Source organism: Nesoenas mayeri (genome assembly GCF_963082525.1).
Source record: "Nesoenas mayeri genome assembly, chromosome: 1".
Classification (NCBI taxonomy): Eukaryota; Metazoa; Chordata; class Aves; order Columbiformes; family Columbidae; genus Nesoenas; species Nesoenas mayeri.
In genome coordinates this window covers 154,580,606-154,652,694 of record NC_137541.1, presented here as the reverse complement: position 1 = coordinate 154,652,694, position 72,089 = coordinate 154,580,606, and the positions used below count along the sequence as shown (strand labels likewise).

At 40.1% G+C, this 72,089-nt stretch overlaps 1 protein-coding gene across 1 annotated transcript; it reads right to left on the bottom strand.

The window, feature by feature from the left end:
• Nucleotides 1-27,328: 27,328 nt before the first annotated feature.
• EFNB2 (ephrin B2) lies at nt 27,329-68,358 on the bottom strand (the record flags this gene model as incomplete). The annotated part of the gene is made up of 5 exons (XM_080363399.1): nt 68,051-68,358; nt 46,682-46,965; nt 30,227-30,319; nt 29,343-29,456; nt 27,329-27,711 (listed from the first exon to the last, which is right to left on the bottom strand). The coding sequence occupies exons 1-5, from the start codon at nt 68,176-68,178 to the stop codon at nt 27,329-27,331; spliced, it is 1,002 nt and encodes a 333-aa protein (XP_080219525.1). The 5' UTR covers nt 68,179-68,358.
• Nucleotides 68,359-72,089: the final 3,731 nt, after the last annotated feature.

Sequence of the window (72,089 nt, the reverse complement as noted above, 5' to 3'; positions counted from 1 at the left end):
AAACATTTACATTTAAGTTATCTAATAATTCCAATCATTCAAAGACATTGTCAAATATATAAACCACTTGGAAATAAACTGGCAGTATAAATACACTTCATACTGCGTAGTTCTCTTGCACAGACAGATCCTAATCATTTTTTGCATGTTCTATATTTTCATAGAGTTATATATACCTTAGTTTTGTATGTAAGCATTGGTGCTTGGAAGAACAAATCATAAATCAGATTTTTATTAAACTGTAAGATTTTTAGAGCTAACATTCTTGTTTTAATCTGTGAGGGAGGATTTACAAGAACACTGGTGCTGATGCATCAGTAATAAATAATTATAGTCTACAGTTTCTTTACATTTTCCCTATTTTGTAACCTGTTGTTATCAAGTAGGCTTGCAGAATCAGAGTGAGTCTTTATCTTGCAGACTATGTAGGTAACTTTGATTTTTCACAAGCAATTTTTGTGGCAATTAAATTCTGATGGTTTGTCAGACATTCAGTCAGTAATGTAATTGGCTCTAATTTAAAAAATAATAATTTTTGCTGTACAAGTAGCCAAAGAAAACAAAGAATGGGGACAAAGGGTTAAAATCTGAACCAACTGCCTTTCCTCAGGAAAAGCCTGTAGTTGAGACAAGGGGAAATCATAAATGAGAATCATTTTCTCACTCTATATATAAATAAAGGGAAACTTTACTGTGAAAATATTAGCCATGAAGTTGTTTCTGACAGATGTCCTTACATCTTGATTCCATCACAGCCCAGTGTAATGTTTTTGAACTCTACCTCATTTCAGTATATATTTAGTCAGAGGGGAGGACAACAGCAAAATGTAATATTTGGAGGTTTTATTATCATTTGAGAGTACAGAATATGCATACAGTCATCATCCAAATCATTATCCAATAGTGCCGGGCAAGTAGCAATCACAAGATTTAATGTGTACGCAAAAGTTTCACATTAAAATCTGATAGACTGTATAGTACCTCCCACTAAAAGGAAAAGGGGGGGTAAAGAATAACAAAAAGATGTGGAGGGAGCTATAAATTTTTATGCCTTTGTTCCTGCTTTCCACTTTATACCCATAAAAATTCTGCCCCTCTTCAAGAGGCTGCTATTTTTTTGTGACAGTCAACTGCTTTCACTCAAGACAACTGGATTTTTGTTCTTTCAGGTTTGTTTGTTCTGCGTTTTTGTGGTTTCACTTTAGGTATAGCACCCTGAAATAAGAATAAGGAAGCATTTCTCTTCACAGTATATGCATATACAGTGCATACAAGCCCCTTCGCTCCTTAGCTTAGTGCAGCCCTTCTGTGCATGTTGCAGGTGGAAAAGCCCTGATAGGTTTTGGTTATTCTCCCTGGAGTTTGCACTCCAAGAGATGTGCTTCCGTTAACACAGATTCGCGTGACCTCTGCAACATTTTGTCACATTCCTCCCTTTAAAAAAATCAAGAGTTCTCCCTGGCTCCCTATCACACGTGGTTCTCAGGGCAAGAGATGGTTTGTGTCTGACACAACTGAAGCACCTCGGTCTTCAGCTGACCCTCGCGGGCTGTGGCCTGAGCTTCTACAGGAGCCAACACCGCTGAGCTGTCTCATCTTCTCCATCTCTGTGACACCTCAGAGCGGGGATGTGGCTATCAACAAGCACTGCGAGAAGAGGGTTTCTGATATATCCTACTGAAGTCTTCCCTTCACCAAAAAGAAACCTCCCCACCCCACTGCAGAGGCCCTCTAATTCACTTTTGCTTCCTCAGGTTCCACAGGGTAAATGATTGTGTTCCCCATCCTTTTATCTCTGCTGTTCCTTTAATGACAGGGTGCCTATAAAAACACTCAAATACATGCTTTCAATATAGTCTGGGTAGATCTTCCACACAGTTGTTGGTTGGTTTTGTTTCAGTCTGGGGTTTTTTTGTTATTTTTAATGAAGGCAAAAATACAACCATAAAGGTGATGTTTAAGGAGAAAAAATCCTGCTGTGAGGAAAAGGAAAAAAAAAAAAAAAAGAAAAAAACACAACAGTCAGAAGAGTATCCTGTTGTTTGTTTCAGAAAGATGCCACTGAGATGACTACCTTCACCTGATGATGGCAGAGTCAGGTTAATTATTATTTTAAAAAAGTAAACATGGTGCACAGTCAGCTCCATATGCTGTTTATGAAAATCTTGTTTTACTCACCAGAAACTCATTGTTTAGTAGCTGTGAAACAGAGCTTAAAGAAACATCATTAATTAATACGGTACAGACTGATACAACAATCTCCACTTACTTTAAGCATTCACTGATCATTATTTCAGATATTCAATAGGTGTCTGGAAGAGACAAAATGAAGGGGATTCTTTGGACACCCCATTAGGCTTTCTGAGATCCAAAGAAAGGAATTTTTTTTTCCCACCCTCCCAAACACAATAACCAGAAAAGGATCTCCCGCACAGAAGTTGAAAATGAAGTTATCATTGAGGTTTGGCTACCGAAAGGGATTTGCAAAATATCCAAGAAGATAAGAGTGTTTTTATCATCCTCACAATGAAGTCAGAAAAGCCACTGATAATCAGGAGGTAACATAATTCCAAACATGGCCTTTTAGAATACACTACCAGAGTGTTTAACAGTGCTGTATGATTTTGATTGCCCTCGCTCCATGTCAGCATCCTGAGTTCAAAGTTTGATTCTTAGAGGATGAAGCTGAATCACTAGAAACCACCACTTCAAAAATCTCCATTTTCTAGTATATACAGCAATACCTTAAAAAAAAAAAAAATGAAGTTCTGCCCTCAGTTATCTTAGATTGCTTAATTATCTTGCTATTCCTAGGACATGGCTGCTCAGAAGTGAGTTCCCTGAAGCATGGAGTTAACTGGACTAACTTAAACTAGTTAGCTAAGACATCATTACCACTCCAGTGGCAGCAGTACAAGCTAATTTCTCTGCCTCAACAGAGCATATTGCTTTAACTTCAGCAGAGATAGTCTTAGAATAAGAAATTGCCACTTTCCATAGACACAGTGTACAATCTTTTCTTAAAGTGAGCTTTTAATGTAAGCACAGTAAATCATCATTAACATTTGTGTAATATACTGGGGATTTTTCAAATGGTGAGAGATTTTCAGGTATGTAATGAAACTTTTCTTCGCCCATGAACAGATGAAATGATGAAGCAAAACTGAACATTTACAAATGTTATCATTCATGGTACTGAAAGATCAAGTAGCAGAACTAAAGAGACAAGCAGATGCACTTAGAAAAAAATCAATGCTTATGAGATATTTCTTTGATGACACATGCCTAGTTTCAGACTCCAAAGAGGTGACAGGAGAGGGAGGCCAGCTGCAGGGATGGAAAGATGAGTGAAACAGAGATAAGGCACAAGAGAAACAGGATAATATAAAAGATAATGATTGAGTAATTGTGAAGACAGATACTAAGAGAGGAAGGAAGCATGGCAAAAACAGTGAATGCAGTAACAGTGTCTAATATATCAAGTATTGGATATCATAGGTGGTGAATCAGAAGTTTGAATACAGCACTTCAAAATAAATAAGAAAAGAAATGACAAAACAGTGTCATCTAGCCTAGAATATTTTTCACTAGTGGCAAAATTAAAGCATAGAAGGGAACACTGAGAAAGAGAGAGGCATTTCAAAGAAGAAAAAATATAGAAGCAAAAACGTTGTGATTTTTTTTCCTTTAATTAAAGTTCATCTGCATTCTTTTGTCTCAGTCAGCAATAGTTGCTGCTTGTTACTGAATTTTACTTTCTTTACTGTGTTGGCTTTTTTATTATTACTGTTATTATTATGAAGTTGTGTTCATTTAATAGTTGCTTTTGTTTTGCAGGCACATTGTTGTTAGGAAACATTTAATAAAGACTACCTTTATTAGCAGGTATCCTCAGTACCAGCTTTACCCCTTAGGTACTGGCCTCCACTTGGCAAGTAGCACTGCACAGCCTCAGTGAAGGACAACTTCAACCAGGCAAACACTCCACCGCGTGCCACACAATTCCCATCAAGACATCAGCACATACAGCACACATTCATCGCAGAGCTGTGTCACTAAAAGTGCAAGGAGATGTGCTCAAGAGGAATAAGTAAAGGACACATCATGCAGGAGGGTCTATTCCACAAAGCCATAGCCAGGAATGCGTCTTCTAGTGAGAGTCTTTTCCACATGGAGCACAATGAGAAGATCCTCTCTGTCTGTATTTGCACCCAACACCACTAACAGTGCCTCCCGGCTAACAACATAACTGCTCTGGTATCATTGCACCAGCTACAAACTACACAGTGGGATTAAACAGTTTGCTCAAAACATGAAATGTGAAGGGTGCATGAAGACTTTTTTATTTTCCTATTATCCCTCTTAGTGAACTTCCAAGAATAAAAAACAGTATGATCTTTATGGTGGTGATGGACCTTCCACTGCAGGGGAAGGAGAGTGGCCCACAAGAAAAGTTCTACTTCCAGCTTAAGGTCTAATACAAAACCTTGTCTCCAGCACAGATCTTGACTTCATCATTTTGCGAAGAGCTATAATTAAATGTATCAGAAACCATGTGCCTCTATAAAGAATTCAATAAAAAATTATCAGATCATCCATTAATCAATCTTATTGAATTTTTGACTAAGATATAGAACAGAAAATGTCCACATGTGCTACGAGAGTGTTTGCTTTTCCAACAGAGAAGTTAATTGTTGATTGAAAGTAAAACTAATGTTAAATTTATGTAAGGTCTTTGTCTTATTCTTTCCCCTAAAGTAAAAAATTTTAAAAGTATTTTCTTGATATAATTTAAACCAGATCTAGTATGGAATTATTAATCCACAAAAATAGGACACAAGAGATGAAATTAGCTCATTCTTTTTCATATTGTTATCATAATCACTTTGTTAGTAGCTGCTTCTCACTGTTAATTCAGCTGTAGATAATACCAAGTATGCAGGTGTCAGTTGATTTTTATGAAATTTATAAATGTTTTCATTCTATTTCTCACACTGAAACTACTGGATAATTTGGCTCCCACAACATTCTCAAATTCTGTGACACCCATTGTTTGTCTCCTGTACGAATGAAGTTTAAGCATCACATTACCATGGGCTTCACCCTCTGCAAGTTGCATTTATAGTAAGAGAGACTGAAAGTTTAAATTATTTGAAAGTACAGCCAAAGCTGTAAGTTTTCCAACTGAAGAGAACTTTATCTTAATAGTTAAAACTCACACCTGTTCATAGGACCATGCCAAGTCCTTAAAATGAATTTAAGCCCTCTAATATTGCTATAAATTTAAGCAATAACTTATCACATGAGCCTTGATCTGGCTTTAGATACAGGAGTGAATTTCACCTGTGGTGAGTGTTGTATGAAGGGAAAAAAATGTATGAGAAAGATTCCACAGAACTAAGCAAGCTGATAAGTTAAACAAGAGGATTGGCAGAGAGCCTGCTATGATTGGTCATATTGGATAAACAATGTGAGAAAAGTAATCTGAGATATTTTAAAAGCCATTCTAAATCCTTACCTAGAAACAAAGGAGAGATATACTACACTTTCTTTGTGTTAGCCAAAAAGGAGTGGGGATATCGTTCTTCCATTCATGTCTTTGTTGAAGGTCTGAATTTTCAAACATACTGAATTAAAGCCAGAGGAAAATCTGAGCTCTAGAGATACAAAACAAACCAGTGATAAAGGAAAAGACTGTATAATAGGATAGCTATTAAACACTATTTTCCACCAATTAATATCATAACAGATACAGCTCTAACAGGATTAGAAAAATATAGTCTGACATGGTATCTCTGTCATTGTAGAGCATAAAAAACCCAAAGGCTATAGCTGAAGAAAACTAAAAATGTCAAGTTGTCTGAGCCAACCAAAGAGATTAATAACTATCAAAAAAACCCCAAATATTTAATGCAGGCAGTAAAAAATCTAGTGGCAGATATCTAAAACCAACTTTTAAATGTTTCATTGATCTAGTATTCAAGCTGCAAGGCTACTATTTCACACCTGTCTGTGCTGCCAACTTCAGCATGGATTTATCAGCTTACACGGCACAAGTACTTCATGTCTTTATGCGCCTGACCACACAAACTACACATCCAAATGCAGGTTGTACATTCATCTTCAAGCTTTTACACATGGTCAGTGCCTGTAACAAATAAGTGGATTTGAAGTAAAGGTTAAATGAATTATCATATTTATCTGGGCCTCTGAGCTGTTACCAGGCCTTCCACAGCCTAAAAGTGTGCTCAGAAATGCATATTTCAAAGTAAAAGGTTAAGGGTTTTTACAGAGAGAAATAATCAAGTAATCAACCAATTCATTTGCTAAGTTAGATGATAAAGACACTTTATGCTTAAAAGTCAGGATAGAGGTAACATGATTTGTAAAATACTTTTTGAAACTTGGTAATGTTGAGAGTTTTCTTTAAAACTTCATCCTTCAGAGGGAAATGTAATTTCACTTAGCAAGGAAAAAATATATGCTTTTGAATGACCTTCCTTTTGTTTTACAATGACATCAGATATTCTGACATAAGACTAGAACCAAGTAGAATAGAAAGCAGATGGGAACTCTTGGTAGAAAATCAGCAGATTTTTGGAACTCAGGTTCACACGGGGACTCAAATATGGATTTCACTTCAGGAAATACAGCATACAATTACAATAAAACTGTCCAAACATTACTCCTGTATGGCAACTGTATTTCATTCCCCTATTATGCATTATTTCTGAAACTAGTTTCAAAGCTGTACCCTGGAAATGGCTTCATTCCAAGTCATTGTGTATTGGATATTACTGAATATAATAAAGCCCAGTTACTGCTGAATATGAAATGGCTGTTATTCACCTATCTGCTGTGCTAGTGACAAGCTTACCGTAAATTTGTGGTTAACCAAAGTAAAACTTGGTGTGCAATGCAAGAAAAACCTGAGCTAATTAAGTATGTGAAACTTAGATCAGCAGTGATAATAAAATGTTTTTATTCACACTTACAGAGGCTCTATCTTATTTTTCTTAAATTTAAAGCAGTCTTTTGAGGGCATGATTACAGTAGTGTTCATTAGACAGAACCAGAGCTGTACCTGAGCAAATCTTGTAAAAATGAGCTCTAACTAGGAAAAAAGTGTTGCCACCTATCATAGACTAAGTGTACAGACCTTCTGCAGAGTGTGAATGTATAACATGAAAAAATTATAATAGGCTACCTGTTTTTACATGCTTTTAGTTATTCTGTGTGCTTTTCATAAATGGCTGTTGTTCTGGAAAGGGGCAGTTGTGACATATTGTGCTTCTTTTCCCCCCAAGTATTAATGTAATGAGTTTTAATTAAATAAAAGCATATGAAAATTACAGCAGTGTGGACATAGAAGGACATACTGTGGTACACACATGTGTACACATTATTTTTAGATGAGGCTTAGTACACCTGCAAGTGAATGATAAGGTCGAACTTGAGGGTTCTAATTTCCCTCTAATTTAAGGCTAAACCTATAAACAAATTAAACACAAGATGAGGTAAAACTAAGTATGTACTTGCTGGATCAAATTGTCTTTTCCTCTATAGCAAACCATAATGTTTCACAATAGAAAACAGTAGTTAACTATTTCAGCCATGTGCAATGGATAAAAATGGCTGAATCAGTATTTCTGAATGTTAGTGTTTAACTTGATTTCACTATATGCCACAGGAGCTTCTTGGATTTAATTATGACTCTGCATCAGAAAAAATAAAGATTTTAAATCTCCCCAGTAAAACTTTCCAGAGATCTCCTAAGGGAATCCCATTGTCATCATTATTGTTTTTGACAGACCCACTGTGTGAAACAGACTTATCATGTCATTACTCCAGGACATTAAATTGCTCAGTGAAGTGAGTGCATTCCCATCTCAGTGTGTTGAGTCACGCAGCTTCTATGCAAGGTTTGCAAAATTCCTTTATCTCCTGTAACCTCTGTGACCCACTCCAGTGACTGACTGGCACCTTCGCTGTGTGGGGTTAGGATACCTCCAGGCTTTCACTTTGAGGAGCTTTTGTAAACTGTTCTTTTAAAAGCTGAACAAGGCCTTCACAATTATGAAGCAATCAAGGCACCTTCTCTGCCTTTCTAAATTCTTGCACAAGAGCCTAGCGTCAATGAACCCATGTGCCTAAATGAGCTCTGTTACAAAAAGAGATAAAGATGACAATTGTAGTGTTTAAGCTGACCTGTGATTATCTGAATTGAATCTGACACAGGTATGCTCCACGCTGAAAGTTGCAGTGGCCACAGGCAGATTACTAAACACTATCAACTCAACAATCATTTTCATTTTAATTGTATCAGAATGATGACCCACTTCAAATCTTCCTATTTTTATCATCTGGATTGGAAACATCAGCTAACAATGTTGTCAGTAAAATCAGCTGTCCTAGACACAAAACTGACAGCCCTGGGCAACAGTGGCTTCTTTCAATTAGCACTGTGCCTTGCAAAGTTGGCCCATGCAGAAATTGGCAAGAACCCTTATTGAGCTAAAACAGATGAGACTGAACAGCCAAGCACGTGAGAAGTAGTATTTATCCTGACCAAACAGGGAAAAAAAACCCTGAAAAAAATAGCAATTTTTTATTTTAATAAAACAGTAGTACAACAATCTGCCTAATAATTCTGCCTCAAGGAATGGGTATATACACAAAGGTGCAGACTTGTTTAGTTTGGACTTGATTTTTTGAAATAGATGCTAAAATACAAACCTAAAGACGAAAAAATTATATATCGTCATCTATTTTTTGGCTGTGCATGAAAGATACAGGTTTAAAATATGAGACATACATGTAGGTACTTATTTTTCAATTCATTCTTTCATTTATATCTCTCTGAAGTTACACAATATTTTACAGTGTGAGCACACCTGAAAAAATGAAGAGACGAAGGGAAGATAATGGTTTTGTACCTATCCGCAATAGTTGCATATTGTCTTAAGAAAAATAAAGGTTATTGCACAAACAAATTAACAAAAAACAGCAGCCACAATCCTTCTGTAAGAGCAAGGTAATGTAAGCCTACAGCCACAAAGCACTAAAGGGCTTTTGAATCACATGATTCGTTTTGTGGTAACATCTATGTGTTTCCTTGAAACAATGTGGCACTGATATATATTTTTGTGACAGTTTTGATACCAAAAAATATGAAAAAAAAAATCTTTTTGGAAAATAAAATAACAAAAATGTAATAGAACAAAAAAAAATATTAAAAAAAAAAAAAAGAAACATTAATCTCTTCTATACCAAGTGTATATGCTATTATAAAATGAGTAAGGAATCAAATAAAACCAATAGAGTAGGACTGCTTTCTGCCTTCCCAGAGCCCCAGATCTTAGAGGTCAAAAGCTTCAGGATATTTCTGATTAGTCAAGACCAGGTTTTAGTATGTTTGTGCTGTACCCTGTGAACAGCCACACTGATTTCAAGCTGCCTGTACAAGGAATAAGGAACTAAGAGGACATGAGGTGGGTTTCTGCAGAGCATTGCTCCCTGCCTACCAGTGTTCCCCTCTGCATTTGTCCTCCTGATTCTGTACAGCATTGCTCTCACTTTTCAAATCCACCCCTTCCTGCATCCCAATCTCCCTGTCCATCCTTCTCCAGAGATACCTCCTCTCTGCACTCCTGGCTCTTCAAACCCCAACCTCTTGATGAAACTCCTCCTTGACACAACACTGCACCATGACAACTGATGATGAAATAGTTGTCAGGCATGACTGGTTTTTTGTGTTCTATTCCCTTTTCTGAAGCCAGCATTACTGGAAAAAAATCAAAGTGATTAGAATGACATTTTTTATTACCTATAAATAAAAATTTTCAGGTCTAAGATAAATTGGAAGCTATATTTCATATATGATTTCACTGCGAAAGAGGATTTTAGGTTTGAGTATTTTTTTTTTTTCAAATGGCCAGCAGAAGGGCACTTAGAACATGGACATCTTCCTCAGCTGTTGAGTAGCATTTTGCACTGATATTTCCAAAATACATTTACACTTAAAATGGCAATGTTTTTCCTTATTTTATTAGTCATTATAGTCCTGGCATTTTCCTTCTGAACTTTTTCTTCTAAAAGTTTCCTCAAAGGCAGCCAAGTATGCAAGTCCCTTTATTTCTTAATTCCAACAGGGAATATGGCAAGTGCCTGCTCTGCTTTTCATTAACGCATAGTTTACAGTGGAGATAATCCTCATGATCCAAGGAACAAAAACACCCACTTCATGCAGGTGTGTGGGCATGGCTGAGTTTCACTGCACTGCCAGAATTCTAACACAGGCCTTAAGATTTATGCTTGATGTATAAATATGAAATCCTTCAAATGGTTTTGTATCCAATGTATCACTAATTTATAAAAGTAAATAAATAAACAAAAAGCTAGAATGTGCCACTTAGTAGAGTCTTTGAAAAGCCTTGATAAAATAGTGATTCATCTTGCTTAACAAGTGGAAAATAATGCCTACTATGCAGTTGTTAACACTTCTTATAAACCTCTAAAACAATCTTTTTTTGCTCAGCAACAGAAGAAATCTTCACAGGTTTTCACACAAAATCTCTAAGCAGCTATCCAAGATCTGCAGGTTTTTTCCTCCAGCGTTCTTCCTCCTTCTGTTTGCTATTCTACTTGGCTCTTCTCTCATGTGTTAATATGAGGTGCCATTCTAAAACAAAAAGAAGTTTAATCAAAAGCATATAAATTTGCTGATGTGACAGTATATCAAACACAAAGGATGCTAGAGCAGGTTTTAAAGAAAACTCACAACATTCTGCAGTACCTCAAGCACTGGAGGATGTGCATGCTTCATTATTACATCTCAGAAAAAAAAATCCCCATATCCTGACATAGTGCTTGTTTCCTGATCTGACCTGGTTCCTACAAGATGCTGTCTCCCCATCTCCTCCTAGGCAGCTACTGCTCTGGGAGGGGTTATTTGCTCAGGTGCAATGGTGTGTCAGCACAGGGAGCCAGCTCAGGCCACACAGTGCTGCAGCTTTTTTTTTTCACAGGGACCTTTGCCCCACCTATCAAGCTCTCTTACAACTAGAAAGATTGGAATACTAGAATATTAACCTTGGGCAAAGGCTGTTCAAATGCAGCTTCATTCTTTTTGGACAACACCACCAAGTATAAATGCCACAAAATACCTGATCTAATAAGTGTGGCCAGATTTATGTTGCTGTGGAGCCATACCCGATTCTACATCGTGGCTCTACTCATGTTTGACTGTACCTACTGAGATCTCAAAGCAAGGTTTCCTTTCACCAGACCTGACCTTGTGTGTGCATGGCACATGGAAGGAGGAGAGACTGGTGATTGACAGCAGCTAGTATTGTTAATAGAAACCTTATCTCCTGATTCAAAAAGCAGTATAGTGGTGTTTTGACACTACTTTCCCTCATCTTCAGATGAAAGTGTTGGAAAGACAACTTCTACTCATTCATTAATACATTTTAATCTTATGCCTTACTTCATGACACTTATTTAAACTTACTCCACAAGTACTCCTATTGATGTTATTAAAATGTCAGCATACAGTGATACGTCTATTTTGAATATCCTTCCTGAAAAAAGATGAAGCAATTTTATCTCTGTAAATGTTATCAACTCACACAGATAAAAAGCCCCTTCAAACAAATGCCTGATAGAACAGGTATAATAAGAAATAATGTGGGCAGGTAATTTTCCTATTCCTTAACTATTGGCTATTAAGACAGACAAATAATTCCACCCTTAACAAACGTCAAATGATCTTCATGTTCATCGATTTTGAAAACAGAAGTTCTCACAATAGGAGAAGCCAACACATGACTCCACATTTGGGCTTAAAACAGAAACGAGTATCTGGCTGTCACCAGGAACGCCTGCAGAACAGCAGGCCTTGGTAAGGTGCTGGACAATGTATGTGAGCACACCAGACAACTGGGGAAAGGGTTTTTTACATAAGATATGCATGTAGCAGTAAATGTATGATGTTTTTGATTGCTTTCCTCCGTCTTCTACTGTTTACAATTCTCCATAGCTATATCACGTTTCTCGTCAGACTGCAATACTTCTGAGATACAGCTTATGTCTAGCTGAACTGTCTCCAAGACATATAAGATACTACGGGGCTGTCATAAGTACACATTTTTAATCCTTTCTTCTCTCTAGTTGTATTCTCGTCGCTGCTTATTAACTGCCACTCTTTAGAAATCCTGGTCTTGAAGATTTGCTGCTTCCCTGTTACTCTGTGGTTATACACTGCCTTTAATTTAACCAACTAAATTAAGTCAATAGCACCCAGCTTGTCTCTCTAGGCTTTCACCTGCTGCTTCAAGGCAGAAAAAAGAGCAGTTCTCCCCAGTCTGCAGCTGTAGGCTAATTATCTTTGGTCTATCAGCACAAAAATTTAAAGAAATACACACTCCTACCCTTTTTTTTTTTCTTTTCTTTCAAGTAAACCATAGGCCAAGTGTTCTTCATTTATTTTTTTTTTATTTAACCCTACTGACTTCAGAGCCTGTATATAATAGCTGAATTTAGTCAGGTAGATTATGATTCAACTAGTTCTTCTCCCCAAGCACTAGATGGGGAATTTTCACACCACATTTGAGGCTCTGGATTCCACTACAGAAATCAGACATCTAAAATTTGGGTTTGAGCATTGCCATGCCTATGATTCTTTCTGCATCTGAGGCACAGAGACCTACATCAGCTGTGCCTGAGGCTGCTTTTCCCTCCCACTCCTCTTCAGACTGAGGTTTCCTGCCCCACCTTAGAAAATAAATGGATGAAGGGCATTAAAGAGGCAGAGTATCTCTTTCCCTCTTTCAGATTATAAATGTTTAAGATTGTGCCTCTGGTTTTAGAGGAAATTCAGCCTGATTTCTAGGGATACAGAGTTTTTATAAAAGCAGGAGTTTGAGAAGAACTCTAGATGTGCTACCAAAAAATAAATGTATTATTCCTCTTTACACCAGCAGGAAGGAATTAAAAAAACCAAACAAACAAACAAAAAAAAACCTCACACAACACCAACAGTTAAATAGGTGACAGTTTCCTTTAGTGAGTCACTTAAATATGAAATGGTAAGGTGAACCAAAGTTTACACCTGTGCTATTTGAACACCACTAAAAGAAACATATGGAGCAATGCTGAATTGTCTGTTGACCTATCAGTGAATTTTATTCATGTTCCCATGGGGAATACACTGCTCATTAATTAGTTTACTTATCCTTAATATTTTTTTTTTTGCATTAGCTTGCAAATAGACATTTCTAGGTTAAATCAATCATTTGCCAAGGATCTGATGGGTTAGCCGTGTCCTTGTCATAGAAAATGGTTAACACTGCATTAAGCAGCTAAAAAATGTCATCTCTGCTAATGGAAGAGAGATAGGAATCTGTCCAAATCTCGTGGAACTAATTCTAAAATAACAAGAGAACCCAGGGAGGCTCTCTTTTCCACCTTGTAGTGGAGAACTGAAAGCAGTTGCAGACACCTAAGCAACTGAAGCCCATGGAAAAGACATATGGCACAGGATACATCATGTGATTGCTTGGATGCAAAATACAGAAGACATCTGAAAATGTCATCTGTGAATCTTGACTGTTGGTGGGAACATCTCTCACCCAGAGCTAAGCTTTTTGAAGTGCAAGGCCTCAGCTGTTTCCTCAGCTCTTCCTGCTGACATTCTTCTCTTTGATGCCAGCACCAGCTCTGCCTCTTTTAGGATAAAGTTCATGTCTTTAACATGAGGATAGATTTTATTTATTGAACCTTCAACAATGTTTTTCTCTTGCTCCATTTTCCCAACTGTTTGTAATGTTGTTTGGTTTAATAAATTTGGGCTGTGACTGCTAGAAATGTCCCACAAATGCTCCAGTGGGGTGCTATTTTCTTCGGTTATTGTACACTTTGCAAAATTGTCCATGCTGTCTGACCATTTGGAATAAGCCAGTTTGTTTTGGCTCTTAATAGCAGAAAATGCACAAGTAATTTGAACTCATAAGATATGTTTACAGCAGTCTTCCTTTCTGCCTTTCCTCTTGTTGGTAACAAGAAGGCTATTGATTTCCTATTATTTTTTTGAACTGTTCTAATTTTAAGAACATTGTAGCTATATGAACCTCAGGGGATCTAAAACCACAGTGCTGAAGGGGTTAAGCAGGTATTTAAGCAAAGAAAATGTGTCCAGACTCGTTGAAGCTTTTAAAATACCATCTAAAAATCAGTGTATAGGAGTCAGCACCAGCTCAGCCACTGAACACAGAAAGCAGTACTTTGAAAAGAGAACTTCATCATTCAGGTATTTTAAAAGTTCATTTTTAAACCTTGAGAGTGGCGAAAGCTGTGTGGCTGAGGCTGTTCAGTGCAGGAGGAGGCAGGGGATGGTGAGCAGCTGTGTGATCAACAACGTAACACCTGGTTTCTGACCTAAAGTGACTAAGAAACTGAAGATCTCATCACTGGCAGCCACAGCTCCCTGTAACATGATCTCTTCTCTGTTATATCTGGCTAATGCTCTTTGTAGGCCTCCGGTAGGCTCTTGCTCCGGTAAACAATCCCTCTGAGTTCTTTCTTTCCTTGTAGAAACTCATAGAGATGAGAAACAAACTATGAAAGATGGGAGATGGATCTCGAAACAGGGAGCCCCTTTCCTGTTATAATGGCCATCCAGCATGTCTGTTGCTCCAGATTTTAAGATCACCAGGTGTCTCCTAGGCCTCATGGATTCCCTAATTTTCCTTCAATTCCAAATTATAGCATTCATTCTTCCTGCTATAGGAGTCTAACCGCATCAAATATTTCTCAGTCTGCCAGAGGATTGCTTAGAAGCATCATATATTTGTTTCAGTCCTACACACTTCCACACATTTTTTTATGTAGTCGTGTACAAAGTCAGTGGGACTTTTATGCCTGTGTACACCGGAGCTGAATATGGACTTGGATTTACTGTGTCATCCAGTAATGGTAACACAATAGCGTTTGTCAAAGTGCCAGTGTAAAGTGCAAATGGATTTCAAACAGCTGTAGTGCTGCCATATGCTGCCCTTTGGTTAAGCCATGACTTAAAGTTCAGCTTCCCATTTAGAGCAAAAAATTGACAGATTCATCTTTTTTTGGATCTTCAGAAGCAGTCAGGCTCTTCGCTGTGCCTTATTCATCTACATCCTTCAGATGGGTGCTGCTGACACTGCTCCCTGACATCAGACCCAGTGGGTGCCTTGATTTCTGAAAAACAACCTCCTTATGGAGTTCACTGCCCACCATTAATGAAGTGTGTGAGATCTCAGCCCAAGCCAAAAGATCAGAGGAGAACTCACAAACAGGCACAGTGCCAGTAAGACCTAATCTCCCACTTAGGACACATGTTGAATTAGGGCCATGTAAGGGTCAGAGTCCTCAGACAAGATTTAGGCTGCTTAGGTGGACTTGCAACATGAGCCATGCCTTCCATGTTAAAAGGGAATTCCCTAAATGTCAGGTTTTGGGATATCCTTGGTCTGTGTCTCTAACTGAACAAAGACAGGATAATGCCACTGCGTGCAACTGGACAAGCAGGGTTAAAGTCTGACTCTCTAAATCGCTATTTTGTGAATTTTAGAAGCTTTTCTGAGCAATGGTTGTTTAACTATCATGGGTGATAAAACTTCAATACAAAAGAACAACAGAGTCAAAATACCTGGCAGAGCACTGACCTGAATTCATATATTTATATCCCTGCTTTGAGTCACCCTGGCCACATATTTCAACCCAGGACTCCTGCACCCCTGGTGAATAACCTAACCTGGGAGGCAAATGCATGTTTCTAGAGGCAATGGAGATGATGACAGTCTAACTGCTAGCAGGGACCCTTAGCACTTGGGAAAGAGCCCAGCCTTTGCTTAAAGTGTGGTCTGTCTACAAAAGATGGATTGAGAAATAAAGCAAATTGTTAGTACAGGCATGATTTATGTGGTTTGTGAGGAAAAAAATGGTTTAAAAGGCCTATTTGAAAAAGGAGTTTTAATGCAGCAGGTTGGAAGATACAATGACAGTGTATTCAGATAAATATTTGTTCTTAAGGGCCTGATTTTGCTGTAAAGAAACATAGGTAGAAACCTCTTAAGCTTTGTGACTGCAGCTGAAAATATAATCCTCTCCTTCTGGATAGAATATCTAAGAGGTGCTGAGCAGTTTCAAATCCTACTAATATTAATGCAAGTTTAAAGTGCTTATCACCATTCAAGGTGTTTCACAGGAACAGTTTGCGACAATGCTGTGGACACAATAACTGGCCATGATGGCATCCAAACTGTTTCATATGCAGTTCCTTCTCAGCTCTTCTGAGATTACACTATAGGAAAAAGCCATGCAATGTCGACCAGCAAACTATATATTTTTCCCTCTCTTTGTTTTTAAAGGATAAAGCAGAACTAAGGGAGAGTTCAAAGTACAGCGAAAAAATTGTTTGGGGCATGGAAAATTCACTAAATGGAAATAGGCTGAGGAGCATGGGTGCCATAAGAATGAGAATGAGATGAATGAAATTCTTTTTTAAAGGTGAAAATATGCTAAGGAGTGGTAGAATTTAGGAGTTGATTTCTCTGTCTCAGAAGAAATGAATAGAGAGAGTTTCAAAGGTGGAAAGCTAAAAATTGATCAAAGAAAACACTCTTTCATATGATGTGTGACTGAACTGTAAAACTCACCTCCACAGAAAGCCACTCAGGCCTAGAATTTAGGAAGATTAAAAAAATCAGAATTTGAACACTGATTAAGAGTGCTTGGAGTTTTGATTTTCAGTGTTTTTAAAGAAAAAGAACTTGGTACACTCATTGATTATGTTTATCTTAAAATAGCTGGCAACAGGTAGGAATTTTGCAAGAGTCATTATTTCTAAGAGACTTGGAAATGTTACTAAATGGGTCTTATATTTCACAGTGATTTAATTGCCACTTGATTCATGGTTGTCAATTTGTTAGTAATCAGGGGCCAAATTCTTCAGGGCACTGAAATCAGTCAACTGCATCAACAAAAAACTCCAGGTTTAAGAAATGACGTTTGGGTCACACACTGTTCTAGGAGCCAGCAGTAATGTAAAATAGAGCCAACAAATAACAAATAGGGAGTGTAAGACTGCCCAAAGCTCCTCCTGCAACCCAGAAACAGCCTCTTGTGGGAAGCTGGTGCCCACCTCTGGGTCTGCAGAAGATGCTACTGTGGTAGTTGCAGCTATTTCTCTCTGTCTTCATGCTTTTCACCACCCATGCAGTTTCCAAGGGTTTAATTATCATAGAATCATAGAATAGGTTGGGTTGGAAGAGACCTTTAAAGGTTATCTAGTCCAACACCCTTGCAATGAACAGAGATATCCTTTATCATAGAAACATAGAACATCCTGAGTTGGAAGGGACCCATAAAGATCATTGAGTCCAACTCCTGTCTCTGCACAGGACAACCCCACAGTTCACACCATGTGTCTGAGGGTGCTGTCCAATTGCTTCTTGAACACTGTCAGGCTTGGGGCTGTGACACCTCCCTGGGGAGCCTGTTCCAGTGCTCCACACCCTCTGGGGGAAGAACTGCCACTCCTCCTCTCCTTGTGAGGAAGCTGTAGGCCAGGATGAGGTCTCTCCTCGGTCTCCTCTTCTTCAGGATGATCCTTAAGCCAGATCCTCCTAATTGTTTGTTTCTTGCAAAGCACGGCTGGTGGAGTAAAGCACGGCTGGTGGAGCACTTGGCAGCAGTGCAGAATATGAACTAAGGCACACCAAAAGCCCTGGATCAGCCCCCATGTACCTTCCTTATGCAATCAGCTCATTTCCAATCAGCTGATTTCCAAATGGCTTCTGTCACAGCCACATGCAGAAAGCTGAATGACCGAGCACCATCACTCGGTGCAGTGAGGGCTGTGCGAAACTCCCGTTTTGTGCAACACAGAGCAGCTCTTCCCTTTGAGAAGGAACCATCAAAGCTCCGGGGACTGAGGCCTTGCCACCTCCTCCCCACCTCCCTGCAAAGCCTGAACAGCCCAGGGCAATCCCTCATGGCTTCTGGCTGAAAGAGAGAAAATACTATCAGTCCTTATAATTTCTGCAAGGAGGGATGAGGCCTGTCTGGACCAAGGTGTATTTCCATCCGTCAGTAATGTAACACAGGTTAAATGTAACAGCAAGATGCCTCAGAAAACTGATGCAAAAATAAGTCTCCCAAATCTCATCTGCATGTTCATAAGCACTGGTCGATTACTAGTGTCTTAAGCAAGGGGAGACTGTGGAAAAGTTGCAATGAGCCAGCTACACAGAAAAACAAAAGTGTTGTATAACTTGATAAATATAGCTCTGATGCTATTTTTGAAATATTTAGGCTGGGTGAAAAATCCAAAGGAGTAAATGTCTGCTGTTTTAAAACACAGCACTAGAAGGAGGTGGAGGGAAGCTGGCAGAAGGGATTTATGTTTCTCCTGCAGGAACAATGTCTTAGTATAAATCCTTTGTATTGTGTGTAATCACATAGGTTACACCTACCAGTGGCCAAAGCATCCAGACTTTAGTTTTGTCACTGCTCCTCGTAAGAGACTGAAACGACAAAGCTACGTAAATAAGCCCCAAGCTGGCTGTCACCAGGCTGATGCACTGACAGTAAAACCAACAGCACTTTCTGCTTTTCAGTGTTGAGCTGATGTAAGGAAACAGAGTAAAACCAAATATTGGTTATTGCCAAAAGTCATTCTGTCTTTCAAATATGCTCACTCACTTCTGAGCTGCACGCTAGTCACTGCTTCTTAATGCTGCTCAAATGATGCCTTCCAAAGTGAACTACTTCCTCTTTTCCGACAAGAGATTTGAATAGATTTATTTTTTTTAAATACGAGAAACAAGACAAAATAACCCGAGATATTTTTAGCGTAACGTATTGAAGAATGGAGATGTAAAACCAACCAGATTGAAATGAGCTATATTTAAATTGTATATAGGCTTTTTACTCCATGCTATTTTCCTTCAGATGCAATTGAATAAATATGGAAGAAAGAGATAAAGCCATATAAAAATCCAAACTAAAGCTGATTGGAAAATAAGGGGCTTAGAAGAAAACACACTCTTGGTACAAATGTTGTGATGTGTTCCATCACAACATTTTTTTTTTTTAAGAAAAAGTCGTCATCAGCTGAAACCCAGATCCAGTGATATAAAAGGAGGAAAGCCTAGGGCAACGTTTGAAAAGAAACTTTCACAGTGTGCAACAAAAGCTTTGTCCAGAAGTGAAACCTAATTTGGGAAGATGCGAAGCCCCAGAAAAGGCTTTGGGACTGACAGGGCTGGCCTGCTGACCAATCAGGGCATGGCATCAGGGGATGTGATAAACAGGCTGAAGGAAAGCAGTCACTGATTTCTCAATAGTGGAAAGTTGAGAGAAGACCTCCAGAACCAGCAGTATGAATCCTCTCAGCTTGAACAGAGTGTTGAGGCCTGGAAAATTCAGTTGTGCTTTGCTGGTTATTTACAAAAAGAAAACACAGCACATAATGAAGGAAAGAGTGTGAAGCAAAGGCAGCACATGCAACTATTTTGAAATCTTGCATTATCATTTGGGTTTCCACAAATCTTGAGATTTTTCACAGTCACACACAGATTCTTTTGCATCTTCTGCCTTGTGATCTCACATCCTTCAGTATTCCTCAAGGTTAAAATGCTATTGCTTCTGAAAAATCACTGATTTTTTCAAGTGATCATATACTTCCAACAGCTGAGTTTAAAGAAAGCCAACATTCGGTATTTTGATCTAATTATGAAATTTGGAAACACTGGGAATATGGCATGTGGGGATGAACAGATAATGTAATAACAGCGGACAGCTGACCTGCCAGTTATACATATGGAATGGAATTGAATGCAGGAGTAAGAAGGAATGAGTTTCAACATTAGAAGAGGGGACAAAAACACACATCAAAATGTGAACGATTTTTATTACACATTTTCTAGTAATCCAACCTACTTTAATGAAGAGGTACAGCAAATTGCTGAAGATGTTCAATAAAATACAAATTACATTTTTTTATGGCATTTAATAGCAGTCTTATAAAAGCATGTCATTGTTGGTATGTTTTTGAGTACAGTCTTTATGATATTCAGGACAACACTCTTACAAAGCACTTTCTCATAGCTAAGAGGTATAATAAAATCTGTATGAGTATTGCTTATGCATCTGCAGTTGAGAAGTGTGATAAGCAGGATCAGATATCAAACTGAGTTATACTAATTTAGATCCACTGAAGGTCTGATCGAGAAGGAACATTCTCCCATCCTCAACGGATTTTTCATATTATTAAATTAATTACACTTCTTAGCAGCCTAAGCATATGAGGGTCTGTCAATGCACAGGTCCTGTTCCAGAGGTTATGACAGCTATGTACAAGGTTCTCTGCTATTTAGACTTAAAATAGTCCTACAGTTATTCAATTCTTGCAGATCTTTGATCCCTTTTTCAAAAGATCTTGGCTTGCAGAAAACACTGAGTTCTGGTCTTGGTTCTCCATCCCACATAGGGTCTTTCGCCTCCCAGTGTATAGCAAAACAATCTGGCTTGATTTCCTCACCCACTCAAAACAACAGCCACCACTTATCGAATATTACACTTAGTTGCCTTTCATCTGCCAACATTTCTATTCTGCTTGCTATTACCTGTGTTCCACTGAAGCCTTTAGAGCTGTGAGTACTGTCTCTCTAACTCCCTCCACAGCTGACCCTCTCATCTTGGTCTGATTTCTCCCCGAAATTTTGTTATTACAGTTGTCCTCAAACTTCCTCCTTGGCAAGTGATGTTGTTGCCCTCTCACATCCCTTCCCTCTTCAATCCTCCTCATCCTTCTGCTCCACAGACCTTCCTCCAGGAGCAGCCACCTGCAGCTCCCCCTCCTCATCCTCACCACAAATGGGCAGGCTCTTGCCCCTGTTTTGCAAGACTCAACAGTCCCTGTTTGCCAGCACCTCATCTGTCATCATCGGCAGATCCAGGCACAGGCAAGGATATAATCTGTGCGCTACATCCAACAGGAGCCCCAGTTCCACCATCAGCCCCATGATTCTATCTGCAGGGTAACTCCTATGGGTTGCATTATGTTTTAATTAAGCATCAAAGTATTTCCATGAGTCATGTGAAAGATATTATTTTATTTCACAGCTGATAGCTCAGTCAACTGAATCCAGCACCATTTGGATTACGGATGGCACAGTCATGAATACATTGTGGTATATCCGCCAACAGTCATCTTTTTCCAAAACAAATAGTTGATTTCTGATTTGGTGCTTCATGTAATGACATGCTAACTGTATAATGAGTATGTTTGGTGTTTTTAAACTCTGGGCTTTTTCCCCACCAAAATTTCTATTGGGACTATGAAGACAAAGAGTGTCTCTTAGAAAGACCAAGTTTCATTTTCTTTTATTTGCTCACTGCTACACAATTTTAAGCTTTTCTGCAAAAATAAAATTTACAGTGCCTATAGAAATAAAAGGAGCATGCTGCTGACTGAGTGAACATTTGATCAATGCATCACAGCAAAGCTAAAGAGAAAGGCTAAAGAAAGAGGTATAACATTTTAAAACCTAAGCAGTAACATTGTTATGCTTACTTTGTGAGGCACTATTTTATGTAACAGATCCTTATTCCACTCTAGATGGGTAACAACTGTGAATTACAATTTTATTTTCCACTTAGTGGAGCCTATTGACTTGGACTAGTTCTTGCCAGGAAACCAGTTTTGTAATAAAGGCAGTAAATTCTGATTTAGTGCTTGTTTGATAATTAATAGTGCAGCGTCAGCAGCAGTACAAAATGCAAGTATGATTTCTTTTTTCTTCTGCAAGTTATAAAAGACGGGTTATAAGTCAATGACTTGATGCTGAATGTCTAAGGCATGTATCATTTGCCAAATGCAGACTCAGTGATGGTTCAGTTATGTTGGTGAATGTATGTGTGCAAGGTATCCTAGTATCTTTGTCCCCAGGCATAACTATACACATACAGTTACACTGGCAACCATTTTTCCCCCCCAGTGGAGACACCATTCATAACAATGCTGCTTTTCCTTTGTTGCAAAAACAGTGGCACAAATAGGTGTGTGCAGGTGTTGCTATACATGCTAGTTATAAGTATATATATATATATATGTATATGTTTATCATAAATGGAAAAAAGAGACACAGAAATGAAAATGCCGTGTAAACTTGACACTATTGAATTAATTTCCAGGCCTAAAATAAAAACAATAGCTTTAGTCTTATCTAAGCTAGAGTCACAACTCTAACAGATGGTTCTATCAGACAAGCTTTTAGCATAGACCAGACCTGAGCACCTCACAGCCACTACTGATGTGGGGATCCTCATGACAACCCAGCAAGATGAGCATGTGAAATTCCCCCTGGCAAGCATGAAGCAGGAAGTGAAGCCTCAATTCAGCTGAGTATGAGTGTGCTTCTGAGTATGGAGGACTACCTACCTCCTCTGAATGGAGGATTAGGCCCCAGTGATTTACCTGAGAAGTCAGTGGATGCTCACAGGCTCCACCATGGGCGCTCAAGCCTTCTGCTGGACCAGGTAACTCTCCCAAGAACATCTGTAGCAGACTCGAGGTGAACCTGAGTGACACTGTGTGACTTTCACTATAAGCTCAACTTCCAGCATAGATTCTATAAACTGGGCCTATATAGTGAGCTCCTTCAGCAAGGAGCCATGCTAGCCCAAGTGTTCTACAGTCTCTGGGGCTAGGTGTGGTTTCAGAATACTTATGCCATTGCAACACATACAGTGCCTTTTCTATACAGTCTTTTTTTCCCTGATTATTCAGAAATTTAAAAAATAATTTGACAACTGGGAATTGCGTGACCAATACTATGAATAACTAGCTGCCTTTCTTCAATGAGAACTCTATGACAAATCGGCATCTGTTGTAAAGTGACAAATGCATCTTTCCCCTCTATAGACCTTCCCACCTGTTACTCCATAGCTGATCACACCATTTATGTGCTGCTAACAAACTGAAAGTTGCTTCACTTTCAGGGTGATCAGCCTTTGTAAAAAAAAATAAATAAAAAATGAAGGTATTATTAAATGAGAGAATTGCTTATCCTGGTGAAAATTAGAGCAACATAAGCACAGATCTTGTATTAAGGCTTGTGTCACTTGCACATGTTGGCCCCCATCTCCCTGAATTTAAGGTGCAGTAAAGCAGGGACAGGATATGTGGCCCCATGGAAAGAACCATGCAAAGATGTTTTGACTTTGCAGCATTTCTAATCCTTTGCTACCTCCTGATGCCTTCCACCTCCTGCCCCTTCTTGCTCAGCCACACAACCTCAGGCTTGCTGCTTCCCTTCTGCAGGAGCAGCAGCAACAGCAGCACCACCCAGAAGGCTTCAGTTTTGTTTTGTTTTTTCTCTGGCTCTGCCCCAGTATAAATCTACTCCATACTGTCTGGGAATTATTTCTATGGCTATAATCTCACCTCTCAGATCATGCAGGCAACCTGGTTGCTGCACCTGACCGAAGCTCACTGACCTCCAAGGGCATAACACCCCCATGTGCTTTTTAAAATCTGCTGATATATGTAAGAGAAAGTCTGGGAAAGAAGCAGGTTAACAGAAGTCAGTGTATTATAAGGTATTTCTTTACCACAAAAGTGTTTTTCTTTCCTATAAAGCACTAGCAATCAAGGCGGAAAGATTGCGGAGGGGGGGAGAAAAAGAAGGGAAGGAGAAATGGAGGTAAGGAGGAAGGAAGGGAAGGAGGAAGGGAGAGAAGGAGAGAGGGAAGGAAGGAGGCAGGTTTGGCGGGTTTCTTGTTTATTTTCATCTTCTAAGAAAGAAAAAAAAAAAGGACAAAACAAAGGAAGAAAAAATACTTAGAAGGCAAGGTTTCCATAGGAAAAAAATATTTTATTTTTTAAGAACAAATTCAGTTTGAAACAGACGTGGAATGTGATTTTCGTAATTTTCATTTTCTGGGAACTAATTGCAATGTGGAACTAAAGCTGATTTCAAACTTATGACCGGCTAGTTTTAAACAGAACAAAACAAACAAACAACAAAACAAAACAAAACAAAACAAAAAAGAAATTATTTATAACTCAAGCATAATACTGTGTTACTTACAAACTGGACAAAGAAATTTTTAAATAAATATTCATGGTACACAATTTCAGCACAAATATGCGGCAATTTGGCAACCTTTTATACCATTTTTTTCCTCAATACAGTGCAAAGGGGAATGACACTGCCTTTAAACAAGCTGTAGCTAAATACATTGCAAAATTCAAATTTTATACAAAACATCTTGCTCAGACTTTATAAAAAACCAACATTGCTCTATATACACAATCTGGTTAAGAAAAGCCATTTTTATCTTGTTCTCATGTGATTTTTTTTTATTATTTAAAAAGGTGAATAAGGCTACTGTAACACCCCAAATCCATATACAGTAAATCTGAACCTATTTACAGCATCTTCACTTAGACATGATGGTGCAAATTCCAAGTCGGGTGACTAGGGATGATCATACAAGCAAGGCATTTACAGTAACTTTTCAAAGCTGGACCAACGTCAAATAAAGGAACAGTTGGTAGATTGTCATAATTCTGCACCAGACACAAAACAGACGCACAGTACATTTTTTTTTTCAATTGGTTGCAGGTTGCTCTTGAGCAATTCGTCTGATTTTTTTTTCACAGTTTAGTACATAACTAGAATGTAGCCAACTGATGAAACATATATTTGATTTAATAAAAATCAGTTTTGGTAAACCCATCTTTTCCTTTCTTCCCCCTCCCCCAAAATAAAATCTTAATGACTTACAAGAGAACCTTGTATGGATGGATTCACAGAAAGGAAGGGTTGTTGAAAAGAATTACATATGTACTGTAGTTAGTCACCATGGTAACCTTCCACAGAACCATGGGTTGGGATTTTTTTTGTTTTGTTTCTTTCTTTTGGACCAACATCCCAACATCATTTTCAGGTTCGGGAAACAGAGAAAGTGATCATTTCTCTGACAGAGTTTTTTCTTTTTTTTTTTTGTTTTTTTTTCTTGCAGGTGCTCACTGGAGGTCTGAGAACCTAAAACGCTGTTGCTACATTTTCTTTCCAAATCAGAAAGCAAAGTGTTACCATAGTAACATGACTATGTTAGAAATGTCTATTTGCATAGCAGATATAAAAGTAGAGTTTTTTTATTTCCTCCCCAGGGTGGGAGCTTTAGGGGAATAGCCATGCTAAAGAGAAAACTTTAACCTGAAATCCCCCTCTACGAACCTCAACAGAATTTACAGAACACATCAGCCTGTAAGGCAAGGGAAAACACAACACAGAAAATAAATGCCGGCACACCTTGTCATTGTTAAATATGTTATACAGTAACGTTAAGCTCCTGACATTTTGGGCCTTATATTTCCCAGTTTTCTCATATGAGATGCTTTGGATTTTTTTTTTTAATATATGCTCCTATTCTTATTTTTGAATGGCTGATGATTTTCCCAGAAGCAGTTTATTTAAAAAAAAAAGTGTGTGTATATATATGTGCATGTATATACATCCATACACACACGCATATATATGTAAAATGATGACAAGTTAAGACTATTTAATTGCCACAAATGAATTTCACATCTTCTGGTGTAGATTCTGTGCAATCTCAAAATATATATTAGTAAAAAAGGAAACCAAAACAAGAAAGAAAGACTGAATGAAATAAAAACTCTCACTTTATATCCCTTGTGTTCTATACACCTATTATAAATAAGACGTATCATCTTCCTTCTCCATCTCAGTGTCATAATTTATTTTATTCTTATGGACTGCAAGAGGTTTGCCACATGTGCTTTAACTTTGCCACAGAGCACCAAAGAACGGCTGTGTCAGTCACAGTACCTACACACACTGTGCAGGGACAGCACTACAATAAACCAAAGTGTCAACAGGCTCAGTCAGAAAAATATTCTGGTTTGCTTTTAGAGATGAGAAAGGTTGTTTTTTGTTTTTTTGTTTATTTTCCCCACAGCTTTACCAGTGATAGAATTACAGCTCATTTGACCTGTTGGCTTATAATCATCTTGGTCAGATTTGGCTCTCTGCTATTTTCTTAAATGCTTTCCCTGTATTCAGTATAATGCGATAGCATAGCAGCTGAGTCTGCTTAAAAGTCACCCAAAGCAGACTACCTTTTCGCTACAGCTACAAAGCTGTATATTTTATTGCCAGTACCACGACAGCCCTGCCCTAATATATCCTCAGCGGCCTGCTATTGTCTTGTCCTCTCCAAGCTTATTCACTCACTAACAATACCCCTTTGTTCTACTGTATTGAAGGTAATCTATTTTTTCTGCACACTGGTATTTGATAACCGTGAATTCCTTCAAATGCAGCCCTAATCCACTGTGTGTGTTATCGTGTCTCCTACTTGCCTCTTAAAACTTAGCATAACAAAGTGCTGTGCTACCTAAATGTTTTTTGTTGTTGTTTTTTTTTATTTTTCTTTTTTTTTTTCTTCCCAGCTCCTATTTTTGAGGCAGCAGTATTCAATCGCAACTGCAGTCAGCCCTTCCCTCCACCACCCAGTCCTGCTCTTGACTTTGTTGACAGCCTAACTTTTTGGCTGGAAGGCTCCTTACTATCAAACACAATTTCTATAAATGCATTACCCATTCGAGTGAGGCTGCTATAGCAGATGGATGGAGCACGCATCTCCAAACATTAATGTTCCATTAGTGATTCAGGAGGTGGAGTGAAAGGAAATCTTATGTGAAGGATGGCAGAAGCCCGGAAAACAGAAACAAATGGAACAGTGACAGACTAAAAGCAAGAGAACTTTAACAAGTCTTACTTAGACACCAAGGTCTGTGTGACAAATCCAGTATGCACTGAAAGAGACACACAAAAGTCACAAGATTGCATTTCAAGCTTGATATATCCTAGAGCACCTTCCCAGGATGCCTGGAGCTATTAACATCCACGGATCACTCCATCTTCCCTTGGCTTCTGTACATGCCTGAAGGCCCACAGCACATGGCTTTGAGGACGATGAATGTAACAAGAGTACAGCAATCAGAATGGGCATCTTCTACGTAAAAGTCTTCCAGCTTTTCGTGAATACTCATTCACCAAGATAGGAATTCTACAGACTAGGTAAGCTGTCCAGCTCGCGTCGGCTCCCAGAGAAAGAGCTGTCGCCTTCTCCCCCCCGTGCTTGAGTCAATGCCAGTGCACAAGGCGTCATCACAAACCCCAACAGAAAGCATTTGACCAGTGAGTTTCCTCTACGACTCCACGGTACCACAGAGCTGGTTGTGTGTTTCTCAGACCTTGTAATAAATGTTTGCCGGACTCTGAGGAGGCATCTCTTGAACTATGTACACTGGATGTCCATAGTCGCCACTGACCTTTTCATAGTGGGGGCAAAAGACACTGTCTGCAGTCCTGAGAGGAATGATAATGTCACTGGGCTCAGAACCATTGTTGTTGCCACTGCGTTTTGGGGTGGCTAACGTACTAAGTGAGAGAGTTGTCGTGTGTTGTGGGGAATGCTTCCTGTGTCTTCTCCGGTACTTCAACAAAAGAACCACCAAAGTGATGATGATGACGATGAAAATGATGCACCCTGATGCAATCCCTGCAAATAAGGCCACCTCTGAACCCAGTATACTGGAATGCCCAGCCTTACTGCCATCTGTGCTAGACCCTGGAAAGAACGGAAATAAAACAGACAAAAGTTATTGCCATCCTGCCACCCATTTACGCTGCTTAAAAATGTGTAGAGTAAGCAAGACTGGAAGAATTAACTGACAGCTAAACTTTGACAAACCAATTACCCTTTTAGATAGCTAAATGCAAACAGCCGAAGTCAGCAATCAATATTAAACAAGACTTTGTGTCTGTTGGTCTCACTTTTGTGCTGCTCCCAAATCACCCTGTTTCATACATCATCATCCATCAGCGGTGAGGACTGGCACTGACAAGGCAGCCTTTGATGCACTCTGCATGTTTTAACAGATGCTGGCCAGCCCCGGGCAGCAGAGAGGGGTGGGATAGGACTGTGAGGGGAAAATAGCACAGGGAAATGACAGTTCTCAGGACAACTGGTACCGTTCAGTGTCACACTGTTCTTCTGCTATTTTATCTTTTGCATATCGATTCAAGTTAATCCATCCTCTTAGTGCCGCTTTAGGTGGACTTGTTCTGCTTGCACATGAAATGAACGAGCTTGAGGCAGTGTGGGAGATAGGCAAAATGGCTATGGCATATACCTGTTCGTATGAGCTTATGTTTACTAAAAATTAAACAACACAATGTATTTGGCATTCAGGAAAAGCTCATGGGCTGAACAGCATGTTGAATATTTGGTGCCATCCCACTGTCAAGTTATATGTCACGGAAATTAGAAAATTAAATAAGCACTCGTTTGATACTTTCTCACTTGAAAATTTGAACCGACTTCTCTTTCTTGATGCTCGCTCAAACGTAGAAGGAAGAATGCTGCGGACGCTTCATCCACATAACTGAACTTTTCCTACTGGAACCTCCACAGGAGATGGCTAAAGCCTGCCCAGCGACTGCCATGTCAAAGATTAATTAGTCCAGTAACTAATGACAAAGCTAGCAAGGAAAACTTGCAGCCATTTTCAGGAACCCTAGAATCAAATGTCAGCAAGTTCTGCTTTCCAGCATTCACTGTATTTTTTTTCTAGAGACCTTGGGTCTTAACAGTTGGTTTTATTCTTTGTTCACCTGATGGCTGAAATATACCCTCAAGATATTTTTTTGGAACCAGCTATTTATCATGTTTGGATATTTAAAAAACAACAAAAAAGAACAACAACTTTAAATTTAGTGAAAGACCAACCATTCATGTGTAGACTTTATATGGTCAGTTAGAAGATCAGGACATTAATTATAGATGATTTGAAATAAACTTTATAAATGGCTGTCAAGAACTACTTGGTAATGTGTTATACGGGAAGAGAAAGACAGAAAGACTCGTTCATCTGCCAGAGTACTAAATGTAAGGCAGCATTTACCATCGTAAAGCTGCTTAGCGAATGTCCTATCCAAAAACTTTCCTGTAAATGAGTGATATTCTCACAAGATGCAATTAACTTCTACTGCAGAGTGTAAGAGGGGAGAGAGCAGCTGTTGCCAAAACTTGCAGCTCCCAGTCTCTATCCACTGGAGCATCAGAACTGGCTTTTGCTTCATCTCCATTCGAAAACATTCGTTCTTCTGGCAGTTTAATGGTAAAATAAAATGCGTTTGGGGACAAAGGAGGAGACTCCACCAGAGCCCTGTCCCAGGGGCGAGCAGCACCACACCTACCTGAGTGGTCCTTCACGAAAGGGCTGGTGGTGGAACTCTTCCCGTTGGTGCCAGCTTCCTGCTCGGGGCGCCTGGTGGGATCCGTGTGCCGGGGCAGCCCTGCTGAGTTGGGATCTGGGGAAGAGAAAGACGAGTCATGCAGCTTCGGCGCTTGATGGTATGAAGGAGCCTCGTGAGCTGGCTCTAGGTACCTCGTGAGACATGAATGGCTTTGAACAGAAGAATCTTTATGCAAAGGTCTGGGAGACATAAGTATGTAATTTTCCTTTTAAAGCAAAATGGTTATATTAGTTATTTCAGAGGTTTAAATTGTGAGGCCATCTGCAGAAACTATAGGGACTCCTGTAATTGGCAAGAAAAGCTTTGCAGATGACATTTCAGTTTAACTGAGGAAGCTGATTGACTACTAAACCAACTTCTACTTAGAAGAATAATTCTTTCTTCCTGCACAATAGGTTATCTATATGCGAAAAGAGACAATGAACAAAAACCTCACTGTAATCAGAATTCATAACAAGCAAACTATAGGAATATTAGCTTCCCTCCTTTCATGTATTTTAAATAATTTTGAACAGTAGAGTTGTGGCTTTTGTTTTTAAAATAAAAAATTAAAAAAAAAAATGACTGAAACACACTACTCCCAGGTGGCCTTTCCTTCCAGGGATCTCTCCAATGAATAGATCTTGTTACAACTAACCCTCCTGCTGTAGAAACCTGTCGGTAGCTGAAGAAGAGAAAATAGGCTTTGCTTTTAGACTATAAGGGAGGAATGACTACACTAGATCCAGTCAACTCTCTGCTCTAGACTGCTAAAAGAAGCCTGGAAACTAAAAAGACACTTAGACTGATCAAAGTGATTTCATGAAACAGCAGATGGTCTTTACCTTGTCCAACTTTCATGAGGATCTTCATGGTTTTTGTCTGGCACACCCCTCCCTCCTGGTTATCCAGGCCCTCCAAAGACCCATTTGATGTTGCTGATTAAAAATAAAAGAAAAATAAATAAATAAAAATAAATAAAAATCAGGAAATCAACAGGCAAAGTGATGTGAATATGAATGTCTGAAAGCAGAAATCTTTCAATCTACCAGGACCTGTCCTTGTTGCTTGGGCTGACCTATGGAAAGTTGTGAAATGTTGAAAGCCAAAGGAATGAATACACTGGTAATCCATATAATATATACAAATGGAGGAATGTGTTATCGAGGTTTCAAATTTCCCCAGCAACCTTTTTTTCTATGCATAATTGACTGAGTGACTTGGACGAAAACACAACACCTAGCTAAAAGGTGATGGAGTCAGCTGAAAAGGAAGCCTTGGCAGGCTCAGAGGAGCAAAGCACTGAAAATTCACCTTTTTTTTTTCTTTTCCCCAACAATATCTTTATAATCACCACATTACACCTGCTTCCTCTATTACAAATCTCCTGCTGGAAGAAGTGAACGCGTACAAAAGACCCAGGTGAAAGCTGAGATTCTGCACTGATTGGAAAACCATTTAATATTTTAAAGTACAATCTCACTTTTCTCAGCATTGAGGAGCCTCCACGGGGGCGGGTGGCGGGGGGGAATACGCTCTATTCTCACGGAAACCTTTTAGCTCGTACAAACAAAAGGCTGCGTTTATATTGTTCTCGCTTATCTAGGCGCTGCCTGGAACCACACAACCCCATTGCAAGCCGACACTGCCACGCGATTTGAGCACAAAGTACAACTCCCTTGGAGAATCCAAAACGTTGAGTCATGGTCTAGGGGTGCATTGCTGTTTTAACCCGAGCCAGCTGTTGCTTGCAAACCCCCAACAGCTGCTGGAAAACCATTCGGCAGCTCCTCAGCCCTGGGCATCACTGTCACCCAGCACCACACTGGGCACTGGCCATGGTGGCAAAGCAGGCATGTCCACCTTTGCTATTTCGGGAATGCATCGGGGGTCTTCCCACCCCGGTTGTCCTGGGGGTACAAATTTGATCATCATTTCTTGGAGCTGTTTATCTAAGGGCCAAAATACAGGTGCGAGCGGGTGTATGTACATGCACCAGGCCACCAGCTGGAGAAAACAAATAGAAAATAGGAGATAACGGAGCTCGCTGCTTGTCATGGCCATGGAGAACTGCTTAAGCAGCACTTTCCTGCATCTGCCCCTCTCCTTTCAGCTTGGGATCTAATTCAACCAGGACGTCACACTGTTCGGACCTTTGTTTTTAATTCTCGCTCCTTCTCTTTCACCTTCTTTGGGGATTTTCTTTCAAATGCAGCCGATGTATATTTCCTTTTTCCTTCACAATGTCTTCCTAGCCCCATGGCAGTATTTTTCTTGCTCTAATCTTCTCTCTAGCTGTAAAGATATAAACCCCATACTTTTGAACCCTGCTTCCTAGCCTTTGATCTGCTTCTTGTTTTTGTTCCACTTCTGCCTCTTTTGTGACTAACTCGAATTACAGCCACCCTACAAACTTCCCAAATTGTGCTTTCTTTTCCTAAAATTCCCTTCTCCTCATATGTGGTCCCTCCCAGATCCTCCTCTTGTTCCCTCCCCCTGTAAAAACATGACAATGGCCATTCGTGCAACTACTATTTTTTTTTTTTCTCAACTTGCAAAAAAAGACTTTTTAAAATATAAAAGAGCAGAATGAGTAATTTAAGATAAAAGCTGATCTGAAATGTGCCACTGCATTGCCAGGCTCTGAAAATAATGGAGACATATAGGTTTGTTTTCTTTAGGATTTTTTTTTTTTCTTTCCAGAGGGAAAAAAAATCAATACTAAGAACAAGTTCTGGACATAAATCAAATGTGTCTTTGCTGAAAGTGTTTTTTATGACCTATTTGCCAATGTACCAGCACAAGGACAAGGGAAAAAAAAAGCAGTAAATAGAAATACCAAAGCTGAGCATCAACTGAAAGTACAACTAACAAACACTGACTTTGTCTTGTGGTTTCTGCTTTTTAACTGAGGCAATGGGTGCTCACATCTCCTTAAACACCTTCTACTTGATTTTAATTGACTAGAGTGCTGCTGCTTCTGAACATCAATGCTTTTTTTATTCTTTAAAGGCCTATCCATTTAACCCACAGAGCAGGAGACCTCAATAAGATGCAGAGGATGCAGTCTGACCTCAGTACAGAATAAGAAAGTAAGACGGCAAAAAGAATGCAAAATTACTTCAAACACAGTTTCCAAACGGGGAAGCCCAAATGTACAATGAGTCTGGTTGTATGCCTACGCGAGCGCAATCTGCCTCACTCGCTTGCTAAAAGAATGCTTTCATAGCTTTGATGTCAGATGAATGAATTTGCAGAAGTATTCACTTTTTCCACAGTTCTTCAAGGGGATTTTGGAAAGCCTACGTTATAGCTCAGAGTAGAGACTGCTACATCCCCAGGAATGGGGAATTTTCAAAGAGGAGCATTTCAGTGACAAAGCAAAGTTTCCATCTCAGCTTCTCCCTGTAATTAAACCGACAATTACCCAAGGCCACTGGAGGAAATTATTTTTCAAAATTCATTAAGACTATCGAAATATAACCTCACATATCCCTGGTGTACCAGGAAGAAAGTGGGTAGTTTTAAACACATATCGTTTCAAGCTTTGAAAAGCTGCATGAAGAAAAAGAAGTAATCTTCGACATCAGAGAAAACACAGTTTCATACTGCTAATGCCCCTTGACAGTCTACTTGCAGAAGTCAAACAAGGGAGTACAAAATATTCCTCAACCACTTGCCGCTGCCCTTCTATACTGATCTTCGAATGAAAATTACACTCATTATCGTACAAGTTACTCCACCGCACTCACATTTCTGCAGGAACATGACCCTGTACCTGGAGCTCCGCTCACACTGAAAGGATATTTCAAAAACAAAAAGTGTCTGCGACAAAGAATTTTGGGTATAATCACAGAAATGTAACACAGATTCTTTGCATCTAAAATGGAAATGCTACTCTCTAGTGTGTTTCTATGACCGAAATTTAGACCTTCCATTCATTTTATTCTTATATACTTTTAAAATAATATTTAGCTCTAAATATGAATATATCTTAGAGGCAATTACTCACACATGAACTACTATGCATGTGCCTGTGCTAAGAAGACTAGATACTACTTATATATTAACATTAATAAACATAATTAATGATTAATATAAAGTTTCTCATGAGTATTAAATGTTCTCAGGATCCCACACTTCACTTTGTATTAATACAGCAACACACAGGAAATGAAAAGAAAGAACAATGTTGCTAGACAGGTAGCAAAATATTTTTAAATTTTTTGATGGATAGGTACCTCTGATTTTCTGAGACCTGTCCTGTTCTACTGGTGTCAATTGCAAAACTGATAATTACAGTCAAAAATGCACTAAATTATTCAGTCAACAGTTTATCCACACCTACAAATAAACACATATAATTGCCCTAAAATCCCTGGTAATTTTAGGACTTTCTAACAAGATCATAATAATTTATAGACAACGTTTACAGCAGTCAGCCAAAAATTATGTTTGAGCTCTGTATAAGCACTGCATGTCTGCATTCCTTGAATACATCAGCAGCTGCCATTTTATAAGGAATATAAGTTTGGGTTTTCAACCTTCAGGAAAAAAAGCACAACTTCTTATGAAATTACAGTTAAGAGTCTGCTGATATGTACTTACTTTGGAGAAATTAATACACATTTTCAGTTTTGTAAAACACTGCCGTAACATGTCATATCCCTTACACAAGAGGAAATGAAATTACTCAGACCAAAGAATTTCATTTTGGCTCTGCCTTCCCCTGTTTGAAATATAGAAATTATAAACCAAACAAACAAAAAAACAAAACAAAACAACCAAAAAACAACAAAACAAACAAACAAAAAACCAACTTCACAAGTGTTGTTTATTGTACAGAATGCATTAGTCATAAATGCAGAGGCAGGGAATCTGAGCGAAGCAGAATCAGCTGATGAGAATAGTTCCTGGCTATGATTCTTATACAGTCCCCGTGGAGAGGAAGTAATATTACATTTTAATATGTCTTCATTTGATTGTTATTACTCTGCCTCCCAGGAGGCTAAGCCACTGCATGGATCTTGGCTGTTTTCAACCTATCAGGTTGGTAACATTGCTCTAATCAGATGGAGAATTAAGCTGCTGGATTTGTGCCTGTGTATAGCTTTCCATTCACAAAGAGATTAGAAATGAAGGCACAGTCACAAAAATTCAACTTCCTTCACTTACAAAATGAAAAAATGCCATCACAATTACTTAAAAGAAAACATAGGCAGACCAAAATCTCAGCCTCTTAATTCTGCCACAATTATTACCCATACTTTTATGTTTTAGGATGATGAAAAACATTACCTACTTGCAAATTAAATGTCACATCCTTTGAATCGGCACAACTTTATAATATATTTATTTCTAGAGTTTGAATACGAGATGGACTACATGCCTGAAGAGAGAAATTATGATCGTCATGCTTAATTTTCCTGTGAAAACTAAATGGACATTAAACCACAGACTATAAGAATGAATGAGTGATGTCAACTGATGGGTCAGGGCAAAATTGGTTTTGTCCCCCCTTAGTGTGCTGGATGACACAAGCCATTTGGTAACATATCAAGGACAAATAATTGATGGTGTTATCAGGAATTAATTGCTGCTGGTGTGCATCTGTTAACAGAAAAATAAGAATTACAGGTTTCTTTGGGGTAGCTCAGCATTGTCCAATAGTAGTGATTTTCACATTTTTTTTCTTATATACTGCTTGAGTTCAGCATCATAAAATACATTTCTCAAAACTAGAGCTAAATAAAACCAAATAACCCTACCCACCTCCACTTTTCCCCAGCTGTGCTTAGAAATGGAATGGAAAAGCCTGAACAGCAGCAGAAATCCACAAAAGCTTTAGATCCAACAGTAGTAAGAAGTTATTCTTAAAGCAAAGCTGCACTTGATCTCATATGCACTTGCAGGATTACTAAGCCCATGTAAAGCTTTTGAGGGTTTTTTATTTTATTAAGTAATAGAACACTGTTTTGGCCAGGCATCATGTGTTTGTGCTCTGACTGCTTTCATCTGCTTTTGGTCCTTTTAATGACTCTCTTAGTAAAGCATCAAATAAATAATTATTCTTTCCCATAAATTATCTAAATTTATGGGGCAGGTTTAAGAACACCAAAAATCACACACTGAGAAACCACAAATCACAAGATCACAACATGGAGGTTGTTTCTAGACCAGCCAGGGGTGAAGAACAAGGGAGCTGAGGTAATAGAAAGAGTGTTTTAATTAAATGAAATTAAATTCCTTTTTTTTCTGCTCTTTTTTTTTTTCCCTTTCCCACTTAGTAGCAATGCCAGATCTGCATGGAGATCTGAAACAACCCAAAAAAATTATTCAAGCCACTCATGAAAGAACAGGTAGCTTGGCAAACCCTATGTTGGGTGAGCTGCAGACGGTTTAGAGAGAAGATAAATATAGCAATTTCAACTAGTAGCAACTAACGGTTTACCCTTGCTTGTGGTGACAAAAAATGAAACTGACACTGAAACCTTCACTTTTTAAAACAATTAAATTGTCTTCTGAAATGTAACTGGCAGTGGCCCCAAACCTGGATCTCAAAATTTCAATGCATTAAGAATCTGTCAATGTACCGTCTGGGTTTCTGTCTACAGACTGGAGACCTCCTCTGTTTAATAATTTGTGCTTGAACAGCGAAACCACCTCCTAACTTTTCCAGTGAGGCAAAGAAAGGATCTTAAATAAAAAAAGATTAAAAACCCGCTTAATTTGCCCAATTAATACAATATAGGAGACTGAGACGGCAATGAAAAATGTGTAAAAAACATTTACCAATAATTTTGCATTTTTCTAACAGGTTTGGGTTTATATTTGTCCTACTTGCAAAGTCAAGGTGGCAGCAGAATTTGGGGAATTTCTCCATGTAAATAACATTTATGAACTCTCATTCTCTTGATCTTATTCCATACATTTCTTCAAATTGAGATAGATTTTTTTTCTTAAACTGAAGTTTACGGAGTGTTTATAAATACTCTTGAAGCCAGTCTTTTTTTCCCCTCTCTCCACATATGAGGCAAAACTTCTGTGTCAAGGAAAGGACCAGAAATATCCCTTTTTCTTCTCCACTTCTCATCCTTGTTGGTTTTTAAATTAAGTCCTATGTTGTATGTCTCAGGATTTATATCTAAACAGGATCCGCAAATTATATTCTGCACAGCAAGTAGGCAGCAATGCCTTCCCCAGCCAAGCTGAAATCAGAACAAAATGAAGTAAAATAAAAAACAGGCCTCTTCTTGCCTGGAAGAAGACAAAGGCTCTGCGGGGAGATTTTGTGATTCACTTTTCTAACCACTGCTGTAAAACGTATCTTGCCCAAATACGAATGGCATGACTTGTAGTACTTAGATGGGACTCATGGTATAGGGTCCTTTATATAATTCCCCATAAAAGTCTTCACTTGTATTCATATCTTAAGAGAGGGACAGATTTTACTACTGTTTCAATTTTTTTGGGGGTGTGCAATGCAGAGGACACGAGCAAGACAGAGCAAATCAGCTCTGTACTGTAATATACCTCGGTATATACCAATGTTTTAATTCCAAGCACACCTCTGGAAATCCACAGACTTTCCTCCCTGCATCTCATGGCATCCAACTGAGGACTGCCCAAGCACAAAATACGGAGCGAGTTCTTGTAAAGTTTCCTACATTCAGAATTATTCTATTAATTCCAGGGAAGCATGGCATCATACAGCAGGAATACAGGTGGTGTAAAATAAATAAATAAATAAATAACTCCTTTATGTCAACAAAGTCTTTCCATAAAGGGAAAAAGAGACAGCGAGTAAGACAGAGTTGGAAAATTACCAAAACGCTGTGAGCTCTGACTGGTTTCTGCTGCCTTTCACTTTAAAAACAGCACCGCTTTATCTCTAGGTTAAGGAATACCACAGTTGAAGTGTACAAAACAGCAAATATTTGCTGAATTATTATCTATTACAGAAGGTCACAACATCCACCCACCCACAACAAAATCCTACTTGCTTCACTGCTGTCAAGTGTCCTTTTTCAAAATTCTCTTGGAATGATTTAGAGATTATATATTAAAAGAAAAATAAAAACATCTCAATACTGTATCACTAAGAATGACAATTTAAGTCTTTCATTACAGTTCAGCATTTGTAAAAGTATTTCAGTTCTATATTTCACATAAGCTGAGAAATGTTGTCAGATAATGATCTACTGCACACATGGTTGCTTCTAGTTTACATAAACAAATTATACATTTGTGAGTGCTGAAGTAACTGTGGCAGATGTAAGCCCACTAATTATGATGTATTCAGCGTACATCAGAAAGTATGCATCTCAAACAGATTACTAGCTAGTTAACTTGACCAACCACAAACAAGTATTTTATGTAAGTTCATCCTTTCTCCCGGCACACTACTGGCAAAAGCCTCATGGATAGGGAGAAACATTTCCCCACTACCACAGCAAGCTTTGCTTAACAGTTCAGCTGAACAGAACTAATGCAATTAGTTAGCATTCAGGTTACACTGATTGTTGCTAATGATAAGCAGTCTTGCTGGAAACAAAAGCAGCAGCTTTAACATTAAATGAGGACCTATTTTCTGTATCATACAAACTCAACATCACTCTTCAAGGATGTTCATCTGCCTTGAAAATCTCTCTGGTTTCTGTCTGAAACACTTGGATATGAAAGGGTTATAGGGAAAGTTCATATTAAATAAATAACAAACCTCTTGCTCATTCTACTGTCACTAATTGCATGCAATGATATTAATGACCCAGTAATTGCTATACGAGTAGCACTGAAGTGGAAAACATCATTTTGAGGCAGAGTTCACCTCTCGGTGGTAGGACTTCACCAGTGACTGAGTTAATGGCTAGTGACAGTTTAGAATATAACACTGTGGATGAGAAAATGTGCCAGTCTCATGGTTATAACAGTTTAGATGGACATGACGTTATTTGCTTTGACCACACAGAGTCCAAGAGTAACCCCAATAAAGTGCCACAGTCAGAGTTTGCCCTATGGATGAACCTCATTCCTTTCAGGGGAGATGCTCTGTACTATAACAATCTAGAGCAATTTTCCACATGTTTGCTTCAATAAAGGAATACCTTCATCTCCTGCTTTTACATCAGGCACAACAAAAGTGTGCTTTATTGCAAAACACAAAAAGCTATTTACATCATCTAACTATCCTTCAGCAACACAGAGTTTGGCACCTTAATACCGAGATCAATTATGATACTATTGGATGACTGTGCACTTGGCAAAGATGATCAGAAGTTAAGCACTATTTTGATTGCAGCATGTTTATGTTTGTGTTTAGAACTTTCAAATACCCACGGAGTAGAACTTAGTGAGGGAATGTTGCTGAAATAAAGCAATCTGAATTTCAAAGTTGCTACAGGACCTCTAGTTCAAATACTCACCATAAGAAATTAAGAGGTTTAGCTTCTTAGAAATTATCACATAGGCACTTCTCTGTTCATTTTAAGAAACTCCAACAGGACACATATGTTAAACTTCCAGTGTCAGAAAATTTGCGAAGTCATAACTAGACAGGAGGACTGATACATTTAATAATGGTATTCATACAGTTTTTAATATTTCACTATTGTTTTAATAGTGTAACATTATGAAGTTATTTTCTTTTACAACATAAATTATTTATTTAATGTCTTGATTCTGCTACCAAATCCAAATCAAGTTTCCGCACAGGCTGGGGCCAAACACCTGGAAAGCAACTTTACAGAAACGGCACCGGGGTCCTGGTGGACACCAAGATGACCACAAGCCAGCAATATGCCCTTGCAGCAAAGGCGGCCACCAGTCTCCTGGACTGCATATAGCTGAGCACTGCCAGTAGATAGAGGGAGGTGATCCTTCCCCTCTACTCAGCACTGGTGGGGCCACATCTGGAGTGCTGGGTGCAGTCACAGGCTCCACAGTACAAGACAGATGTGGACCTACAGCAGCAAGTCCAGTAAATGCTCATGGTCTAGATGATGAAGGAACTGAAGGATCTGTATAAGAGAAGTGGCTGCAGACCTGGAAAGAGAATGTTCAGGGGGACCTTATTGATGTGTATAAACACCTGGCATGGGGGGTGCAGGTAAGGAGAAAGAGCTGGACTATTCTCAGTGGTGCCCAGTGATAGGACAAGAAGCAACAGGCACAAACTGAAACAGAGGGAATGCTGTTTAAAGCTGAGAAAACCTCTCAAATGTGAGGGTGACTGAGCACCGGAACAGGTTGTCCAGGCAGGCTGTGGTGTCTCCATCCCTGGAGATAATTCAAAACGCAGCTGGACGTGGTCCTGGGCAACTCACTGCAGTTGAGCTGCTTGAGCAGGGGACTAGACCATCTCCAGAGGTGTCATCCAAACTCAAACATTCGGTGTTCTGCAATCAACTGTACTATTGTGGTCTGGTGCATTTACGCGCTCGTGTGAAGTACTTGAAAAACAAATCCGTCTCGGTGTCCCCTGCAGGATTTGGATTCAGACTTCTGTTTCTCTCACAGCAGCTCAGTGAGCACATAAGGACAAGTCTGCTGCTGCGGTTTAGTTATTTTTGCTGTCTTCATCTACCGAACAGAAAACAGATAAATCATGCTAACAAAGATCCGAACATGTTTTTTGAAGCCAGCCTTATCAGCTTAATACGGACTCTTCTACCAGAACTGCTAAGACTACCTTAAGCCTAATCCTGCTTTTACTCACAGAAATATTTGCATGATTTCCTTGGAACTGAAAAAAAGCAACTGGAAGACTGCCCGTTAGGGCTTAGTTTTATAGTCTGATTTATCAGAAATAAATCCTGAAATATTCTTCCTCCAAAGTTTCTAGGATTGACTGAAGTCAGGAAAGAAAGCCAAAGACACATTTAACCTTGTTTTTCAACCATTTCAACCCTGTATTTAAGCTAATGCAGTTCTCAGACAAAAGTACATTTCTCTCCAATCCAGCTACATAAAGATTTTAATGAGGCCTACAATTTCAAGTATTTTAAATCAATTTCATTAAAGCCTTTATAAATGCTTATACAGTTCCTGGTCTTTTATGTTAGGACTTAAAATATTGTAATATGTAGCAGATATAATACAAGTAACTATAAAATCAAGACTGATCATCCCAACTTGATGAGATAAATGCCCATCACCAAACTGAGGTACAAAATGAAAGTTAAATGTTTTTCAGTATGCTACTGCACTTACAAATGTCAGTTTAGACAGAAACTTTCCTCATAGCATGGCATGCCTTCCCAATGCACACCCCTTTGATTTAAACAGTTACTCATATCCTCCACACTCAACCCATCCCTCTTCTGCATGTAGTCTTATTAAGGATGTATATGTAAATATGAGAATATATACAACCTGTAGAAATCAGGGTTTGTTTTTTGCAAAGCACTTTCAAGTGTCCCTTATTGTGGGTATGTATAATATAAACACTTCTAAGTGAGAATATTGTTCATTTTTTTTTGTAAATACTGCATTTCCAGTATTTATAAATTGTTTATGAGGAACTAAAAAAATGAGAAAAATAAATACTGACTAAAAATATTAAACAGCTTCGTATGAAATTTTAAAACCTGTTTAATTCACGAGTATTTCCTGAACAATTCTTTCTTCCAGTCTGAATAATTATTCTTCATTTTCATCTGATTTCCTATCTATTTGGAATACTTGAGGTGTGTGGGGGAGGATAAATGTATTTTTTCACAAGATGCCATCAATTAACAAACCAAGCATTCTGATCTTTCATTTCCTTCCCTTAGGAATAGAGAAATAATAACAGATTTCCTGCTGAACTATCTCTGTCTACTTTAAAGGAGATAAACGGCCGGTATTGCCTAGGTAATGGCACTGAATATGAACAAAGTCCATCAATCTGAAACAGCCTTATTCTCTTACAAGACCTGTGTGGTCTGGGACAAAACCCCAAAGGACTATGACTCCATTAATCCTGTAGGTCTTAGACTTTGTTGGAAACCTGAAGCTGCACAGTGATTTTTTTTTTTTTTTTGTCCAATCATATTTGTATGAGTGGTATTTATATTTAATTCAACAAGAGCTAAGTGCTATTGCTGATATGTCCCTTAAAAGACTCTCAGCAAAGTCAAAGACTGACCTCTGGATATCATTTTACACTAAGAAGAAATAATTTATCTAATTTTCTGAGGAAGGAGAAGGAGAAAGGCAAGGAAAAAAAGTATCTTTGTACAGCTGGGATCAGGGTGGCTATCATCACATAAGCTTTCATTAAGATCATTACCACCAAAAATTAAATAACAATAGATTCCTGGACCACAGGAACAAAAAGCATGGAAAATGTATTTGTTGCAAAATAAATGGAATTGAAATTCTGATACAGCTTTTGTCCAGGTTTGGGCTAGTTCCGAATCAATCTCCAAACAAAGGAAAACCTACTGTTTCCTTTCAGGTATCTCTCCCTAGGTGTTTAGGGGGTTGCAGGGAGCTGCAAGACTGAAATCTGCCTCAGAGAAGTGTCAGAATGCCCAGCCAGCCAGATTAGCCAGCACTTACACTGTTTGGTCCGAATACTAAAATAACATTTTAATGTAAATCTATTTGGCCATGCAAAGAGATTTATTCTTCCCAGCTGGGCTGTATTTCAGGGCACAATCTATATTGTCCTTTAATGTGTTCTTCCTCAGACAGTTATTGCCCTTTAATTGTAACAGGATGACAAAGTGAAAACATAAAAGCCTTGTGATTTTTTTCAAACCCAGCTAATGCTAAAGTTTCAGAACGACTGTTTTGATTTCAAAAGCCACAGTACTATTAAAGCAGTTATCCAAAATGTAGTGCTACTAGCCAGTATAAACCTTTACATCAGTCAGGGATCAAATATATACGTATGTTTTTTTAATTGAAGCCAGTGGCCAATTATGTAAGTGGGTCACTTAAAAAAATTGAAAAAAAAACCCCTCAACATTTAAGGAAAGCTGCATATTTCATTTTGCCAATGTCAAAGCCAATGAGCATCATTAGCTTGGCAAGCTTGATTAATTAGGCTGCAGGCAGAGCAAGCATTTTAGAGGAAGCCTTTCTAAGACCATTCTGTAGACTCTTCCCAAGTCTCAAGACATTCCTTTAAAAATTTCAGACAGGTGAAGACCTCATTGCAGGTCACTTATTTTTTAATGCTGATGACGCCAGCCTATAATCTTCATTTTTGTTTATGCAAAAAAAGAGATGAAGTGCATGTGCGTGCTTGGCCAAACTATCTATGGAGCGTGCTGGCGGCTGGAAGGCAGGCCGCACTGCTCCCTTCCCCCTGGCACAGCTTCCTCAAGGAGCTCCCTCTGCAAACCCAGGGTGCCACAGTGCACACTCTGACTAAAGGCCAACTTTGTTGGGAAGGGTTCCTCAGGACAACTGCTGTTCACGGAAAGTAAACATCTTTGGCATATTATGTATGATTGTACTGCACTTATACGTCTCACTCCCATACAAGCAATGCTGCATTTGAGAGAGACAGTGACACAATTACACCACGACCCAAGTACTTGCAGATCAGTCCCCTAGCACTGAGAAGACACTCATTGCTTGTTCTGAGCAACCCACAAGAGCAGAAAATCGTACTTCATTCCCTAACCACGCCAAGACATAAAAAGACTTTTTAATGCAAACATCAGTTGCAAATCTGCACACCCTTCTTCTGTGTAACTTTGCCCTTCACACAGATATTTATGTTGTTGGGCATGATGTATCTTCTTTCATGCATCTGATTAAGGATTTTCTTAGAGACTTATGATATGCTAGCTAAATGGTCGCATATTTTAGGGTAATCGAACATTAATACTTCTGAGATCTCAAGTACATTTGACCTTCTCCAGTTCCGCTGAAAAGAAATCAGGTAACGGTAGGAAAAAGAATCTATTAATTTCACAGGAACCAAAAATTGATGATAGCAAAGAAAAGAAAAGCAAGGACATTCTGTTACATTTATTCACTTTCACAATACCATTCAGTATCATTTTTCCAAGTACTGCTGTTCACAGAATTAACTGTTCAAATCCTGATACTCATATTGAGGAGTATCTTGCCAAGAAATGGATTATTTTCGGATTAAAGTAACACTAAATGTGAAAAAATGAATCAGACTACATTTTCCCTTTTTTAAAAAATTGTGAATTGTGTAATGAGAAAAGTTGCATTTTATTTGCTTAGATCTAGGGAAGTACTGAGTAGAAAAGATTGCCTTCTGCTATGCCTATCATGAATACATCTGGAAGATATAAAAATTGTGGCTTGAAGAATTCCTATACAATCACATTTCCCTAAAGGTACACAGGTTTCAGGAAGCTGCTTCATGCTGTGTCATAACTCCTCATCCCAAAATGACTAACTCCCTAATCTGAATAGAGATTTTACTGTTTAATACAGCTCCACAAACCACATGCTATTACCTTAGAAAAACAAACCATGTTTTCAAGTAATGGCAAGATGATAAAGCTACATGACAATGCACAAAACATTTAAAGGGCTGACAACCGCCTACCAACATAAACAGAGTGAGGTTAGGCTGCAAATGCAGCCATAGCCAGCACTGCAAAGATGCTGGTCTCGGTAAACTCTTGTATCAGGTTTTTTTAATGCCCCTTATTCGAGGGAATACAAGATCTTAAAAAATTTCAAAATCAAAAGCTGGCACATAAAATGCATCATTGCCTTCATTTTATTGCACTCCCCCCCTCCCCCCCCAAACCCCAACAAATCAAGACAAAACTTCCAAACAAACAGAAAGAGGAAGAAAGGGGAGAAAAGGGAAAAGAGTCAGTGGGAGACTCAGTGCATTCCCCTTTTGGGCCCAAGCACACATGTTAAATTACAGGTCTGAGAATAAAGATGTACACAAACTATTTACAGCCTGATTTGTGTACATGATTAAGATGTATTATAATACTTATAAAAACGACAGTAAACATCCTGACTACCAGAACTTGCGCCTGACAAAGGCTGTCTCAGGTCATGAGCTTTTGAACACAAACTGTTAAAATCCTATCTAGCTCCAGTATCTCTGTAAAATGGTGTCCTAGCTGAGCCTTGGCCTAGTTTTCTACCCCTCTTAGTGTTTCTGAGACAGACATCACTGAGTTCATTGTTTTCTGCCTGAATGACAGAAGAGCAAGAGTTTTAGTTTCAGGATGGTTGGGGTTTCAGTTTGGTGGGTTTTGGTTCTGTTTTTTGTGGTGTTTTGTTTGTTTGTTGGTTGGTTTGGTTTGGGTTGGGTTTTGTTGTTTTTTATTTTGTTTTGTTTTGTTTCATTATCTTTTTGTTGTTGTTGTTCAGCCTATTGAAATATGTGGGTATCCCTGCTGCAGCTCAGTTAGTATGCTAGTAATATAGTGATAAATTAGCCATTTGTTTATGCCAGAATGAGCAGGGAAAGCAATATCCTAAGGCACTCCAGTAGTACTGAAAGGCCACTGTGATTTTTGAGGCATTAGGCTGAAGGCTGAGCAAGTTCTTTCAACCAAACTATACTGTAATCTTCCAGGAAATACGACGTCTATTGTGTCTTATTGCTATAATGAAATAATTGTACAAAACTAATGAAAATGAGACATATTTAATAATTCTCTGGGTAAATCCATGACATAGATACGACAGAACTGACAGGGTATCAGAAAGCTCCATTTATGCTCATAAATTTCAGGTAATAATTGTAACGGTGCCATTTGTTCCACTACAGCCAGTCTGCTATGGATGTTTTTAAAAGCAGCACTAAATACTGAACATATTTCATCATTAAAGCTAACCATGTGAGCGTGGTCATTTTTATGCTATGCATTTTCACTGGAGTTATGGAAAACTATCTCTCAGCATCTCATCTTGCAGCTTTTTACCCCATTTAGTATCACTGGATTTCAGTGGGAACTTTGTCAAAATTAAATGCTATGTAAGTGGGATCAGGCTTTTATGTACCCCCTGACTAAACAGCGAAAGCACCTATATTACATGATCCTTTGTCCAACCTAAAAAAAAAAATGTTTTATATCTTCCACAACTGTTACTTAGTAATTTATATATCTAATTTTTAATACAGTGATTTCTTACTCAAGTTTCTGTGATATACAGCCTGGTTTACACAAAATGACACAGTGTGTGCCATTCTGGATTTGACTGGAAAGTGAGCACTCATTTATATTACACAATTTTTCATTTCCATTTTAAAAGTACTTTCTCAGAGCACTTGTAAAATTACCAATATTTTTAACTAAGAAATTAAGAAATATTTAGAATTGTACATATTATATGAAATAGTTGTCAGCCCTGCTATTTCAAGGAGGTGCAAGAAATAAGACACACCAGTATCTAACTCCCTTGTAACTGCAGAAAAGACAATGCACAGGATTTGTCCATCTCCTACTAACTGGTGATCCTTGCTCAAGACTTCCAAAGTCCCTGTGAGGCTAAATGAGATCCGCAGGCCATATTATTACAATGACAAAACCTAAACTAAGCTGAGGTCTCAGCTTATGCTAACTCCTGATTCACATCATTAACTTTACACATCATAAGCACAGTGGTTACCTCCAGACTTGCTTTCAGCCATAAATACCCGATCAGATTAAAACTCTCACAAAGTTTATATTGTTGCATATAGGTCAGTGTCACATACATTCTTTTGAGAAGCCCAGGATGACGAAAAAGGAGGAAACTCAAGATCATGTTAGTCTAGGTTTTGCCCAAGAACCCTCCTAGCTACTGTATGGAAACAGTGGGCATGTATTGCAGCTGGGTATGCTCAACTACAGTAATCCTTGCGAGGAAATTACACAGCAAAAGCTGGCACTAAAATGGCCAAAATATCACTGCCGGAGTCCCTTGACCACATGAAGCAATGGCCAGCCATCTCACGTAGCTCAGCCTCAGGTCAGAATGGCCAGGGCACCCTACTCCTGGTGCAAGGGCCACCAAGGGCAAGGCCAAAGGCATGGCACATCACTAGAGCTGCAAGCAGGAGACACACAATGGTTTAGCTGCACATACCTTTCAATGTGAATAGAGGACACAATACTGTGCGCAAAAGGAGAAGCCCTTTACAGGCATACAAGTACAATCTGATTTGGTTTACACAAACCAAGGAGAAAAGAGACAAAGGCCCCACGGAAGTCAGGAATAATGTTGAAAATATGCTGGCAAGGAAATATTTTCAGAGAAAAAAATACAAACCCTTTCACATTCTTCTTAGTTTCCATATAATGCACAAGACAACATACAAAAGAATAAACAATTACATTTAAAAGAATGAATAACTGATATTTTGAACTTACATATGACGTAATAATCTTTGTTCTTCTGAAATTCCAGGCCCCAGAGATTAGGACTGAACTCTTGAAACTTGATGGTAAACTTAACATCTTGATCTGGCTTGGCACAGTTGAGTAGAGGTGTATTGTCCTTTCTAATAGCACAGCTGTCTGCTTGGTCTTTATCAACCATGTAGACCTTATAATATTCATACTGGCCAACAGTTTTAGAGTCCACCTTTGGGCATATAATATCCAGTTTGTCTCCTATCTGTGGATATAGTACCAATCCTTGTCCAGGAAGGAATCTAAAACAGAACAAAAGAAAAAAGAGAGAAGAAAAAGGCAAAATGTGAGCCACTTGACAAAATCTCATCCAAAAAAGTAGCAATTGCAATGGACAGAAAGGAACAAACACACAGTTTCCAAAACCAAAATGACAGACTGAGCAAACCAGATTTTAATAGTTTGGGTCTGACTCAATTTAATATCAACAAGATGTTTATTTAAATCTTGGAAATTACAGATGGATTGAGTTTTATAGTCTTAATCCCAGTTCTGGGAACTCTAGAAGGTTTTAAGTCTCTGGCAGGCACTGCCGTTTCTTCCACATTTGGCTATATACAGCAGCTAGTACAATGTCTAATGGGCTACAATCCTGTTTTTCCGCTTTGGTAACATGTCTACTACTCTTGCACATATTTTGCTAATTTTGGACAGGGGAGAATGACAAGAATAATCTTTCAACCTCCCCAGAGCAGCAGCCATGTGGGAAAGGAAACATCTTAGACTTTAAGAGTTAACAACATTACAATGTTGACTGATGTTACTAGTATAACACAAAGGAACACCAGTCACTCACCAGGGTCATACTAAAAGACCTGGGGTGGACAGAGACCCACCTGACCCAAGGGCCATGCCTGATAAAACACTCTTCCAAAACAGTGTGACTGCTAGACTACACTGATTTCTTCTTTTCATGAATTCTACCATTACCATCATTATTTTAGCCCTTTTTTCTTTCTTGTGCTACAAGTGAAACATGGGTGTGCTTTTGCTTTAGTATAGATGAAGACTTCTTACACAAACTGGCAGTAAACTTTGTTTGGGGTTAAGCTTGATACTGTATCCTTCCTACTTGTATTAACTAACAGACAAACTCCACCACTTCTTCACCAAAGAAAAACATACATTGTAATTATTTATAGTATCAATTAATCCACAAAATGAGGAGCCTTGTTCTCATGAGGAGCCTTGCTCTCACACGGACAAAAGCTGCAGCAGGTTTGTTTGTTTCTTTGTTTTCTCCTTAAGATATATTTGTTCCAATTAAGGCCAAGAAGCACACGTTTTAGAACTACAGCCAATGACACAACATACTTGAATGCAAGACCTAAAAGCCTGACTTTCTTTCCTCTTTCTCCTGCCTGCCAGTCTTTTCCAAAGATCTTCCTTAATGGAGAATCGGACTGAAAAACTGACTGAAACAACTGCTGCTTAATGAACACCCTTCTCCAAGAGCTAACATTTAAACAGCACAAGTAGTAAATCTAGCTTATTCACAGGCAGCCTTTCTGGAAACTTTAAATTAGAGTATTAAGACCCAAGCAGAACAAAGCTGTAGGCAATGGTGACCTCCAGCCTCTGGCTTGGCTAAAGAAGCCCATCAGCACACAGTAGTACTGGGGGAGAGCTTACTAAATTAGAGAAAAGAATGATGCAACACCCCAAATTTCGAATCCATCGTTTACAACCACTTGCTCCCACACAATGTGAGTTTATGATCTGTGCTAATCGAGCGGGATTATTTTCGCTCACAAAGGCTGTGCAAGAATTATATTTGTTGTGAAGCAGCACAGAGCAGGACAAAGACATGTAATTACAGATTTACAGAAAAAGAACAATGCAATGTTATGGCAAGAAAAGCGACTGTTGATGTATAAATCACTGCACTTTTTTATGTCGTGCAGTGTAATTCCCAGACAACAGAAACCAGGCTTGGCCACGGCTGTTCAAACTGAGATGCACTGGAGAAAGGGCCGAGCTGTGCTTCTTCCTCCCCACCTTCCTGAAAGCTGAAATGGTGAAACAAATAGAGAGGTGGAAATGCATCCTCCTCAGAGCCACCAGTCTCGTGAGGGTGACAAAGGGAGAGGCCAGCTCTGCCAGGACACTGAGGACATGGCGGGAGGAGGACCACAGCCAGCCAACGTTCCCGAGGGAGCAGAACGGATCCTGGCTCAGGCTCTCCCCGGGGACCAACTCCAACCAGGCAAAGGGACAGATTCTGAGCTAACACCCACGACTGACTTTGCCACCTTGTGGGACCACAGCCCCATTTTATTTTGCTCCTGTGCAGCACAGTTGTACCAGAAATATGAAAATTACTCGTATTCCCCCAGGACAAAGGCTGGTCACTGTATGATCCCACCGCTGCAAATATTTCTTCTTGCTAGTAATTCTTCTTCATGTAATGTGAATGTGTAACATGAAACACGTGAGATTTCAGAGGAACAGATCTTTCCTTTTAAATCAATCAATTCAGATTCCCATACATAACAAATACAAAATTCATAAAGTTAGAAACGCGCACCTGTCTGTCATTATCAATAATTTGACCTAAAAGCTGTCCTGAAAAACAAAAACACTGATTCCAATTTTAGCTGTTGTGTATGTATGTGTGTGTCATGAAGCAGCAGCAGTATACATTCTGCATGCAAACTCTGAGCGCAAACAGGCTGGGTTTAGATTGCCAGGCGATACTCAGAAAGCAGCCAGCAGAGAGAAAGCACACTTGTGTGCCGCAGTTAAGCAGCCAGGAATTGCCCCATAAAAGGCAGAGGACAGAACCACCCCCAGCAGACAGCTAAAACACATTTTACAAGTGCTTTAAACCGACGCACTCGTTAGACTTTATGGCAGGGGAATATTCACGCTATGGCTCTGAAGTCTGTACAGTTTGAGAACTAAACTCGGTAAATCCCGTTCCACTTGAGTTTCTGAAGTTGTAGGATCTAACGCTGATGGGATTAGGAAAGTAAAAAAGGCTGAAAATGAAAGGATTAATCTGAGAACTTGATTGTATTGAAATTTTTTCCACAGTTTGCAGTTTTGACCGTGACCTTTGCAAGAAAGATATTTTTCCAATTTACTTCCCTTATTTTCTTACAACAATAAAGCACAAATATGGATGGAGAGAATAAAAAAGTTTCATCTCTCATGCATTTCAGTTCAACCATAAAACTTAGTGGCTGATTAGTAGTAGGCATGATTATTATCCCTTTATTTAATACTTTTGCTACTGTGTTTTCATAGAGACTTTAAATCATTTGCTGGGTACTAAGCATTTTCTGAAGCCATTTATTAAATGTCAGGAGGATTAAGACTACTGTTTTATGATCCAATTTTGAAAACTTTACCTCTGAAAAAAAGAAAGTACATTCAGCCTTAGTAGAGGTTAATAAAAACTTCAAGATTAATCCTAAACCTTTATTTCTGCGAGTGCTGATGTAGCCTTAAGCATTCTGGGGTAGCATCAACACTTATGAAATGTTTGCAGGATGGCATTTGTAAAAATAGAGCTAATAAACTGGCTTTTAAAGTCTGGATAGAATGTGCCTTGAACCAATCAAAAAGCCTTTTTTTTTTGTTTTTCCCCCAAACAGAAATATAATAAAGATGGAACAAGAGGTTTTCAGGATCCTGCGACTGATCCTCGAGGAGGCTGCATTACATTGATGGTTGCTTGGGACTGTGACAAGCTCTCCGAGCAGTCAGGATAGTGACAGCACTGAAATCATTGCTTTCTATAAAAAGCTAACTTTCAAACTTTTTGCTTTTCAGCTCCAAATGTTCTTTACTGGGAAATCTACATACCAATATAGGCCCCGTTGCCCCAACAGAAACTTAGGAGAAAAGCTTAGCGAGTTGCCTGACTCATATCTGCCAGCAGTCAGATACAGTGAGACTAGAGCATTCGATTAATCTTTCCCACAATTAATTATCCTGGTGCTTAGTGTGAGAAAGCATAGAAAAGCGTATTAAGTACAGCAAAAGCTGTACGATGAAATTAATGCACTTTCAGTCTGGCACTTTTGGATACAGAGGGCATTTCTACTGTCAGCCCAAAATTAGTGTATTGTGGGTGACATCTGACATCTGTGCAAAGCCCATAGATGTGAATGTGTCCCCCGCGTCCAACTAGTCAGGCAGCTTATCAAATAACAGCAACATGCAGAGTTCCCAAGCCTTTTTAAAAATAAGTATTATATTGGATCAAAAAGTCACATGACACACAAACACAAAATAGAACAGAGTAGTCTGTTCCCCACTCCCACCAGTATCACAAAGATTTTCTTTACCATGCTTGTTTTAAGGCCCAGCAGTTCCTGGCACTAATGTACCCTTACTGATCGAAGTCCTAGATAAACTAAATTTTATTTTGAAATTTTACAAAAAATAGAATTTATATTATTCACCATTTCCAACTAATTAAAGAATCTACTTCTTGTTTAGTGAAAACAGTCACATTCAGACATATTAAATTATAAAGTTTTCCTTAATGATAATCACTCGAATGTGCTTAATTTCATAATAGTAAATTCTCAAAAAAATATACAACTTTAACTGCCAGCACTGAGAATATTCTACTGTTCCTTACTACACAGACATTCCTAAATCTGCAAAATTATCAATAGAGAAAATTCTTAGAGAAAAAAATTCTTAAAGAGATTGTGTTACTCTTGACAGATGTGTTCTCATGCTTTTCTCAACTTGCAAAACTGCATATATATACACACATACTATAAATACATATATGCACACTTAGCTTTAATTATATCCCAGTAATTATAAAATAAATGCAATTTTAGAAAGCATGTTAGCACTTGTTGTGAGTTTTGTATATTTAACTGGAGAAACAGTGCCAAATTTCTGTGCTTTAATACCTTACCTGAACTAATTGGTGTAGGTAGTTAGCTTTAAATTAATGTAACAAAAATAACCCTAAAAATGTGAACAATCAAGATGTTTCTTAAAATGCAGCCTGAAACCTTCTGTTAGGGAACCCTATCCACTTAACTTTATGAAGTTAAACTAGCAGCCTGACTATAAAGTTATTCATTGAAAAGTTTTATTAAGGAAATGTCATGAATACTAATAACACAGTATGTTAGTCCGTTACTTGTACAAGTGCAAACTGAAACAGAATACAGAACAGCATTGCATGCACAAGTCCTTACTGTTTAAAAAGTGCGGTTATAAATAGTATATGTATGCATCATCTGGCTTTTGAGAAAATAACAACGTTCATATTTTGAATATCATTTTGTCCATAGGAGAAATATTTAAACAAGGCAAAAGTCCTACCAGCTTGATGAAAAGCAAATAAAAGTTCCAGGCTAAGGTCCTAGTGATTTCAGTGAAGTACCAGCGGGCCGAATGAGATGAAAACCAGTTTACTGATTCCCAAAGACTTTGAACTGAATACAATAAAAAAACCCAGAGACCAGGGATCTCTATAAGACTCCTTTGCTCCATACAGAGCTTTCACATTAGTTTCTGTCATATTCAACATCATATACAAAGATATGCCACGGGGATACAAAGTGTACACCCAGCTGTAAACCTGAAATGCTTTTTTGCAGAAGCGGTGGTTTTATAGGACTGATCTCACGCCAGTTTAAATGGATTAAGTGAACGTGAATTCAGCAAGAAGCACATCAGTAATTGCTGTGGAACAGACAGAAAAACAAGCTTCATCAAAAAAGATTGATGTGGAGTCTCTGTCTCAAAATGGATATGGAATTTGGTTAAAAAGAAAGGCACTACTCTCACATGAAGCCTCTGCAAGAAAAATGACCATAGTGTGACACAGCAAGATGACAGTCTGGCTTTATGCACACAGATGAGCAGATGAAACTTTGAAAACAAAAGAAGTACAGCATTTCATATTATTAAAATTCTTTTAAGTGAGTTTTGGAAGCTACTTTTCTTTGTCAGTGCGGTATTATCAAATTATTTTAATACTGTAACAAAGTTTTACAGAGCATGCTAAATAGGAATGTTTTTGAATTTAAATAAAATTTAAGAAGTTTAATCTGCTGACCTTTATTTATACGTAACATTTTTCCATGCAGTTAATGAAACTATTCATGTAAGCAATGGTTACTTGCATTAATAGAGCTTGCAGGCTAGAAACTAAATGGAACTCAAACAAATAAACAAATATATTCACGTTCATCTCTTAAGATCTTTAATTGTAAATACCACATTATACAAAGCAAGAGTATAAAATACCATAGCAAAAGTTTCTAAAGCTGAAGCTCTTGTATTTCTCACTTCCATTGCAAGGGAAGAAGCTCTTTTTAGGGCTCAGGCTCTCCTGCAGTAAAACCTGCAGCAAGCCCATAAATGCCTTGAAATAGTTGCTTAAACTGTTGCTAAATCTCCATCCTGGGGTTTGTGGTACCTCCTTGTCCCTTCCCCTTCCTCACCTCCAAAGGAGCCCATCTTTTTTGGATCACCCGGGGGAAATGCCTGCAGTGCACTGAAAAAGGGAATGGTCAAGGGTTTATTTTGTTTTATTCACCACCCTGGACACAAAACGGTAGTCGTGCCACCACTTTGTGTGTCTCAAGTAGATACGCAAATAGACGCAATTCTTGGTGCCGTTTCCGGGACCTATTGTCATTGAAATCAGTTGCAAAACTTCCATTAACTTCAGTGGGGCAAGACAATGCAATATGTTTATAAATGAAAACTTAATAAGCTACACGAGAATAATTCTGCAGCATTATTATATTTTCTCAAAATTTTAAGGGGACAAAGAACACGGAGGATGTATGAAATTTTAGCTGTTCACTTCATCAATTCATTGCACTACCTTTTGCAAAATATCAGAGGAAAGCATTGAAAATACAACAAAGGATTTCTAATAGGTGCAAAATAAGGAAGGGTTGAGAGTTTATACACTTCTCCCCAAATAAAACATTTTGTTTTGCATGGATGTGCAGGATTTGACAGTCAAATTGTACCATCCCATCACAGTCCTAGAGGTAAAAAGCTTCCATTGTATAAACACCCACATACACCATCTCTCTTCAAATATGACACAAAATGCCCTGACTGGTCTTCTGGAAACATGTGTCATGAGTTGCCCTCACCAAATCACTCATGTGCCTGTTGCAGTTGCAGAGATACACTCACTTCTTCGCTCCGTTCAGCATAGGATGGTCTCAAGGCCAAAGATGACTTGCACTTGAAAGAGCACAAAACCTGCAGCTAAGACACGATATTTGGCAAGAACTGTACCCCCTTCACCCTTCACGTCTATGGAAGATCACCTGCAACTTAGCATCGAACACACCTTATTGGAGAAACTCTAAGAGAGAATCTGCTTCCTTAAAAGCTGTGATGTACGAGGTTATGGATGTGATCTCATCCCGTGGTAAAAGAAGCTAAAGGAGGTGCCGCTGATTCTTCTTCAAGGCTACCCCAATCTTGAGCTCGTCAGGGGCAGTTGACTCTGCAGTTCCTCTCCAGGGGATGGTGGCATCTTGGGGTGATCATGGACCCGAATGCACCAGGAGGACATTCTCCCCAGGCCCCCCTGTGGAAAAGAGGCAGTGCTGTGCCTTCAGCCCCCCGGTGTGCTGCTGCCAGAAGGGTTTTGCTGTGAAACAAGTGTATCTGTTTCAACTGGACGCCATCTCCGCCTGCAAGAGATGTTGAGTATTGCTGGAAAGCTGCCCTTTCCCTTCCTGCTAGGCTCTCACTCGCAGAACAAAGCAAAAAGCCCGCTTACATAGCTGAAATCTTCAGACCAACTTGTGCTTTACCCCTTCATCCCCTAAGTAAATCCAGGGTGTGAAAATGGATGTGCAGTTTTCCTCCTGTAAAAGGGAAGCATGTTTTTCTCTGCCTTAAAAAAAAAACAACCTCCGAGAGCAAAGACTTATCTGTATTGTTTTGTTTTTCCCTCTACAGTGGGAAACAAGATCTGGGCTTTTTGCACAAGAACATGCAGACTGGCTTAGAACATTTACCACACAGGTAATGCTTGAAATGCTGAAAAGATGTACGATTTAATTTTTAACTACGGTTGACAAAAGAATTTTTTTTTAATATACATTTTTATATTCAGTTTTCATACATGACCTCCACATAAAGCACTATTAATAGCAATTAACTTTTTGTATTGTTGTGCAGAAAGCAATTACTACTCTGCTGAAAGTACTTAAAGCACTAGAGAATTCTGATCCATTTATAAAATCAATTCTGGTTACCACAAAAGAACCGCTAATGTGCTTCAAGACAGTCTCCTAACTAAGAAAAAAAAAAAAAAAAGGGATGGATATGACCAATGTTCTGTTTTAAAGTGTATTATATTAACATTTCATCAGCATTTACAGAAATATGAACCCGCACAACAGGGCTGGGCTTGGCTTCAGCAAATAAGGAATCACTCCTCACATCACTGATCGCTCACTTGCTCTCATGTACAAGCATGGAAAAATAGGCAAATTCTCCTTTTTATTGGATTTCAGCAGAAACATGCTTTCTACATAGAGTTTAAAAACTGCAAGTGGCTGCAGTAGAGTGTAGTGGCCAATCTGTATAAATGGCTTATTCTGAGGAATTTCTGAAAGAGAAAACACTCAGTAGGTGCATTGTAATTAGTTGCTCTTTCTAGTTACCTCTTGACAAACGATGCATGCAGGTCTGGATGAGAGCCCAACTCTTGACCCATGCCACCACTGCACACTTTAGTACTTCAAGCAGAAATCCCTAGCCTCAGCATTCTTTTCATTTTGTTTTTCCAGAAACTCAATGCTGGTAATGCACAACATGAGAACCAGACATGATTAGCAAAGTTGGAATTCTTTCAGAAGTGCTTCGTATAGCTATGTTCTAAATATATCTGAGGAAAGCTTCTTGCCTTCAATTCCTTCCAAATATTTAGCGTGTTTCAGGACTGGGTTAAAGGACAGAACATGGAAGTACAGCAAACACTGTTCCCACAATGCTTAACAGTATGCTTTAGTGTCATTTGTGAGCCTTTCAAACAGAAGATATTAATGTGAACATTATTTTAAATGAGAGGTTATAAGCCTATTGAGAAATGCAACTTTTGCCACAAAAAAATACCCTTTAAAAAAAACAAGCATTTTTTGGATAGCACTTTACTGCCCCCTTTTGCACTTTAACATTAGAACAGGTTTCAACATGAACGTATGTCTGAGAAACACTGTGAAAATATGGGGTAAGAAGACAGAGCATCATGTTTACACACTAGTAGACTATCAGGCACAGCTTCGGGGACATCTTCCACTTAACCTACACTGAAAACTAACAAAACATCTAGCTTTCATTGTCCCTAGTCTTCCATGCAAGAGATCAGTAATGGATGGTTTAAATTACCATTTTTATCTGCATGCATATGGGCAACTGGGAAAGAAGGGGATATTGGTCATTAAGACCAGTTGTCTCTCTAGCACAGTTTTCTAAAGCAAAGATCATCTAGATCATCTGCAACTTGAATTTGGTTTTATTCATCAGGAAGAAAAGAATGACAAAGGGCTTTCCAATCTGAGGCCATTCATTTGTTAGCAATCCCTTAACTGAGAGGATGGGTGTATCCTTCAGAAGAAAACTTCACAAACTGGCAGGCAAGAATATTTTCATGAAAGGTGAAGACGAGAAGCCTAGACATTCAAATACCCTGCAAGCCTACAAGAATAAACCCGTTCTGCAACTCCGCACTGCAATTACAGTCAGTACGGAATCCATGTATGTCTGCGTGTGTCCACATAGATCTACGAAAGGTAATAAATCTGTAGTCTAGTGGCCAGTTATTTACAAAATACTAATTCATTATGATAGAGTCAGAAGGGGACCCGTCCTGCCCCAACCTTCAGCTACCATTTGACAAAGTCCATGTGCTGCTGTGTACACTTATATTTAAACTTAATCCATTTTCCTCTGTCATCCTACAATTACAATACAAGTCACAATAATATTAAATTTCACTGCCTACAGCATTGCACAATTGAACCATTACTGTAATGAAAACTGACTCCCTTTGATATTAACACTGGTGTTTTCTCTCATTTGCTAGCCATGAAATACAGGAAGAGACCAATGTTGTTTTAATTAAAGAATTGCTGCTCAAAATATGCTACTGGGAATATTAAAGTACTTCTTTGCTCTTGCAGCAGAGATAATCAAGTATTTATATATGGTTTGTATTTTTGAAAAAAAAAAAGAAAAATAAAAATAATCCGTGCCATGAATTCAGCGTAACACAAAACCACTGCTCTGCTTGACGTGCTCGCCGAGGCGGGGTGTGCCAAACCCAAGAAAGATGGTGCTTTGTTGAAAAGACGCAGAGCAGTAGTTAGCATGGAACGGAAAGTCAAACCAAACCATGTGTGCATCTTACACGAGTCACTAAAGTCTTTGCTTTTAAAAAGCTAACAGAGAGCAGCTGGCACTTGCCAAAGAAGTACTTTTCAAAAAGGGCACTATATAAATCACAAGAAAGAAACAATAAAACCAGATTGTTCTACTGCTGTGCTATTCTGTGCTCTTCTCCACCGTTCCTGTTACATGAACAAATCTGTCAGCCACAATACAAGGATACCAACCCAAGTTTGCAGTCTTCTTTCGCTTAACTACAATTTGTTCGCACCTGTACAGTCTTGTTCCAAGACATGCTCCAAGCAAAGTCGAGGGCGGGGGCTGTCTTGTTACTTGATGAGACATTGATAATCAGTGATTATATCTCAAATTCAAAGAAAAAAATTTCAGCTGCTTTGCAGTTATTAGAAAATATATTACTGCATACCATTTGCCTGCATAAGTAAACACTGGAAGCAGAACAAGTTGTTAACTCAAAACTTTCAGGAAAAGTTATACCAAATCAATAACAGCACTGTATCACAAACCAAACCTGTTTTGACAAATCATTGTTATGCAAAGATTTTCAGAATCCAGTTGCAATTCTCTATCACTCCTACACCACATCCTTTTTCTTTTCATATTAAAAAGATGGTTTTGAGGTGGGAGAAAATGGCATAAAGCAAAAATCCAAATGGCATATCTACAATCAGTCCGCACTTGCATCTCACATTTAACCCAGGACTCAGCCTCTCGCAAGCACGGAGATCCTACATTCTTACACTAGACACAAACATTTCCAAAAGTTTGACTGGTTTTCAGAATCAGAATAAAACTGGACGGCCACTGCCACCTCCAAGACAGTAGCAGTATTTGAGCTACCAAGAACCAGCTTGTTGCCCGCTGCAGGTCTGAACCTCTTAAATTAAGCTAAACTGACACAGGAATAGTTTTAAAACTCCTGTAAATGTCCAGAAGTGCATTCATCACTAGACTGGACACCCCTACCCTAGGTGGAGAGTCCATCAGAGAGGTGCAGCAGATGGCCAGGGACAGCAGGAGCTCCAACCATTCACTCCATTTTAACTCACTGACTATGGGCAAGCTACATAAAAATTGAGACTCTTTCCAAATGTAGACAGAGTCGTAGCTTCTGACATCATTTTCTCATTTAAAAAAAAAATGTAACGAAGCTTCAGAGAGATGTGTCTTTGTCTAACCCCCAAAAATGTTTTCACTCTGGCCTTGGTTCAAGACAGCTCATGCTTAAATTCGTCCCGCTTCAGCAAAAACATTCAGTATTCAGCACATGCTTAACATGAGCTTTTCTGAATAAGGACAGTTTCCTGAGTCAGGCCCTAGGAGTACAGTGCAGTCTCGCTCGCCTTGCTGTCACAGACCGACCCACAGAATGGAAAAGACTATAATAAGCAATAAGTTTACAAAGATTCGGCTTCTGTTTTTCTTCAAAAAGTGCCTGAAACCCATCTGATAGAAGGAACAATGATTACCACTAAAAATTGTCTCTTTCAAAATATTTATCACACAGACTAGTAATCTTACCCGCCAACGTGGCCTTCCCTGTTCAGCTAATCTACGCAGCTTGGAAATACCTTGGAAAAAGAAAACTAAAAAAAAACCCAACCTAAATGTCAAGTGTTTTGCAGTGATTAAGCTAGACTGCTTCTGAACTAAACTGAAATTAATTAAACATGAAGAAAGCAACTGAAGTGTGGACAGTGAATGCTATGGGATTGCAAATCCTCAAAAGGAGTCAAGGTGCTCGCAACTCCAAATTTAGACTTTTATCCAGTCAGGTATACAAACTAACTGCTGCTCAGGCAGTAGGTAAACAGATGGCAAGCACCAGCAAAAATGAGAATGCGAAACGATGCACCGCTCGAAGAGTCAGAAGCGCAGTTATGTGTGCTTTCACCAGTGCTTGCTGCATAGGTTCCTTAAACAAACTGCTTCAAACTTGCAGAACATCAAAAGCCAGATGGGTCTTCCCAAATGAATCCACAGGCAAGGAGCCAGGATTCCCGTTTGCTGCAGAAGTAGGCCTGGACTTGATTTGAGTCTTCTCAGCTCTGACAGGCTGAAATCTGGCAGAACTCCCAATCCAAAATAAAATAGCATTCAATTGCAACTGGGCTTTAACTAATAACAATAAATTTTAAATCCTTCTTATTAGCTTTAACATGCACTTCCCTTTACAGTGCACTGTTCCCCTTTCCCACCGCTCTTCTTTGGTTTGGGTACCTAAGTAAACACACTACTCAAATAAAAGCTAACAAACAGTGAGAAGTCATTTGCAGCATCATGTATTTTTCAGCCTAACATACCATCCTACCATCTAACCTATCCATATAATAGCCATATAATTTTCTATTTTCTGTTGACAGGTGTAAAACACGATTATACTCTAAAGTGTACACAGGTCTGAATCCTCCTAAATAAAGTTTCATAAATCCTATTTTAGCCATTAGCTATGAGACATTTAAAAAAATCACTGTAGGTAGAAAACTGATCTTACAGTCATGTATTTGCCATACATCAGGAATGATTCACATAGCAACATAATCCTCTACTAGCCTTTATCTATTTTGGCTTAGAACCTACGTGTAAAATCAGAAGAAAGCATAGACTATTACATCAAAGTTTAAATCAGCTGCATTATAATTATCATGCTGATACCGCAATAAACACTGGGTGTTGGCTGGCAAGGATTGCCAAAAAAGATAGAGGTCCTGCCCTTATTTGCTGTCTTTGACAATGTATATAATTGCATCAAAGGAAAGTTCTCTGCATCACAGTTACCAGGAAAAAAAAATAAACCTGGATGTTGTCTTTCCTCTAGTAAAATGATAGATTTTGTTCATTATAAGAAAATTATAATTTTGCCTATAGTGAAAAAATGATTATAATGTAAAGCCCTTGCAGGCTAATGTAATACTCACTGAAATCACTGGAGGTATTTTCATAGAGTTGAACAGGAGCTACACAGAAGCCCTGAACATGTTTATCTACTTGCAACTAGAAATATAAAATACCAAATGACATTTCCAAATACAGAACATAAAACTATCCATTATAATTCTGCATTTAAGTCTGTCTGAAGACTTCTGAAAATCTAGCTAAGATGAAACATGAATTTACAAGCACACCAAAAAAAAAAATCAACATTACAATGAAGACACTTCAAGTTTAGGGAATTTCCATGCTTTACAGTTTCAGTTTTGGAGATTACCCACCCTTGGGGGCGGAGAAGCAACAGCAAAACTACTTTTTGTTCTGCCATTTTGTTTTCATACTTGGCTCTTAGAAAACATACTGAGTGCTTGTCGTCTCAAAGCCTCTCCACTCTTTTGGGCTTGGGGTTTTGGTTTGGTTTTTTTTCAGTTAGGGAACAGAAGTGCGAATTGCAAAACCTCTGTGTTTCAAGTCCATCTTCGAGTTAATGTATATCAGTGAAAACTTAGTTGAGGAGCAGGGAAGCTGCAGAGGATTCTGTATGGGAAGAGGGATGCACCCCATAAGGAATTTCACCCGCTCCTTCCCGTGCCCTGCCAAACCTCCCCAGCCTTATCTGGTACATTTCTGAAATGTGACATGACAGGCAGGTTCGAAAGCTAAATGTTGGATAATGGTGGGCAAACAAAGGACATCGGTTTTTGCATTATTTCTTTAATTACTTTAACCCTTGTTCGAACAGAAAGCATAAGGCCAGAGTAATTCAGCTTCTCTCTTTGTCATTTGCCTGCCATAAATATGCACCAGTCTGCATTTGAAAAGCTGAAGGAGGCCGCAAGCTTGCTGGACATTTATCATGCTCTGTTCCCTGTTAACAAGCAAATACTTTAGTTGAATGGCCCATTAGCAATCATTGTCAAATGCAGAATGCAAGGTGCTTGGATGTGACCGGCCTGTAAATTAGATGAGGGTGCCCCTGCGCTTCGGAGAATTTCAGCAAATGAATTGGATCTTTTGATATAGATTTGTGAAGGTTAAGCTGCAAGAGAGGAAACGTATCTGAGCACTTCAGGCCCCGTATATTCTGCCAATCTGTTCAGCTCCCTATATGCACTTGTTTATTTTTCATTTGTTAAATCACATCAGCATCAAGCAGCTTGACAGTTTTGGTTCTGGAGTTCCTTTTTCAGTCAGAACTGTGAAGCTTTCCAGCTTACTATGGGGTAGGATAAGAATGATAAATTCAAGCATGTAATTAACATCTTTATAAAAAAAAAAGGGGGGAGGGCGAAATTTAAAAAGTGTCTAAGCCACTGCCAAACAAACAGCATGAATTCCATTTTGCCGAGCTCATCCCAGGCTCATTCCCACTAAAGAAAGACACAACTGTTATTGTAGGCTTCAGTGTTTTTTCCTCCTATGTCTAGACTCAGCCTAACAAATGCAGAGTGCTTTCCTTCCCCCCTTAACAGACAAATGAGCAGGCAATAAAGTAAATATTTCTCGTTTGAATCTTACCCCTGATTCGCAATGTAATGCTGCCTTTAAGTTGTGGGTGTTTACGGTTTTCAGTTGGGTAAAAAAAAAAAAAAAGCAAGTCTTAACTATTTAGAAGGCTCTTTAAGAGAAAAGGCAAGAAGAAAATCCAAGTACCTACACTAGGAATGATAGTTTACTAGTTTACTACCTTTACAGCTACGGATCGCTTAAAATAAAGGACAAAACAATGGCTAATTTGTCGGCAGGGTGAACCAAGGGACTGACAGCAAACTCATTCCAATGATTTTAAGTTGGGGTGGAATGGGGGGCGGGGGATAGACAGATGCTTATCTCATTCATGTCCAGATTGCAGCCTGCCTTTCAGAAATAAATACCACCTAGAGACTCAGCCAGATGAATTTGGTTATCTGTAGCTTTATTGGTAAATAGGAATGGATGCTGCTTTGTTTTGGTGGGTTTTTTTAGTGTTTGGTGGGGTTTTTTTCTTTTATGTTGTTTCAGGACACAAGAGATGCTGAAGTATCACCTGGCCAAGGCACAGACAATGCAGTGTGTTTATCTTTGCTGCTCCCATGGAGTGTGAGATGGAGACTAGAGCCTAGAACACAGCTGAAATCAAAAGGTCTCTGTTTTCTTTCCAGATAACCCCAGTCCTACCTATCCCCTCTGCTCTCTGTTCCTTGCCAGCATGCTCCTGCCCGAAGCCCAAATAGATTAAGGCAACAAACCCCAAGTGCAGCTAATTCTTCAGAAAGGCTGCTGCTAGGGCAGGAGTTAAAAAAAGGGAAAATCTTCCACACCTAACAATTGCAGCCATCTCAAGTTTTAATCGGTCCCCGTCTGGGCAGAAAGCAGTAAATGAAATCTATCTTTACCATATTATACGCCACCAATGAGCAAGAACTGAGCAGCTTTTCTTTACTGCTTTAACCATCCCAAGCCACAAGTAGGCTTTTCATGCGTTCTAATCCCGGCCCCCAAGTTTTGTGCAGTTCTCACATAATACCTTACAGCCCGGAGCAAGGCCCTTAGTTTCTAACACCCCTTTGAGAGACGTGTCATTTCTAACATCAAGCTAATCTATATGTTGCCATGGCATCACCCTTTATCTGCCTTTACATCTTATGAACTGCATGGATTTACCACATTATTTTTATCTGAAAGACAGAAAATGGTGGTTTTATTGCCATACAATCAGATTACTGCTGCTAGTTTCTCTATGCCTTTTTACCATACTTCAATCAAAAGGGATCAGTTTCTTTATACTCTGCCCTTGATTTACATTACATCTGTAAAGACCTAGTCTGGGTTGTAATCCCCTTATTAACTATGACCAGGGTTGATTTGCCTAAAAATAAAAGCAAATTGTGTCAGACCTTTTCACTTTGTTTTTGATTCGGAACTACAAAATGGATTACTAAAGAAATCTTCAGAGTTCACACGGCTGGTATAGTACTGAATTTAAAATGAGAATTAAACAAGTTAAACATGGGAGCTATGTCAACGGTTTACATTTTCTATCATGGGAGAAAGGCTGAACTGCATTTGTCTTTGTGTTCCCTGGCTTTAGAGAGACAATGAAGCCACAGGAGTTTTTCCAAGCTCTTCTAACACTGTCCTTTTGCCATCCTCCCTTCCTCTGCTTTTCATGCAACTCCCCCCCAAAACTCTTCTGCTTTGTTGCTCCCTCCCCACCCCTCCAAAAAACTCCCCTCGCTCAAGACAACAGTGTTCTGGTTAAAAGTCTATATTCTGTGGCACTACATATTTTCATCAAAATATTTCAAGCAGTCTAACATTCCTATTTAAGTTTCCACAACGCCTCACAAAGAATGAGCTCATAAGCAAATCCATGTAGATGTATGATAAATGACCAGAAAAACAGGTTTCTTTATGTCAGCAGCCAAAGCAAGCAGACATTAGGCACACATGAATACCATTTTAATCACTATTTTTTTTCTCAGAAGGAACACTTTCTTCTCATTTGCAACAAGCAATTTCAAGTACTGCAGGTTGCACAACACACGAAGACCAGATCTTCCACAAAAAAAAGAGCAAGCACCCCTGGCTCTGGCTACTGCACAGGGCTGAAAGTCCTGTCCTTGCCAGTGTGTCACGGCAGTCACCTCAGGCCCTCCACTGACTTCCTATTACAGGAACCTTAGCCGAATTTGAGACGATCCTTAGTGATACACGTAGAGCAATGTGATCTCCTTCCAATAAAACTGGGAGATAAAAAAAAAAAGGGAGGGAGGCATTCTTGTGTGTGGGAAGAAGAAGAACTTAAGTGATTTTAGCTTGACTTTTAGTCACTGCCTTTCTAAAGGCAATTACTTCATTAAACAAAGTGAAATAATGTAGCACTGCTTACAGATAACATGCTTTAAGATAATGACTATAAATAATATAGCAATTATACTCCATGTATGAAAGGCTGCGGAAAATAACCAGCTCAGGAATCCAGCCTTCAGTTTGTTCTGTATTCATTTTGCTAATTCACTTGTGCTTTGGAGACCTGGCTACGAATGCCAGAGATATCAATGGACTGGAAGCCACTGCTCACTGCTTGTATTAGCATGCCAAGTGTCAACAGCTATGTTTTGGGTACAATTTAGGAGCATGTGTTTAAATCATTTTAACCTTCCACTCCTGTTTCTTCAGCTTGAAGCTGTAATTGCTGAGGTTAGAAAGTGCGGTCCCATGACACAGGACTCCCAAATAAATTCTTGTCTAGCTGAGAGGCTCCCAAACATGTTGTGAGATATCGGTTTAGCGAGCTCTTTGTGCTCTGGCTGGCTCGCCTGTCCTGAGAAACAAGGGCTGTCCATTACCTACAGTTTATCATCCTGACAAAATGTGAGGAATGTGGATGTGAAAGCACTAACAATTCCACCCCTGGTGCTTTCTCCTTTTTTCCCCTCTCTATATTAAAACCGACAAGATTAACCCAAATGCAAACTGCAGAGCATAGTTCAAGGGGCTATTCAGTCGGTAGTGAATGTGCATTTGTTTACCTACAAAAATAAGAATTCCAGATACAATGAGAAGCAGACTAGTCTATATGCTACTGAATAGACCATTTAACAGGGTCATCAATTGTAGTTTATTTTATCAGTTTCTGACATGTTAGCATTCATTGAGAGGCTGGCTGTGAAATATCCCATATATAACTGGTTATCAGAGGCAGAGAAAAACAGCTATATAATCTAACTTAATCAGTGTCAAACACACCACTTGTGAGGATAACCTTCCACATGTCACTAAGCGGGAACTGCTTGGCTCACCGGCCTGTAGCACACAGGGAATAGTGGCATTTAGACATAAGGGATGTTTTTTTAATGAATTTTCTTTACCATTTGACTACAAGACAGCCCATAACATTACGTGCTGTCCTGCGTGCCAAAGGCGCACCGCCTTGGTGAGCCCTTGTGAGGTGAAACGGAGGTAATCCTCCTATCTATACACATTGTTTACCTTGGCAGAAACAACACAGGCAGAAAGTCCCCCATTAAAAAGTGTCAACAGGAGTTAGGTCTACAGAGTAATTCTTCTCTGTGTTTCCAAGATCATGAGATCTAAGGCTCTTCAGATGAGAAATCTGTAAAATCTACCAAAACCATCTGCAACAATGACGTTTAACCTCCCAAGCAATAAGGTCACAGGTATAATTATTTTCTGTATGTCATTTAAAACACACCTCTTGTGATTTGGTCGAGGCAACGGAAGTGGATCTCTAGAAAGGGAGAGAGGGGAGAACAGGGCAGGGAGCTCTGACTCCAAACAGCAACTGAGTGCTCTCCATCCCAGCCACCTGCTAGAAATTATACCCTCAAAACTTCACTGCAAAACCAATTCGGTTTATACATTCACCTTAACCTAGAATTTATTATTTCATACTTTATATTAACCTGAGTAACAACTTCTCCCAGCATTTAATTGCCTACCTGTTCAGAAGATTTATGTGTTGAGGCTTTCAATAGAGTTAAATGCACAGCTTCCCTGAATAAATTAGCTGGCACCAAAGATAGTTATTATTTCAAACCTAAAAAGGAGCTTTATTATTATACTACGCCAAAATCCATTCAGCAGCTTACTTCTCAAGCTAACATTCAGCTTGAATCCAGAGTGAGGACAGCCTTGTCTAAGGAGAAATTATTCCATATCCTTCAGGCAAACAATTGTGACAAGAATTAGTAAGAAATCTTGCTCAGGGAAGTGGAGCTGTCTCACCGGCAGCAATATCGGTAATGCATTTGTAAGCTTCCTCAAACTACAGGCCTCCAAGTGGCCTATAAATCACTAGCCCCAGCAATTGAAAAGCCTAATTTTAATAGTGTACTTCTTCACTGTGGTGATTAAGCCTCAATGAATCACTCAAGAAAACTAAATTACATCAACAGCACAACCTATTTTTAAGCGTGCATTAAAGTTGAAAAAAACCTAATTAGATATTATCATTAGATCTACCATTAACAACATTCAAACCTTTTTTCGTAGTTAAATAGTTCAGAATTAGACAGATGGAAACACAACGCATATTTGATAAAGGAAGGGTATCCCCAGGCACCGTAAGATGGGTTGAATTCAGCTGCTCAGATGCTTTCATTTCACTGATGGCTAATAATAAATGTTACCAAGGTTAAGTTAAAAAAGCAACAGCAGGTTGGAGCTGTCAGGAGAGAGGCCGGAGCTGCGAACTCTTCTGCATTGGAAGAGTGACCTCTGTAGGCATAAACCCAGCCAGGGCTGGGGATGCAAGAGCCTTCCCCTTCGTCTAAGGCTGAGCCCAGCCTGTCTTCCACCAGCACAGCAGGCCCACTCATGCAATGCAACCCCGGCTCGGAGCTTCTGACTTTCCAAAATGCAAATAGCATTATGAAGACCACTTTATAACTGGTCAGGTCGCTTTATTCTCCGATGTTACGTCGTACCTTTCCTAAGCCAAAGAAAGGCTTCGACGATGTAGCATCATCATGAAAGCACAGAGCCAATAACTGGAGCTAAACTTTATTTTATTTTAACTGGCTTCCCACCTGGTGCATACATAAAATGATCGTCTGTCACACAATGTTAGGAATAAAGATACGGAACTGCACAGCCCACAGCATTCCTGTCACGTTGTTTTGTTTTTGTTTTTTTTTTTTTTTTTTAATTAAGAAAGATCAGAAAAGTCTTATGTAAAGAAACCTTAAAGAGATCCAGCAAATATGTCCATTATTGAAAAACACTGGCAGAAATCTCCAGCGACTTTTTGCTTCAGCAGTAGGTAATGACTGTAACACAAGACTACTCGATAAACTTGAGATGCTACTCCTAACGCAAACTTTGAAATCTTCACAAACTCCTGGAGATCCTGCCACCTACACGGATTTAATCCCTGATCCAGGAAATACTCCATTCTTCTTGTCTCGTCACCACCTAACATTTCCTCTAAAGAGTCCCCCGGGAGAACAAGATGTGTACTTACTGGATTTAATGGGAAATTCTAAATTCAATTAACGCAACGCATGTGGTTTGCTTTTAAATACGTATAATTGAATATGTAGCATGAGTTAAAATAAATTATTTTAAACCACCTCTAGTGCAAGACTTCCTAAACGCTTTACATACTATCCTTCTTATGATGATTTTTGCTTTCTAAAATAGTGGGTTTGATCACAAAAGTTCAAAGGATTTCACAACTGAACAAAGCCAACTTTTATTTTGCATCTTAAAAATGAAAGGGGACAAAAAGAGAAGTAAAAATAGTTTTTCCATCACTGACTGCAGATTTTTCTTTAGAAAGACGGCCCACTTCCCAAAAAGTTCCTTTCCCCAACAGCAATAATTTTGTATGTTGGAGTATAGAAGCTTTTTTAGAAATATATGCTTCTATTTTAAGAGCGTGCTTTGATAGTGAAGTCCTGGGAACACATGCTTTTTTGCCTGGGTTTGTTAATGAAGAATGACACTAAATGGTCGTGTGATGGGTAATGCTTAGTTCATTACTCACTGACATGTGCCTTGATACCATCAACTCCACAACCAAATTTAGCCCTGTTATAAGCAGATGTAACTTCGCTGGAGTCAATGGGATGAGTTTGCATCTGCAGACGGAGAAGTTGAAGAGTATCACCCCTTCCTGGAAACCCAGCGCGGCCCGGCCCCGCCGGCCTCCGCCGCTACTCCCGCCCCGGGGAGGCGGCGGCTCCGCCGAGCGGAGCCCACACCCGGCCCGCAGGTTGCAGCCTAGTGCCGCCGCCCCGATCCCGGCCCCACCGCCCCGTCCCATCCCGCTGCCGCTCCCCCTCCCTCCCAGGACCCTCCCGCCAGGGGCAAGCGGCGGAGGGGGCAGCTCCGCCGTGACACGGACCACCCGCCCCGGAGAGGGCCAGATCCTGCTGCCGGCCCAACCTGAAATCCCCCGCAGCCGCCGCTCGCAGCGACCCCCACCCCGTCACTGTGACTCCCGGCGGCCGCGGCACCAGCCTCCCCACCCCCATCCCGGGGGAGGTGGCGGGCAGGAGCGGGATGGAAACTTACTTGGGGTTGGAGGAATTCCAATATATGGGGTCTAAAACGATGGACCTCGCCAGCGCAGTTCTGCATAAAACCATCGCGACTCCCCAGCAGTACTTCCAGGCGGAGGCGTCTCGCCTCCGCGCTGCCATGGTCGCAGGCGGCACCGAGTCCTTCCCCGGAGCTTCGCCAACTCCGCCGTGCGGCTTCCCCGCACCTGAGCAGCAACAGCAGGGTGGGTGCCCGGTTATCCCAACAGCCGAGACGATGAATAGGGAAAAAAAAAAATAAATAAAAAAATTACACGCGAAAGGTCGACGATGCACTTGGTGAGAGACGTAAGCAGATCTACTGAGTCATGTATGCCACTCGCATGTAGGAAATTCTCCTGCGAGGTAAGATCCAAGCTACTCCCGAAGAAACAGCAATAACAACAACAAAAAATGCAAATGCCTCAGTCCTTCCTCTTACTGGGGGTCTCCCGGCTGCCTTGGAAGATGCCACTCAAACTGCCAACTCCCATTTGGATCCAGTGCGCCATACACGTTCACAGTGTCTAAGGCTCGCGTGAAAAGGAGTTGAAAAAAAAAAAAAAGGTAAAATAAAAGAAATGGTGGTGTGAGAAATAAATGGATTTGGGTAAGGGTAACAGCCTTGTCAGGAAGCTCCTCCCGTGTGTCTCTCACTGCTCCCTGCAGTTTGCAATCCGCACAGGCACCAGCTCGGGCTGTTTCGGGGAGCTCGGCAACAACCACGAGTCAATAAATCCACTCCGAGAGTCAGCTCCCCAGGTCCCGGGGAGGCGCATCCGCAGGGCTCCGGCTTCCCCGAGGGGCACCGCTGTCCTTCTTGCCGGCAAAGACCCCGGAGCAGAGCAGGGAGAAGAAAAAGTGAACGAAAAATAATAATTTTTTAAAAAGGGAAAAAAAAAAAGGAAAGCCCCAGGTGGGGGTTCGCAGCGTCAAAACGTCCCTCGCTCTCCCCTGACGAGATCCGCAGTGCGCGCCGCGGCGGCAGGAGAAGCCGGGCGTGGGACTTGCGCCACCGCGCAGCCCAGCGCGGAGGAGAAGGAAGGAGGAGCCGCTCCAGCCGCGGCCGTTCCCACCGCGGCGCCTTCAACCCGCGATGCCGTCGCTCCGCTGCTCCTACTACTACTGCCCCCGCCTCGGCGAGTCTCCGGCGCAGGAGCGCGGCCGGCGGCAGCGCGCCGCCGTAGCCATATAAGCGCGGCCCCGCCGCCCCGCCGCCGCCGCTCATAGGGCCGCCGCCGGGCCGCCGCGCTGGTTGGGCGCCGTGCGTGTCACTTATCGCCGCCGCCGTGGCGGGCGGGGCCGCGCCGAGCCCAGCCGAGCAGGGCCGGCAGGTAACACCCCCTGCCCCCTCCCCTCCTCCCCGCGCCGCGGGCGGCCGCCGGAGTGAGGGAAGAGCCCACTCGCTCTTAGTCACGGAGGGGCTGGGCGGGAGGCGCAGCTGGCCCACGCGGAGCGAAAGCAGGAGGGAAAAGTAAAATGAAATAAAATAACTCCCCAGTCTGTCTTTGCTAGAAGTGAGCGTTTTTCAAGTACACTGCTATTTAAAGAGCGGGGAGGGCTCAGGGGTACCCCGCACCTTCTCCTCTACAGCGGGGGGCAGCACCCTAGGGAGAGCCGAGCTGCCAGCCCTGCGCGGGTAAGGGCCGCGTCTCCGCTGGCGCGGAGCTCCCCGCGCAACTTTCTGCGAGTGCCCCGCCGGGGGTGGGGAGGGGCAGGGGGCTCTCCCGCACTCGATCCCGGGCTGGCCCCTTCCCAATGGGGTCTCTGAGTTTTCAAAGTTTACTTGGTTACGTGACAATTAGCCACGGACCGTCCCGAAATAAAGAGGAGTTGGACACGCGGAGCCCCTTCAAAGGGATGCGGAGCGGAGGGCTCCGAGGGGCACTGAAGCCTGCTGCGGGTTCCCTCGCCTGTCCCTGGTGATCGTTCAGTGCCTCTTTCTTGCCTTCCACACTTTTTTACTTTGGGGAGGGGGGGGGGGGCGGAATTTTCGGATCCAGTTGTTTTTCATATCCCGCGCATCTCGCCGGCACCTGGCCCTTTTCTTTAATTTCATTATTAATTTCAGGCCAGAGGGAGTTACCTGTGGGCAGCTCTGGAAATGCTTCCCCAGCGGCTCCGGAGGGCCCCCGAGGGGGTGCGGAGGGCTGCGGAGGATGGGGGGGGTGCAAGGGGTCGCCGCGGCCCCCGCGTGTGCGCCCGCCGCTCGGCTCCCGGCGCGTCGCGGCACTTCCACGGGGCCACAGCGCCCACTAGCGGCCAGTGGCTGCCCTCCACGTGGTGGTGGTGGGGGGCTGGGGAGCGGTACCCCTGGGCTGTGCCCCCTCCGCAGCTCCTTACGCGTCCTGCGCTCCCCGGCGCCTACGCGGTTCCTCCGCAAAAGGTACCGGCCGGTACCGCTGCCGCGGGTGGTGGGACCGGGCTGGGAGAGGCGGCACACGGGTACGGTCCGCACCGAGTGCCGGACCGTGGCTAAATACTGGTTGTATAAAGTTATAGTCACTCCTGTAAAATGAGGGGGGTTGCCGAATTTCTTCCAGGAGGGATTTCTTGCCAAAATAGTATCTGCAGAAAGGATTAAAAGTTATATCCCAGTTAAATTACGGCGCTCTTTCTGTCATTTTCCTACCTTTTAGTTAAGGCATGCAAAGAACGCGCTGCAAAAGACCGTAATGTACAGCCAGTTTCGTTTAATTTGATTCCCGAGGAAATGTGGGCATTTACTTTTAAATCGGGTGCTCGTTAGGCTTTTAGACGAACGCGAAGAAACCCTTATAAGGAAAGCGGCTGGCACTGTAATTTATTTTCCTGATCAATTTGGAAGAAAATTATCGCCTTCCCCCCTTTTTAACTAAACTGGTGTTTCAGCCTTCGCCGCCCTGCCTGGCAGAGACCGCTTCTCTCGCCCGCATCAGAAGGGCAAGAAGATTCGAGGTGCGCTCGATGCCCCATAGATTTTGTGTTAATTGTGTTTGGTAGTTCTCTAATGAAATCTACCACTCGGGAAAACAAGGAACTCAGTTTGCTTTTCGCACAAAACATCGAATCCGTTTTAAGTAAACTGCTTAATTAAATTTAATTTGCAGTGAGAAAGGAATTGCAGATCCGGCGACGCAATTTGGTGGAAAAGGATCTGATACCCGGGACGGAAACTTAGCGCTCAAGTGAGAGATTGGGTATCTATGCACATCGAGGGGCATCAAAGGAGAGCTTCGCCAGTGAGAGGAGGAAAGTACTTAATTATTAAACTTTTAAACAAATGTGTGGTGTGTATCCAGTCGTGAGCCAATGTAAACACTGAGCCTGATAAATGCTTCTAGCAACAGAGACGTGTAAAAGAGGTTTACCTCAATTTTGTAATGCTGCTCCTTCTGTTTGTTTTGAAGCAAAAGGTTACGAGCGGTGTTTTGTAAAAGCTGTGAGTAAACGGTGACCTCTGGCTTTCCGTATCCTTGCTTTAAGTAAACGGGAGGAAATGAAGAGCCCTGGTATTGTCTGAAAATATCCTCCTGTAGCTAAATATATCACTCGACTTCTATTGTCCAGCGGCTAATCATTTTACGTAAATACAGCTGGTTTAGCCTGCTCACCAGCACCTTACTGATGCACAATGTGTAAAAATCCGCGTTGATAAAAATCACTTTTAACTAAGAACTTAGAGAAAACCGGGAAGTTATCTCCAAGATAGCCCAAGCAGCAGAGTTTTTGACATACGAAGAAACGCGGGCTCGGTGGCTGCTCCGCTCGGGTCACCCTTTTTGCCCGAGGGGGTGATCCCCGCGGCTGGGGCGGGTGAGAGGGGCGCTTGCTGCGCCGCGAAGTTATTCGTGGGTCTGAACGGAGCGGGGCCGGGCGGGGAGGCGGGAGCCGGGGCCGGGCGGGAGCGGGCGGCGCAGCGGCGCTCGGAGGAGCGGCGGCGGCGCAGAGCCCCTGGGCAACCGCGGTGCGGCCGCGCTCCCTTCCCGGCCCTGTCCAGCCGACGAGCGCTGCATCGGCCTCCAACTTTCCCGTCTGGCTTCCGAAGAGCAGCA